The sequence below is a fragment of the Acinonyx jubatus genome, chromosome B1, assembly GCF_027475565.1.
Source record: "Acinonyx jubatus isolate Ajub_Pintada_27869175 chromosome B1, VMU_Ajub_asm_v1.0, whole genome shotgun sequence".
Classification (NCBI taxonomy): Eukaryota; Metazoa; Chordata; class Mammalia; order Carnivora; family Felidae; genus Acinonyx; species Acinonyx jubatus.
In genome coordinates this window covers 36,868,684-36,940,772 of record NC_069382.1, presented here as the reverse complement: position 1 = coordinate 36,940,772, position 72,089 = coordinate 36,868,684, and the positions used below count along the sequence as shown (strand labels likewise).

Below are 72,089 nucleotides of genomic sequence, written 5' to 3'. Positions count from 1 at the left end.
CAACAGTAGTTGGAGATAGTTGTACTTTTCTCAAAGGCAGGATGGCACCCTAGATTCCCCATCTTCCATACATAGGAAGCTGTAGTGAGGACAAAACATAAACAATGCTTACTGTTTATAATATCTATTTGTGAAATCTGAAGCTGGCTAATTCGTAAGATAATTTACCATAGGAAGGTCTAAAATCTAAAATCCAGGATTTAGTTGCTTTTGTGACTTAGCAGCACTGTATATTATTCTGATTGCAGACTATTAAAATTTTTTTTTAATGTGAAAGACACTATTAAGTGATAAATAGTTAAAAGTGTGGTTGGGAAAACAATGGTTTTATCAAAATTTCTCAAAGTTTAGCTACTTGCATTTCTGCTTGAAATATATATCAAGTTTTATTCATTCAGTTATTAATGCAGTCATTAATTTAACGGGTATTTAATTACCTGGTATGAGCCAAAGTCTATGCTAGGTGCTGGGGATTTAATGTGAATAAAATAGATCCCTGTCTCTCAAGAAACTAAAGGTCTAATGGAGAGATAGGCATTTAATTAATTATAATCATAGATAATGTGCCAAGAGTGAAGAGGACAGTGTGTCCTCAGAGCGTTTACCAAGGATGCCAACCTCTTCTGGGGGCCAAGAACGACTTCCCTGAAGAAGGTTGATTTAAATTGAGATTTGAAAGATAAATAAAAGTTACTCAAGCAAAAACTGGGATAGGAAAGGGAGAGTATTCTAGGTGGTGGGAACAGTATATTCAAAGTTCTCAGACAGGTAGAATTAGGAGAATGTTAGGAGAATAAAGAACAAAGAGAAAGTCAGTGTTTATGGAGCCTAAGGGGCACAAGAGGAGGTTGGTGCCCAGGGCAGGGGCAAAGCCACACATGAACTGTGTACCAATAGACTTTACCCAAATCAATGGAAGACATTGAATAGTTTTACAAATGTACAAAAATAAGGAATCGTCCCCAAGCCTACAGTTTTGAAAATTCATGAGGAACAGAGGAAGGTAGAGGGGATCAGTGGAGAGAGTTGAAAAATACCAGTTTAGCTTTGTTTTTTCTTCCCAGAAATCTACACCTATGCACAACTCAGTACATAACATTTATTAGTCTCAAGATCCCTAAAAATAAGTATATTATTTGTTCACTTTATGTCTGACTTTTCATGTCCACACAGTGGCCTTTGCATGCTTAATTCTGAGCTTGATTTTCTTCTGAGGTTGACAATGGTGAAACTCTGTTAACTGTCTTTTGGGAATACAGTACAGCCAAATTTGGCAAAAGCTGTACTAGTTGCTGGTGGTAGAAAGTGAAGCAAAAGATGTTAAAAAAAATACACATTTTTTTCCCTCTTAAAATTAGAATTTGTCATGTAGTGTACAAATGACGGACATAATTAGTAAATATGATATCTGCTCTTTTTGAAGGTGAAGCAGCATTGAATTGAGGCAAAATTGACCTATGAGTTTGTTTTCATGTTATCGATCTTCAGAAGGTATCAGGAGGAGCTTGTAAATGAGTAAATGAATGTAATGACTTCCTTTTACTTCTTCTGGACAAAAGAGAATATGTTCAATGAGAATATGACTAATACACTAAACACCTTGAAAAGATGACATTTACTTCCCTGTTCTCTGTCTCTGTCTGTGTTTGTGTGTGTGTGTGTGTGTGTGTGTGTGTGTGTGAACAATACTGTAAAAAAAGATAACTCATCCAATAACTTGGACTGCCTAAATGTTATTCCCAAATATGAACTATTTTGGCCAGCTATCCTATTCCAGATTCCAAATCTCCCTTTAGCAGGATGATCTGACTTCTTGGCTTCTGTAGCCAAACAAATTCCACCCAGCATGTAAGGCCTTAAGGCATATTTCCTCCCTCAGGCTTCAGACCAAGACCAGATTCTTACTTTTTCCTAAACTCAAATAGTTATTGTTCCATCACTCATTTGGCCCTGAAAGTCTCAGTTTTGTATAGCTTCAAAACACTCCCTTGTGTACCTTATTTGCTCAGACACTAGAGCTAAGGAAGAGAGAAGTCTGACATTTCTTTGGAATCACTCTCATAATAGATTATAGGTGTTCAAAAAATACCAGTTCCTTAATTGATAAAAATGTAAATGCAATTGCTTCAAGTTCATTCAGCTCATAGAATAAAACTGGACCATAAGCTTAACTATTTCCTTGCAGGTTTAAAAAACAAACAAAAATAAAATAAAATTTTTTTCAAGTAAAACATGACAATAAAAGCAAAAGGCCTCAGACGATTTTTGTGACTGATAAATAGGCTACAGACTAAAGTATTTGACAGCTCTTTTTCCACACCACCCAGCTATAATTGACAAACAATAAGATACACATGTTTAAAGTATACAATTTTTAAAGTATAGATACATATATAGATAGACACACACTTACTTTGAGTTTAGTTTGTTTTTCCTTTTCTAATTCCTTAAGCTAAAGTCATTGATATGTAACATCTGTTCTAATATAGTGCTTAATCTTATAAATATTCTTCTAATTACTATTTATATCTCCAGGAAACATCTCCATAATTAATATAAAGTTCATATCCACTACCTATAGATGACTAATAATATTGAACACCTTTTTATGGGCTTATTTGTCATCCGTATATCTTTGAGGCATTATTTGATCAAATTATTTGCCCATTAAAAATGATTATTTATTTGCTCATCATTGAGTCTTCAGAGTTCCAGATACAGGGCCTTTATGAGATATAGGATTTTTAAAAGTTTGTATTTAAGTCCAGTTAGTTAACAAACAGTGTAATATTAGCTTCAGGTGTACAATTTAGTGATTCAACACTTCCATACACACCCAATGTGCATCACAACAAGTGCACTCCTTAATCCCCATGACTCATTTAACCCATCCCCACACCAACCTCCCCTTTGGTAACCATCAGTTTGCTATCCACAGTTTAAGAGTCTCTTTCTTGATTTGCCATATTTTTGTGTCTCTTTTTGTGATGTTATCAACCTTTGATGATGATCGTCAAAATTCATTAGTTTGTTGAGGATTATAAAATAAATGGTGATACTCTAATACCATTATTTCATTCTCATGAAATATTTCCCTAATATACTATTTGATGACTGAGTAGAATCATCAATTCAGTAGAATGAAAGACAGGAATTATGTTGGATTCTTTTCCTTTATTTATCAGTTTTCAAAATAATAAATCAATTCCTTATCATTCTAGAATGACACTGATTATATTTTTAAATATATCATTTGTATTAAAATATAGGGGTTTTTTTTGTGTGTTCCAAGACACATACTTCCTAATATCAAATTGTTTCATCTTTGGTCAGTGGAAACCTCCTCAAGATTTCTCCTATTTTTTGACATGACCCTATTAGTCTTTGAAGATTCTTTGCTCTCTGGTATATCAAGACATTCAACATGCATCATATACACTTCATATTCTGGACCTAGAACCAGCCATTTCTCTAAGAAGCTTTGATTTATTTTAGTTGCAAATAGTATTTTAAGACAGAAATATAGGTTCCAGAAATGCTCATTGTTACTGTTTTCAATGTGTTCAACTTGTATCATTAATTGCTGCATAATAGGCTGTCTCTAAAATATAATCGTTTAAAGCAAAAATAATTTTTTGTTTTCTTGCAATCCTGAAATTTGGTCCAAGCTTGGTGTGGACTGTGAGTGCAAGCTGTGACATGATGTCAGCTGGAACATCTTTGTGAGGGCCAGAAGATCACTCACTTGGAGAGCAAATTTGTACTGTCATATGGCAGCTCATCTTGGGCTATCAGTCAGTTCTCAGTTTTCCTCTGCATGGCTTCTCCACATGACTAAGTAGAGCTGCTTACAGAATGGCTGCTGCATTCTAACAAGGAATATCACAAGACCTAGCATTACAAGAAGACAGACCTCAATGTACAAGTATTTATAAATCCTCTGCTTGCATATTACTTGTTCATGTCTCATAACTAGCATAGTCCTAGCTTAGAGTCAGTATGGATGGAAACAACACAAAGGCAGGAAGTTGTGGCTTATTGGGGGCCACTGGAGTACCAAAATAACCCTAAACCTTTTTGGTTAACAAACTTTGTGTTCCTTCTGGTAATTTTTCTTCTTCCTTGAATTATGTAACATGATTTCTGAGTTTTTCTATTTTATTTATGCAGTTTCTTCATGTCTTTCATCACCTTTCTGTGTCATTTATTTATTTATTATTTATTTGTTTGTTTTTGTTTCTAGTTAGTTAACATACAGTGAAATATTGATTTCATGAATAGAATTTAGTGACTCATCATTTATATACAACAGCCAGCACACATCACAATAAAATATATACCTTCTTTATCCGTTTATACACTTCTTTATCCATTCATCAGTCTATGGACACTTGGGCTCTTTCCATAATTTGACTATTGTTGATAATGTTGCTATAAACATTGGGGTGCATGTATAACTTCAAATCAGTATTTTTCTATCCTTTGTGTAAATATCTAGTAGTGCAATTGCTGCATTGTAGGGTAGTTGTGTTTATAATTTTTTGAGGAACCTCCATACAGTTTTCCGGAATGGCTACAGCAGTTTACATTCCCACAAACAGTGGGAACAGGGTTCACCTTCCTCTGTATCCTTGCTAACATCTGTTGGTTCCTGAGATGTTAATTTCAGCCATTCTGACAGGTGTGAGGTGGAATCACAATGTGCTTTGATTTGTATTTTCCTGATGATGAGTGATGTTGAGCATTTTTTCATGTGTCCTTTGGCCATCTGGATGTCTTCTTTGGAAAAATATCTATTCATCTCTTCTGCCCATTTCTTAACTAGATTATCTGTCTGGGGTGTTGAGTTTGACAAGTTCTTTATAGACTTTGGAAACTAATGCTTTGTCAGATGTCATTTGAAAAAATCTTCTATTCCATAGGCTGCCTTTTAGTTTTGTTGATTGTTTTCTTTGCTGTGCAGAGGATTTTTATCTCAATGAAGTCCCAATAGTACGTGTTTGTTTTGTTTCCCATGCCATCAAAGATGTGTCTAGTAAGAAGTTTTTCTGGTCAAGGTCAAAGAGGGTGCTGCCTATGTTCTTATCTAGGATTTGATGGTTTCTGTCTCACATTGAGGCTTTTAATTCATTTTGAATTTATTGTTACCTATGGTGTAAGAAAGTCGTCCAGATTCATTTTTTTTTTGCGTGTTGCTGTTCAGCTTTCCCAACATCATTTGTTGAAGAGACTGTGTCTTTCCAATGGATATCCTTTCTTACTGTGTCAAAGATTAGTTGACCATATAGTGGTGGGTCAATTTATAGGTTTTCCATTCTGTTCCATGGATTCATGTGTCTGTGTTTGTGCCAGCATCATACTTTCTTGATAACTACAATTTTGTAATATAGCTTGAAGTCTAGAATCATGATGCCTCAAGCTTTGCTTTTCTTTTTCAAGATTGCTTTGGTTATTCAAGGTCTTTTGTGGTTCCATCCAAATTTTAGTATTGTTTGCTCCAGCTCTGTGAAAAAAGCTGATGGTATTATGATAGGGATTGCATTGAATGTAGGTTGCTTTAGGTAGTATAGGCATTATACAATGTTTTTTCTTCCAGGCAATGAGCATGGTATGTTTTTCCTTTTCTTTCTGTCCTCTTCTATTTATTTCATAAGTGTGCTATAGTTTTCAGAGTACAGATCTTTTACCTCTTTGGTTAGGTTTATTCCTAGGGATCTTATTGTTATAAGTTCAGTTGTAAAAGGGATTGATTCTTTGATTTTTTTTTTCTGCTACTACTTTGTTATTGGCATATAGAAATGCAACAGATTTCTGTGCATTGATTTTATATCCTGCAACTTTCCTGAACTAATGTATTAGTTCTAGCAAATTTTTTTTGTGGAGTCTATTGGGTTTTCTACATAGAACATCATGTCATCTGTGAATAGTGAAAGTCTGACTTCTTCCTTACCAATTTGGAGGCTTTTATTTCTTTTTGTGGTCTGATTGCTGAGGTTAAGACTTCCAGTACTATGTTAAATAGTAATGGTGAGTGGATATCATTGTCTTTTTCCTGACTGTAGAGGAAAAGCTGTCTGGTTTTCCCAATGAGGATGATATTAGCTGTGGGTCTTTTGTATACGGCCTTTATGATGTTGAGGTATGTTCCGTCTAAACCTACTTTGTTGAGGATTTTTATGAAGAATGGATGCTGTTTTGTCAAATGCTTTTTTCTGTATCTATTGACAGAATCATATGGTTCTTATCCTTTTATTTAAAAAAAAATTTTTTTTCAACGTTTATTTATTTTTGGGACAGAGAGAGACAGAGCATGAACGGGGGAGGGGCAGAAAGAGAGGGAGACACAGAATCGGAAACAGGCTCCAGGCTCTGAGCCATCAGCCCAGAGCCTGACGCAGGGCTTGAACTCACGGACCGCGAGATCGTGACCTGGCTGAAGTCGGACACTTAACCGACTGCACCACCCAGGCGCCCCTCTTATCCTTTTATTAAGGTGCTTATCATGTTGATGGATTTGTAAATATTGAACCACCCCTGTAGGTGAGGAATAAATGCCATGTGATTGTAATGAATAATTATTTCAATGTACTGTGGGATTCTATTTGCTAGTATCTTGAGAATATTTGCATCCATTCTCATCAGGGGTATTGCTATAATTCTCTTTTTAGTGGGATCTTTGTCTGGTTTTGGAATCAAAGTAATTTTGGACTTGAAAAGGAGTTTGGAAGTTTTTCCTCCATTTCCATTTTTTGGAATTCTTTGAAAAGAATAAGTATTAACTCTTAAGTGTCGGTAAAATTACCCTGGGAAGTCATCCAGCCCTGGACTTTTGTTTGTTGGGAGATTTCTGATTATTGATTCAATTTCTTTTCTGGTTATAGGTTTTCTATTTCCTCCAGTTTCAGTTTTGGTAGTTTGTGAGTTCCTAGGTATTGGTCCATTTCTTCCAGATTGCCCAGTTTATTGGCATAGTATTTTTAAAAAATATTCTCATAACTTTTTGTATTTCTGATTTTTGCATTTCTGTGGTATTGGTTGTGATATCTCCTCTTTTATTAATGATTTTATTTATTTGGGTCCTTTCTCTTCTTTTTGATAGGTCTGGCTAGAAAGTTATCAGTTTTTATTAATTCTTTCAGAGAACTAATCCTTAGTTTTGTTGATCTGTTCTATTATGTTTTTTTGTTGTTGTTTCTATACTTTTATTTCTGCTCTAATCTTTTTATTTCCCTTCTTCTGCTGGTTTTAGGCTTAATTTGCTATTTCTTTTCTAGCTCCTTTCGGTGTAAGATTAGGTTGTGCATTTGGGATCTTTCTTGCTTCTTGAGATAGACTTGAATTGCAATATACTTCCCCCTAGGACTGCCTTTGCTGTATCTCAAAGGTTTTGGGCTGTCATGTTTTCATTTTCATTTGCTTCCATGTATTTTTTAAATTTCTTCTTTAATTTCCCAGTTAACCCATTTATTCTTTAGTAGGATATTCTTCAACCTCCATGTATTTGAGGTCTTTCCAAGTTTTTTTTTTTTTTTTTTTTGTGGTTGACTTCCAGTTTCACAGCGTTGTGATGTGAAAATATGCATAATGTGATCTCGATCATTTTGTACTTGTTGAGGGCTGATTGGTGACCCAGTATGTGATTTATTCTGGAGAATGTTTCATGTGCACTTGAGAAGAATGTGTATTCTGCTGCTTTAGGAGGGAATGTTTTGCATATATCTGTTATGTCCATCTGGTCCAGTGTGTTATTCAAATCCATTGGTTTTTTTTGTTCAATTTCTGCTTAGATGATATGTCCATTGCTGTAGTGGGGTGTTGAAATCCCCTACCACTATGGTATTGTTATTAATAAGTTTCTTTATGTTTGTTATTAATTGACATATATTTGAGTTCAAGTTGGGGGCATAAATATTTACAATCGTTAGAACTTCTTGGTAGATAGTACCCTTAATTATGATCTGATGCCCTTCTTCATCTCTTGTTACAGTCATTGGTTTAAAATCTAGTTTGTGTGATATAATTATGGCTACCCTAGCTTTCTTTTGAAGTCCATTAGCATGATGGATGGCTCTCCATCCCCTCGCTTTCAAAATGCATGTGTTCTTAGGTTGAAAATGAGTCTCTTGTAGGCAGTATATAGATGTATCTTGTTTTTTATACATTCTGATACCCCATGTCTTTTGATTGGAGCATTTAGTCAATTTATATTCAGGTTGGTTATTGAAAGATATGAGTTTAGTGCCATTGTGTTACCTATAAAGTTGGTGCTTCTGGTGATATTCTCTCTTCATTTCTAGTCTTTATTGCTTTGGTCTTTTTTTCTTCCACTCAAAGAGTCCTTTTTAGCAATTATTGCAGGGTTGGGTTAGTGGTAATGAAGTCCTTTATTTATCTATCTATCTATCTATCTATTTATTTTAATCTGGGAAACTCTTTATCTCTCCTATTCTGAATGACAGCCTTGCTGGATAAAGTATTCTTGGCTATATATTTTTCCCCTCAGCACATTGAATATATCATGACACTCCCTTTTGGCCTGCCAAGTTTCTGTGGACAGGTCTGCTGCAAACCTGATCTGTCTTCCCTTACAGGTTAAGGATTTTTGTTCCCTTTTTTCTTTCAGAATTCTTTTGTTATCTGTGTATTTTGTGAATTTGACTATGATAAGTCTTGGTGATGACTGGCTTTCATTGAATTTAATGGGAGTTCTCTGTCCTTGGATTTCAATGTCTGTATTTTCCCCTAGAATAGGGAAGTTTTCAGATATAATTTGCTCAAATAAACCTTCTGCCCCTTTTTCTCCCTCTTCTTCTGGGACTCCTATTATACAAATGTTATGCTTTAAGGAGTCACTGAGTTCCCAAGTCGACATTCATGATATGATACTTTAATTTTCCACTTCAGCTTCATTATTTTCTATAATTTTATGTTCTATCTCAATGATTTACTCCTCTGCATCTTCCATCCTCATTGTCATTGCCACCAGATACTTTTTCATCTTTGTTATAGCATTTTTAATTTCATCCTGACTAGTTCCTTTTATAAAAAATTAATGTTTATTTATTATTTTGAGAAAAGAGACAGACCAGATAGAGCATGAGCAAGTGAGGGGCAGAGAGAGAGGGAGACACAGAATAAAGAGTGGGCTCCAGGCTCTGAGATGTTAGCATAGAGCCCAGTGTGGTGCTCAAACTCAGGGACTGTGAGATCATGACCTGAGTCAAAGTCAGGTGCTTAACTGACTGAGCTACCCAGGAGATCCCATCCTGACTAGTTTTTAATTCTTTTATCTCTGCAATAAGGGTTTCTCTACTGTCTTCTATGCTTTTCTCAAGCCCAGGTAATTTACTTATAATTGTTTTAAATTCTGGTTCAGACATCTTCCTTATATCTATATTGATCAAATCCCTGGCCATTAGTTCTTAGCAAAGCTGGAGGCATTACACTTCCAGACTTTGTTATATTACAAAGCTGAAGTGATCAAAACAGTACAGTACTAGCACGCGTGTGCACACACACACACACACAACCAGACACATAGATCAATGGAACAGAATAGAAAGCCCCAAACTATAGAAAAAGAAAACCCACAACTATATGGTCAGCTAACCTTTGACAAAGCAGGAAAGAAAACCCAATGGTAAAAAAGTCTCTTGAACAAATTATACACAAAAACTGGACAACAACATTCAAATGAATGAAAGTGGACCACTTTCTTACACCGTGCACAAAAATATATTCATAATGGATGAAAGACCTAAATATAAGACAGTAAACCATCAAAGTCCTGAAGGAGAACACAGGCAGTAATCTCTTTGACATTGAACATAGCAGTTCTTACCAGATATACCTCCTGAGGTACTTGCCTGAGGCAAGGGAAACAAAAGCAAACATGAACTACTGGGACTTCATCAACATAAAAAGCTTCTCCCCAATGAAGGAAACAATAAACAAAACTAAAATTCAACCTATGGAATGGAGGAAGATATTTTCAAATGATTTATTGGATAAAGGGTTAGTATCCAAAATGTATAAAGAACTCATAAACTCAACACCTCCAAACCAGGTAATTTAATTAAAAATGGGCAGAAGACATGAATAGACATTTTTCCAAAGAAGACATGTCGATGGCCAAGAGACACATGAAAAGATGCCCAACATCAGTCATCATCAGGGAAATACAAATCCAAACTACAATGAGATATGATCTCACACCTGTTGGAATGACTAAAATCAATAATACAAGAAACTCAGGTACTGGCGAGAATGTAGGATGTAGAGAAAGGGGAACCCTCTTGCACTGTTGGTGGGAATACAAACTGGTACAGCCACTCTGGAAAAACAGTATGGAGATTCCTCAAAAAGTTAAAAATAGAACTATTGTACGATACAGCAATTACATTACTGGGTATTTACACAAAGGATAAATACTAATTAATACTAATATTAACAAATACTAATTTGAAGGGATACATGCACCCAAATGTTTATAGTAGCATAATCTACAATAGCCAAACTATGGATACAGCTGATGAATCGCTTGATGAATGGATAAAGAAGTGGAAATATATATATACAATGCATTACTACTCAGGCATACAAAAGAATGAAATCTTGCCATTTGCAATGACATGAGTGGAGCTAGAGAGTATCATGCTAAGCGAAATAAGTCAGTAAGAGTAAGACAAGTACCATATGATTGCACTCATGTGGCATTTAAGAAACAAAACAAAGGAGTCAAGGGGGGGGGGGGACGGGAATGAGAGAGAACCACAAACCAAGATAGAGACTCTTAACTATAGAGAAGAAACTGATGGTTACCAGAGGGGAGGTGAATGGGGGGATGGATTAAAAAGGTGATGGGGATTAAGGAATGCACTTTTTTAAAAAAATGAGCACAGGGTGATGTATGGAATTGTTGACACTATACTGTATACCTGAACTGGTGAATTTTGCTTATAATAAAGTTCACATGGTGGAAAAGAAGCAGTATAGGATTAATCACTTCAGTTCTAAAAGGGGAAGTAAAATCCCTTGCAATGAGAAAGAAATGATTCCCAGCCCTTTTGGCCTGGGCCTTTGTCTGGGGTGTGGAGAGAGTAACAAGAATTTCAGAATGATGTTCAGATAGGTTGAGACAGAAGTAAAAAAACAAAGGAGATTGTACCTTAATTCATGTTGGGAAAATTGGGAGATGATCTTGTAGGTTGCTCTTATGTCAATATAGGATGGCTTAATAAAGTAGTGTTGGGAAGAAAAACTTCTTCTCTACTCTCTTAGGTTTAATAAGCAGGGGCCCTATGAATTAATTTAGCAAAAGACGGATTAACAGGATAAATGTAACAAAATTTTTATTTTTATGTGAATGGGACAAAAATGTAAAAGAAGCAGTTAGACTGGGGTTAGGGGAGGATAGTGTATATATACCCTTTTAACAAAAGAAATAGGTTTGTTAAATCATCAAAGGATGATAAACTCTAAGGAAGTAACTATGGAATATATACAGGAACTAGTGGAGGGTAAGAACTATTTTAGTAAAGCCTAATGCAAACCATCTTGGTATCAGCTCCTCATCTTTGATAATGTTGCTTTTCTCTCTTTGGTATGGCAGAGGGGGGGATCTTCCTCAAAGGGAAATTTGTGCTTTATTAAGGTGGGTAAGGGGGAGGCAAGGAACTATTCCTGCACTTTTGCTTTCAGTTAAAAATAATCTATATGCCAATATGACGTATTTTGGGCTGGCATATTCTGATCTTCTATAGACATAGATATCTTGAACAGAGGAAAAGCCACAGTTACAGCTTCCATATCTCCTATAGTTACCCTCTTTTATGGAGGTATTGTAGGAGCCAAGGGCAGGCCATTCCAAGATGGTTACTCTGGCATGAAGATTATTTTGAGCTGAAGGCGGTCAAAACTCTTTGACCTCAAGAAAAACATTTGCCCCTCCTTTACTACATAAAAGAATCTAAAATGAGGGTCCTCCCCAGAGTAAGAGTTATTACCAGAGATAAACTTTATCTGAGTGACCCATCTGTGTAACAAGGCAAGCATCAAGTTACCAATCATCTTCTTTTATTCTTATTGTCCTGTGAAGTGCATTCCTTTTCTCTGAAGTCTCAGACTCCTGCCACCTTCTCTTTAGTTCAAGATGACACATATACCTCATTTTACCTGTATGTCTTTGGAATTATCTGTATGTCTGTGTGAATTCCCCATACATACACTATTAAATTTGATTTTCTCTTGTTAATCTGTCTCATGTCAATTCAATTCTTAGTATAGCTAGGAGGACCTAGAAAAAGATAGGAATTCTTGCTTACCGATTTCAAAATTCTGTAGGCCTCAGATGGGAACATGAAAGGTAACTAAGAATTAAGATACTCTGTACCTAACTTGGGGTCTACAAGGTGAAATGGCCCTTAGCAGAAATTTAGAGAGAATAGGCTTGGCCAGGAGCTGACTGGATAACACAACTGAGACCCAGAGGATAAGCAGTACCTGGGAGACCTGAAGTGTGCCTAAGCCCCCAAAGGAGACCACCCATGACTGACAGGAAGGATCATGAGTTATACAATCTTTGACAAATCTTCAGCAGTAAATGCAGTGAGAACAGAGGGTAATGTCCAGAAATCATATTACTTGAGTAAGGTGTGGGGAAGAAAATTCTTTCTCTTCCAAGTTGAGTCCAGTGTGTGTGTGTGTGTGTGTGTGTGTGTTTTTCGGGGGGGGGGGGCGGTTTTGTTCATTAAATGACAATGGATCATTACCAAAAGAAAAGTGAGGTTTATTTCTGCATATAGGTAGCAGCCAGAGTACTCAGGGATGAGTAACTCTCTCTATACCAAAGATAAAAAGGATTATAGACCAAACTTACAAAGGCGAGGGGTATTTAGGGGTACAAGAGGAAGATGTGGAAGATTCTGTTGAGCTTATTTTAATGGTAATGAAAAAGGACTGTTTGTCACTGAGACAGATGAATTCACAGGAAAATCCTTTATTTTTTAAATTTTTTTCAATATATGAAATTTATTGTCAAAATGGTTTCCATACAACACCCAGTGCTCATCCCAAAAGGTGCCTTCCTCAATACCCATCACCCACCCTCCCCTCCCTCCCACCCCCCATCAACCCTCTGTTTGTTCTCAGTTTTTAAGAGTCTCTTATGTTTTGTCTCTCTCCCACTCTAACCTCTTTTTTTTTTTCCTTCCCTCCCCCATGGGTTTCTGTTAAGTTTCTCAGGATCCACATAAGAGTGAAAACATATGGTATCTGTCTTCCTCTGTATGGCTTATTTCACTTAGCATCACACTCTCCAGTTCCATCCACGTTGCTACAAAGGGCCATATTTCCTTCTTTCTCATTGCCCTGTAGTACTCTATTGTGTATATAAACCACAATTTCTTTATCCATTCATCAGTTGATGCACATTTAGGCTCTTTCCATAGTTTGGCTATTGTTGAGAGTGCTACTATAAACATTGGGGTACAATTGCCCCTATGCATCAGTACTCCTGTATCCCTTGGGTAAATTCCTAGCAGTGCTATTGCTGGGTCATAGGGTAGGTCTATTTTTAATTTTCTGAGGAACCTCCACACTGCTTTCCAGAGTGGCTGCACCAATTTGCATTCCCACCAACAGTGCAAGAGGGTTCCCGTTTCTCCACATCCTCTCCAGCATCTATAGTCTCCTGATTTGTTCATTTTGGCCACTCTGACTGGCGTGAGGTGATATCTGAGTGTGGTTTTGATTTGTATTTCCCTGATAAGGAGCGATGTTGAGCATCTTTTCCTGTGCCTGTTGGCCATCCGGATGTCTTCTTTATCGAAGTGTGTATTCATGTTTTCTGCCCATTTCTTCACTGGGTTGTTTTTTGGGTGTGGAGTTTGGTGAGCTCTTTATAGATTTTGGATACTAGCCCTTTGTCCGATATGTCGTTTGCAAATATCTTTTCCCATTCCGTTGGTTGCCTTTTAGTTTTGTTGGTTGTTTCGTTTGCTGTGCAGAAGCCTTTTATCTTCATAAGGTCCCAGTAGTTCATTTTTGCTTTTAATTCCCTTGCCTTTGGGGATGTGTCGAGTAAGAGATTGCTACGGCTGAGGTCAGAGAGGTCTTTTCCTGCTTTCTCCTCTAGGGTTTTGATGGTTTCCTGTCTCACATTCCGGTCCTTTATCCATTTTGAGTTTATTTTTGTGAATGGTGTGAGAAAGTGGTCTAGTTTCCACCTTCTGCATGTTGCTGTCCAGTTCTCCCAGCACCATTTGTTAAAGAGACTGTCTTTTTTCCATTGGATGTTCTTTCCTGCTTTGTCAAAGATGAGTTGGCCATACGTTTGTGGGTCTAGTTCTGGGGTTTCTATTCTATTCCATTGGTCTATGTGTCTGTTTTTGGGCCAATACCATGCTGTCTTGATGATGACAGCTTTGTAGTAGAGGCTAAAGTCTGGGATTGTGATGCCTCCTGCTTTGGTCTTCTTCTTCAAAATTCCTTTGGCTATTCGGGGCCTTTTGTGGTTCCATATGAATTTTAGGATTGCTTGTTCTAGTTTCGAGAAGAATGCTGGTGCAATTTTGATTGGGATTGCATTGAATGTGTAGATAGCTTTGGGTACATTTTGACAACATTTATTCTTCCAATCCATGAGCAGGGAATGTCTTTCCATTTCTTTATATCTTCTTCAATTACCTTCATAAGCTTTCTATAGTTTTCAGCATACAGATCTTTTACATCTTTGGTTAGATTTATTCCTAGGTATTTTATGCTTCTTGGTGCAATTGTGAATGGGATCAGTTTCTTTATTTGTCTTTCTGTTGCTTCATTGTTAGTGTATAAGAATGCAACTGATTTCTGTACATTGATTTTGTATCCTGCAACTTTGCTGAATTCATGTATCAGTTCTAGCAGACTTTTGGTGGAGTCTATCGGATTTTCCATGTATAGTATCATGTCATCTGCAAAAAGCGAAAGCTTGACTTCATCTTTGCCAATTTCGATGCCTTTGATTTCCTTTTGTTGTCTGATTGCTGATGCTAGAACTCCCAACACTATGTTAAGCAACAGCGGTGAGAGTGGGCATCCCTGTCGTGTTCCTGATCTCAGGGAAAAAGCTCTCAGTTTTTCCCCATTGAGGATGATGTTAGCTGTGGGCTTTTCATAAATGGCTTTTATGATCTTTAAGCATGTTCCTTCTATCCCGACTTTCTCAAGGGTTTTTATTAAGAAAGGGTGCTGAATTTTGTCAAAGGCCTTTTCTGCATCGATTGACAGGATCATATGGTTCTTATCTTTTCTTTTATTAATGTGATGTATCACGTTGATTGATTTGCGAATGTTGAACCAGCCCTGCCCTGCATCCCAGGAATGAATCCCACTTGATCATGGTGAATAATTCTTTTTATATGCTGTTGAGTTCGATTCTCTAGTATCTTATTGAGAATTTTTGCATCCATATTCATCAGGGATATTGGCCTGTATTTCTCTTTTGTTACTGGGTCTCTGTCTGGTTTGGGAATCAAAGTAATACTGGCTTCATAGAATGAGTTTGGAAGTTTTCCTTCCCTTTCTATTTCTTGGAGTAGCTTGAGAAGGATAGGTATTATCTCTGCTTTAAACGTCTGGTAGAACTCCCCTGGGAAGCCATCTGGCCCTGGACTCTTATTTGTTGGGAGATTTTTGATAACCGATTCAATTTCTTTGCTGGTTATGGGTCTGTTCAAGCTTTCTATTTCCTCCTGATTGAGTTTTGGAAGAGTGTGGGTGTTTAGGAATTTGTCCATTTCTTCCAGGTTGTCCAATTTGTTGGCATATAATTTTTCATAGTATTCCCTGATAATTGTTTGTATCTCTGAGGGATTGGTTGTAATCATTCCATTTTCACTCATGATTTTATCTATTTGGGTCATCTCCCTTTTCTTTTTGAGAAGCCTGGCTAGAGGTTTGTCAATTTTGTTTATTTTTTCAAAAAACCAACTCTTGGTTTCCTTGATCTGCTCTACAGTTTTTTTAGATTCTATATTGTTTATTTCTGCTCTGATCTTTATTATTTCTCTTCTTCTGCTGGGTTTAGGCTGTCTTTTCTGTTCTGCTTCTATTTCCTTTAGGTGTGCTGTTAGATTTTGTATTTGGGATTTTTCTTGTTTCTTGAGATAGGCCTGGATTGCAATGTATTTTCCTCTCAGGACTGCCTTCGCTGCGTCCCAAAGCGTTTGGATTGTTGTATTTTCATTTTCGTTTGTTTCCATATATTTTTTAATTTCTTCTCTAATTGCCTGGTTGACCCACTCATTCTTTAGTAGGGTGTTCTTAAACTTCCATGCTTTTGGAGGTTTTCCAGACTTTTTCCTGTGGTTGATTTCAAGCTTCATAGCGTTGTGGTCTGAAAGTATGCATGGTATAATTTCAATTCTTGTATACTTATGAAGGGCTGTTTTGTGACCCAGTATATGATCTATCTTCGAGAATGTTCCAAGTGCACTCGAGAAGAAAGTATATTCTGTTGCTTTGGGATGCAGAGTTCTAAATATATCTGTCAAGTCCATCTGATCCAATGCATCATTCAGGGCCCTTGTTTCTTTACTGACCGTGTGTCTAGATGATCTGTCCATTTCTGTAAGTGGAGTGTTAAAGTCCCATGCAATTACCACATTCTTATCAATAAGGTTGCTTATGTTTATGAGTAATTGTTTTATATATTTGGGGGCTCCCATATTTGGCGCATAGACATTTATAACTGTTAGCTCTTCCTGATGGATAGACCCTGTAATTATTATATAATGCCCTTCTTCATCTCTTGTTACAGCCTTTAATTTAAAGTCTAGTTTGTCTGATATAAGTATGGCTACTCCAGCTTTCTTTTGGCTTCCAGTAGCATGATAAATAGTTCTCCATCCCCTCACTCTCAATCTAAAGGTGTCCTCAGGTCTAAAATGAGTCTCTTGTAGACAGAAAATAGATGGGTCTTGTTTCTTTTTTTATCTATTCTGATACCCTATGTCTTTTGGTTGGCACATTTAGTCCATTTACATTCAGTGTTATTATAGAAAGATATGAGTTTAGAGTCATTGTGATGTCTGTAGGTTCATGCTTATAGTGATGTCTCTGGTACTTTGTCTCACAGGATCCCCCTTAGGATCTCTTGTAGGGCTGGTTTAGTGGTGATGAATTCCTTCAGTTTTTGTTTGTTTGGGAAGACCTTTATCTCTCCTTCTATTGTAAATGACAGACTTGCTGGATAAAGGATTCTCGGCTGCATATTTTTTCTGTTCATCACATTGAAGATCTCGTGCCAATCCTTTCTGGCCTGCCAAGTTTCAAAAGAGAGATCAGTCACGAGTCTTATAGGTCTCCCTTTATATGTTAGGGCACGTTTATCCCTTGCTGCTTTCAGAATTTTCTCTTTATCCTTGTATTTTGCCGGTTTCACTATGATATGTCGTGCAGAAGATCGATTCAAGTTCCATCTGAAGGGAGTTCTCTGTGCCTCTTGGATTTCAATGCCTTTTTCCTTCCCCAGTTCAGGGAAGTTCTCAGCTATTATTTCTTCAAGTACCCCTTCAGCACCTTTCCCTCTCTCTTCCTCCTCTGGGATACCAATTATGTGTATATTATTTCTTTTTAGTGTATCACTTAGTTCTCTAATTTTCCCCTCATACTCCTGGATTTTTTTTTTATCTCTCTTTTTCTCAGCTTCCTCTTTTTCCATAACTTTATCTTCTAGTTCACCTATTCTCTCCTCTGCCTCTTCAATCTGAACCGTGGACGTTTCCATTTTATTTTGCATCTCATTTAAAGCGGTTTTCAGCTCCTCCTGACTGTTCATTAGCCCCTTGATCTCTGTAGCAAGAGATTCTCTGCTGTCCTCTATGCTGTTTTCAAGCCCAGCAATTAATTTTATGACTATTATTCTAAATTCACTTTCTGTTATATCATTTAAATCCTTTTTGATCAGTTCATTGGCTGTTGTTACTTCTGGAGATTCTTTTGAGGGGAATTCTTCCGTTTGGTCATTTTAGGTAGTCTCTGGAGTGTTGCAGACCTGTAGGGCACTTCCCCTGTGCTGTGGTGTATAACTGGAGTTGGTGGGCGGAGCCACAGTCAGACCTGATGTCTGCCCCCAGCCCACTGCTGGGGCCACAGTCAGACTGGTGTGTGCCTTCTCTTCCCCTCTCCTAGGGGCGGGATTCACTGTGGGGTGGCGTGGCCCATCTGAGCTACTTGCACAGTGCCAGGCTTGTGGTGCTGGGGATCTGGCATATTAGCTGGGGTGGGTAGGCAAGGTGCACGGGGGCAAGAGGGGCAGGCTTAGCTCACTTCTCCTTAGGTGATCCACTTCAGGAGGGGCCCTGTGGCAGCGGGAGGGAGTCAGACCCGCTGCCGGAGGGGTGGCTCCGCAGAAGCACAGGGTTGGGTGTTTGTGCGGAGCGAGCAAGGCCCTGGCAGGAACTGGTTCCCTGTGGGATTTTGGCTGGGGGATGGGCGAGGGAGATGGCGCTGGCGAGCGCCTTTGTTCCCTGCTAAACTGAGTTCTGTTGTTCGGGGGGGCTCAGCAACTCTCCCTCCCTTTGTCCTCCAGCCTTCCCGCTTTCGGAGCAGAGCTGTTAACTTATAACCTCCCAGATGATAAGTCGCGCTTGCTGTTGGAACACACTCTGTCCGGCCCCTCCGCTTTTGCCAGCCAGACTTGGGGGCTCTGCTTGGCCGGCAGGCTGCCCCTCCGCCCTGGCTCCCTCCCGCCAGTCCGTGGAGCACACACCACCTAGCCGCCCTTCCTACCCTCTTCTGTGGGCCTCTCGTCTGCGCTTGGCTCTGGAGACTCCCTTCTGCTAGTCTTCTGCTGGTTTTCTGGGTTATTTAGGCAGGTGTAGGTGGAATCTAAGTGATCAGCAGGGCGCGCAGTGAGCCCAGTGTCCTCCTACGCCACCATTTTTCCTTGGTCTCCAATCCTTTATTTTTTTTAAAAAATGTTTATTTTTTGAGAAAGAGAGCACAGGGGAGGGGCAAAGAGAGGGAAAGAGAATCCCAAGCAGGATTCATGCAGTCAGTGCATGGCCAGATCCAGGACTCAATCTCACAAACCATGAGACCATGACCTGAGCCAAAATCCAGAGTCAGATCCTTAACAAATTGAGCCACCCAGGTACCCCACAGGAAACTCCTTTTGAGAGGCATTAATGGCAGCTATATTTTCTGGAGACTCTGCTTTAGTCTGATGAAGGGTATTCAAAGAAGATTTCTTTCTGATCTGAATTTAGTTCAGATCTTTTTACTTTAAAATAGTTGTGAGGTAGAGTGGCTGGGTGGCTGAGTCAGTCAAGTGTCTGACATTTGATTTCAGCTCAGGTCATGATTAATGGGTTCAAGCCCCATGTCGAGTTCTGTGCTGACAGCCTACTTGGGATTCTATCTCTCTCTCTCCCCCTCTTTCTCTGCCCTTCCCACACTTGCACTCTCTCTCTCTCTCTCAACATAAGTAAAAACCTAAAAAGTCTTGGGGCACCTGGGTGGCTCAGTCTGTTAGGTGCCTGACTATTGATTTTGGCTCAGGTCATAATCCCATGGTTCATGAGTTTGAGCCCTGCAGGCTCCACATTGATAGTTCAGAACCTGTTCAGGATTCTATCTCTCCCTGTCTTTTCCTCCCCATCAAAATAAATAAATACACTTAAAAAAAAACAAACAAAAAAACCACAGAAATAATCTTGATACCAACTCTAGAATTCTGAGTGAATCTCCACAAAGCTCAGCAGGATCCATCAGAGAAATCCAGCACACAACCCAGGCCCCCACCCCAATTGCATGAGGATGAGTACTTAATACTGGGAAGGGGTGGGAAGCTTTGCAGAAGAGAATTAATGACAGAGAGAGAGAGAGAGAGACAACTTTAAATTGGCTAGATTGATGAAATTTGGAGGGCAATGATGGGGGTTCAGAGCTGATAGCCAAGAAATAGTTCTTGAAGACGTCTTTGGTGCAAAAAGGTGATTTTATTAAAGCACAGGGACAGGAAGACCTGCACTGGGGTTGTGAAGAATGGCTAGTTGTTACTATAAGGAAGTTTCCAAAGAAATTTTCATATGCTAAAGACTTACAGATTACTGGAGGCCTAGTTATTGTCAAGCTAAAGTTGTTTAACCTAAAGGAAAGAGAGGGGTTGTTTAAAGCACCAATTCAAATATTCATGTCAGTTAGAAATCCGGAAATATTTTTTGTGGTAATCTGGAATGTATACACAACATTTTCTTTTTATGAGAGCAAAAGTTCCACCTGTGCAACAGCTAAAACATCTAATGCTGTTCTATTTTGTAGAACATTTTTATGCATTTGAATTATTTTAGTATTTAATAATATAACGTTATTTTGAGAGTCATTTAAGGTTTTTAACTGTGTTACAGGTGGTATATAGCCATTACATAGACTCTGTTTTGTTTAGTAAACAATCAAGTAATTAAGAAGAGGTACTTTCATAGAAACAAGAAAAATATAGGTTAATGGTTACAGAAAATTACAAACTCAGGGTCTACCAGTGCTGCCAGTAAGATTTTTTAGATATCAGGCTTGAAGCAGCCTCACATGGTATGGTAACTGGCAGCAGAGATCATATGGTCTTTCTGGTTTGTAACTCAAATGTCTGTGGTGATCTTTTTGAATGCCCCATTGTAAGAAAGAATTGTTGGTATAAATTGGGGAAAGGGGAATGAAAAAGAAAGGTACAGCCATCAAAAGAGAAGTTTGAAGTCTTCCACAAGTTTGTAGGAATAAGTACTTTAGTTTGCTCACTGCTTTCCTGTGAAGGGGGTACAGGTTTATTTTAGATATAAGAGCTTATGAAGAGTGCCCCTATAACTTTATTGCAGTGGGAGTATATAATATGACCTAGTAGGGGCCCTTCTATTTTGGAATTAAATCCCCTGCTGTATTAGACTTTCAATCCTTTAAATAAACTAGGCCTCCTGGGTTTATATGGATGGAGTGGGTTTCTAGTAACTGTCAGTTCAGGTTTAGGGAGGATATGGTTTGCATATTTATTTATAGATTTATGGATTAACCTGGCTTCAAGTGAATAATTTAATAAAACACTATAGTCTTCATCAATTGATAGGTCTACAGTGAGAAAAGTCTTTTCATATACAATTGTTGGGGGAGTCCATCCCCATTTTTTAGTTGTTTAAATAATCATATGCCCATGGGGTTCTGTTATCACCACAGAATAATAAGCAAGAAGATTGTTCATACCTGTGCTGTTGTGACAATTTTTCTGAAATTTACCTCAAGTTGTCTAGCTTAGGCAAACATTTAAAGACAATCAGAATTAGAATTTAACATCCATAAAGATGCCTTATTAAAACATAATTTTACTCTCTAATAACCTTCATTTCCAGAGATAGTCAAACCAAGACTAATTTATTTGTAAAGCAAGTTCAGTTTTAACAAGCTCGGCCTAATTATTTACATAAGTTTAGCAAGAGTAGTGATTGATCGTATAGATCTTTTAAAATTTGCTTTGCTGGAACTTTTTATAAGGAACCTCTAAATTGAACTTTTAGTAGCCCCTCTAGGCCAGAAGCCAAGCCAAGTACTTGCCATCAGACATGCCTGCAATACCTATGGATTTGGGCAAATTCCTCTTCATGAGATTTCTGAAGTATCCTGAGGTACTTGCACCTTTCAGAAATTGGCATTCTTTACTCATCTGGTAAGGCTGCTGGGAGCTTTATAAGCAAGGTATCAGGCTAGCTTTTCCAAGGAGCTTAATGGCTCCATGTTTCATAAAGTCAACCTTAGTTCCTTAAAATTGTATGGTCATATCTGAGCCTATGCATGTCTCCCAAATACGATATTCCAGTCAAAGCCTTGGTAAAATAAACAGTATTTCCAATGATGCCTTGTTACAAGGTGAACAGAGTCTTATTGAACTTATGCAAATAACTGTAATTGCCATGAAAGAAAGAACACTCACTGAGTTTGTGAATTTCAGAAGGTTCAGGTAAAAAGAAAAGGTAAACAGTTCAGTTTGTTTACAAATGAATACTTTATCACACTTCTGTATGTCATAGATGTCTTAAGAGAAAGTTTCCTTAATCTGGAAAAGCAAATATTTGGAGAATCAGCAATATTTTAAAACAAGGGTCACAAAAACTATAATCTTCCTCAGTTCACTTGGTCCGATGTTCCTAATTCTTGTTCAGTTTGAATGTAGCTTTTTAGTTCTGGAAATTCATACCCATTTTAGTATTATTCTTAAAGATGTCAAATACCTGTATTTGTTCTAAAAGTTTTTTATGAATCTCCTTGAAGATGAAATATGTTTTGTGAGAGAATAAGAACAATTATAAATGACAAAAACTCAGAAATGGACACTGTTACAGATCTGATGAGAGTTCATTATGATGCAATTGACAAGGTAATCCAGTTATTTCTGTAACACATCTAACACTTTGATAATCAGAAAATCAAGTGATGACTTTATTACCAAAACATTAAAAGTTTAGGAGTTGCATGTATATTTGAGCAGTTATAGCATTTACCCAAGCAATACAGCCCCAAGGTTTACCATTTGTTTGACAATGCTTTTCAGAGTAACTTTACATAAATAAAGCTTAATTGGTCAAAAATACTTCATTTACAATTTAAATCTTGGGAAAGTTTGTTAAAACCTTAGAAAGCTATAAAGCACATCCTAAATAGGATTATAGATCATTACAAATCTTATTTAACCAAGGTGGCAATAAGAGGTTCCAGAGGCAAATATGTTAGGGTTATATAGTTAGCAAAACTTAGCTCCTTTAGTGGATCCTGAGAAACTTAACAGGAACCCATGGGGGAGGGGAAGGGAAAAAAAAAGAGAGAAGTTAGAGTGGGAGAGAGCCAAAGCATAAGAGACTCTTAAAAACTGAGAACAAACTGAGGGCTGATGGGGGGTGGGAGGGAGGGGAGGGTGGGTGATGGGTATTGAAGAGGGCACCTTTTGGGATGAGCACTGGGTGTTGTATGGAAACCAATTTGACAATAAATTTCTAAAACAAAACAAAACAAAAAAAAATATTTAGCTCCTTTAACATTGAGAAGTTGTAACTAAGTAATCAAAGACCTGAAAAAGACAAACATAAGCTTTGGTTTTCTTGGCAGACAAAAAGGAAAAAACAAAGCAAACAAACAAAAAACCTTTTTTTTACATTTTCTTATCAAAGCAGGTCAACAGTCCAAGAAAACTTAGTCTTTTGAGCAGAGAGAAAAGCAGAATCCATTTCAACCTTAGTCTGTCCTAACCACACATAAAATTCCTTTCCAAAATTTCCCTTCATGAACCTTCTACACCTCTCCTTTGCCTTCAAATCATGTCCCAAGCCATATCTCTCCAAACAACCAATCTCATTTAGAACAAAATTACTTTCTTTTACCTTTAACAAAAATACTTTGCATTCCTTTTATCTTTCTTACAAATCTCATATTTTTTTTACATACAGAGTTGTTTCCCTTATTTACATCAGTCTTAACTTTTTTCAGCAGAATTAACTCTTAGAAACCATAGTCTTCAGTGAAAACTAAGTAGTAACCAATTGTAAACTGTTACACCAGAATTCTTTAGATGGCAAATTTATGAACCACTTAAGCACCAAGCATGTTTACCAACAGACCCAAAATATCCTTATTTGCTCTCCAGTAAATCAAAAACACAAACCTATGTTCAGTAATCAATGCTTTAGTATTTTATCCTCTTTGGAAAAGACCTAGATGTCCAACGAATTCAATCCCATTTATCATGCAAGTGAAACTTCAAAGTTTCATTTTACCAAAGATTTTGAAAACTATCTTAATAATTACCCATGAAAACTTTAAGATAGACAAAATTAACCTTTAAGTCATCTTTTTACTAATAGTTGGAACAGAGATAATATGAGCTTATTTGACCTTTAGCAAACATAGCTAGAATAAGTTTCATATTTAATGCTGATAACTCTAAAGACATGTCTACCTTAATTAAACCAACAAACTTAAATTACTTTGATTGTTATGCCCAGAATTCATGATCGCCAAAGACCGCCAGGGAGCCGAGTCCAATGCAAAAGCAAAAGAGCCTTTATTCGAGCTAGCTCAAGCTCAATCCCCTACCTGCACCAACGCAGTGGTGAGATACCAGGGAGAGAGAGAGAGTTTCAAAAGGACAAAGGTTTTATTGGGGCCTAGGGGCAGTTGGTGAGGTAATGGCTATGGCCTTCCCTGGGGAAGGGTCCCAGTCCGGTTAAGCAGGTGAGGGGGGGGGGTTACTCAGGGGAGGAGGTGTGGTCAAGGTGAAGGTCACAGAACAAGATGGAGTAGGCTGGCGTAGGCCCGCCCTTTCATTCCCCCCTTGTCATGTAGCTTAGGGACCCAATCATGGGACCGGCTGCATTTATGGTGACAAGGGGAACAGAGTTTGGAGGTTTACGCAAAGTTCTGGGAACCAAGTGTCCCTGGGGTGGCTCTGGGAGGTCTGATTAAGTATTGTCCCTGAGCTGGTGTCTATGATCTGCCAGGTGATGTTTTGGGGGGCGTGGGGACTCCCAGCAGCATGAGCAATGACAAGCAGAGTTAACAGAGTTACCAATATTAGGTGGGCCGAATGCTCTGTAGCTTGAGCTTGAGCGGGTTGTGTTGGTCCCGACTGATAGCCCATCCCGTGACGAAGTCCTTCCGGATCGAGGAGGGGTCCGCTGGCCGAACGTGGGTGTGATGGACCCAGGTCGCGATGCCGTCTACTTTGAGAGCGGTGGGGGTTGTCAACACCACGATGTAGGGTCCCTTCCAGCACGGCTCGAGAGTCTCTCAGTGGTGCCTCTTGACGTAGACCCAGTCTCCTGGCCTGTACTGATGAGATGTCGGGGTCGGGCCAGCCTCATAGATGGCATGGAGGCACGGCCAAATGTCCTCGTGCGCCCTCTGGAGCCCTCTCAAGGAAAGAAAAAGTTCTTGATCTTTCAACTCAGCAAGAAGGTCAGCTCGAAGGCTGGGAATAACAGGGGTGGCCTGCCAAACATGATCTCGTAGGGAGTAATACCCAGAGTGTAAGGAGTGTTTCTAACCCGGTAAAGGGCGTACGGTAGGAGAGTCACCCAGTCCCTGCCAGTCTCCATGGTTAATTTGGTAAGGGTCTCTTTTAGGGTTCTATTCATTCTTTCTACCTGTGCTGAGCTCTGGGGCCTATAAGCACAATGTAATTTCCAGTTTGCCCCCACCACCTTGGCTACTGCCTGTGTTACCTGTGAGATAAAAGCTGGTCCATTGTCTGATCCTACCATGGCAGGAAAACCATACCTGGGTAAGATGTCTTCTAGTAGCTTCTTAGCCACTGTCTGAGCCGTTTCATGCTTGGTTGGGTATGCCTCCACCTAGCCAGAGAAGGTGTCTGTAAATGCTAAAAGATATTTATAACCATACTTTCCTGGTTTGACTTCAGTGAAGTCGACTTCCCATTGGGCTCCTGGTCTGGTGCCTCTGAGCCTGGTTCCTTTTTTATTTGATGTGGCTCTCGCCTTGGTGAGTTGGCAGGTCTTGCAGGCAGACACAACTTGCTCTATTTTGGTGTCCTGTTGGTGAATCTTGATTCCGGCATGTCGGATTAAGTCTTTTAATGTTCGGGCCCCCATGTGAGTAGACCGATGCATGTGCTCTAATATTGAGACTCCGAGACGGTCTGGCAGCACAAGCTCCTTGTTAGGTGTATACCACCATCCCTTTATCTCCTGAGCCATGGGGAGTTTCTTGATCTGCTGTAACTCCTCCTGGGAGTACTTGGGCTGGTCTGGTAAAACTGGGTCTCCTGGGTTCGGTAGTTGTATGGTCATGGTGGGGACTGGAGTAAGGACTACTGCCTTGACTGCCTGGTCAGCCTTTCAATTACCTCTAGCTACTGGGTTATCAGCTTTTTGGTGCCCTTGGCAGTGGATAATGGCTAGCTGGGCAGGAAGCCATAAGGCCATAAGCAGGTTAAGTATCTCCTGCTTATTTTTTATAGTCTGTCCTTCTGTTGTCAGTAACCCCCTCTCTTGATAAATTGCCCCATGAATATGAGCTGTGGCAAATGCATAACGGCTGTCTGTGTAGATGTGAAGTCGTTTTCCAGCTCCCAGCATCAGCGCCTTGGTGAGGGCTATGAGCTCTGCTCGCTGGGCTGACATTCCGTGGGGTAGAGCCTCTGCCCATATGGTGTCCGTTTCGGTGACTACCGCTGCACCCGCATACCTGTGTCTGTCTCGCACAAAGCTGCTGCCATCAGTGAAGCAAGTAGCCTCGGCATCGGGGAGGGGCCGGTCGGTCAGGTCCGTCCGCAATGCATGTACTTGTTCCAGGATTCCCGCACAGTCATGTAGTGGAGCACCTAGGTCAGGGTCGGGCAGCAGGGTTGCAGGATTGAGGGCTGCACTGGGGTGGAACCGCACTCATGGAGGGTTGAGTAGGAGGATCTGGTAATGAGTCATACGTGTATTGCTCATCCATCTATCCAGAGGCTGTTTCAGGACCCCTTCAATGGTGTGTGGGGTCGTGATCCAGATCTCCTGTCCTAGGGTCAGTTTGTCTGCATCCTTGACTAGGAGTGCTGTTGCCGCAATAATTCTTAGGCATGGCAGCCAGCCGGCAGCCACGGGTCTAGTTTCTTAGACAGGTAAGCCACTGGGTGGTTCCAGGGGCCTAAGGCTTGAGTTAGAACCTCTTTTGCTATTCCCTTATGTTCATCTACAAAGAGGTGGAAGGGCTTCATAATGTCTGGTAGGCCCAGGGCTGGGGCACTTAGGAGGGCCTTTTTTAACTGATTAAAGGCAGTTTCTTCTTTTTCAGCCCATTTAAATGTTTTCCCCTCTTTGGTAGCTTCATATAGGGGCCTGGCGATCTCAGCAAAACCTGGAACCCAGAGGCGGCAGTAGCCGGATGATCCTAGGAATTCCCTCACTTCTCTTCGGGAGGTGGGAGTAGGGATCTTTAAGACAGTTTCTTTTCTGGCATCTGATAACTGCCGCTGTCCACCCTCCAGGATATATCCCAGGTAACTTACCCTCTCCCTGGATATCTGAGCCTTCTTCGCGGATGCCCGGTACCCAAAGGCCCCCAGGGTAGCCAGCAGGTCCTGGGTCCCTCGCTCACAGTCTTTGGCCATGTTGGCAGCAATCAGAATGTCATCTACATACTGTAGAAGGGTGAGGCCAGGGTGCTCCCTTCTGTACTCACCCAGGTCCTCGTGTAGTGCCTCATCGAAGATGGTGGGTGAATTTTTGAATCTCTGAGGTAGCTGTGTCCAGGTGAGTTGCCCACTGTAGCCCTCCTCCAGATCATGCCACTCGAAGGCGAACAAGGGTTGGCCCTGGGGTGCCAGCGGCAGACTGAAGAAGGCATCCTTTAAATCTAGTACAGTATACCAGACCCTGGAGGGCGCCAAGGAGCTCAAGAGAGTATATGGGTTGGGAACAGTTGGGTGTATGTCCGCGACCCTCTTATTTACTTCCCGGAGGTCTTGTACCTGCCGGTAGTCATTTTTGTGAGGCTTTTTGACTGGCAGTAGGGGGGTGTTCGAGGCAGACTGGCAAGGAACTAGTACCCCTAGGCTTCGTAGTCTCCGGATGTGTGGCTGGATCCCCTTCCGGGCCTCCTGAGACATGGGGTATTGTTTGATCCTTACCGGACTCTCTCCTGGCTTGAGCTCTACCAGGACTGGGGTCCTGTGAGCGGCTAGTCCCATCCCCCCGTCTCTGCCCAAACCGAGGGGAATTCTTGTAGCCATCTGTCTATATTATCCTCTCTCAGGAGCGCCTCCTGGTGGAGGAGGTATTCATCCTCCAGTCATGGTCAGGACCTGGACAGGGTGGCCCTTGCCATCGGTGATCTGAGGCCCCCCTTGTCTGAAAATTATCTGAGCTCCAATCTTGGTCAGTAAGTCCCGTCCTAACAGCGGGTAAGGGCATTCTGGTATTACCATAAAGGAGTGGGATACCCGGCCCATTCCCAAATCTACTGTTCTTTGGGTAGTCCATGAATACTGGCTCATACCAGTTGCCCCTTGTACCCAGGACTTCTTGCTGGCTAGTTTTCCTTGTGGGGTGCGGAGGACCGTATGTTGTGCTCCGGTGTCGACAAGGAAGTCAACAGGGGTCCCCTCCACTTTAAGAGTTACCCTGGGTTCGGGGAGAGGGTCCAAACCCTGACTTCCCTAATCACTTAGTTCATCTAGCTCTAGGACTTTTACTTGATCAGTCTTGCTTCCCTTCCCACTGGCCCTTTTTGGACAATCTCGGGCCCAATGCCCTATCTCCTTGCAGTATGCACACTGATCCTTCTGCAGCCTCTGCTTGCCCCCCTTGGTGGTTCCTTTACCTTTTCTTGCATCATCTGCCAGCTGCCGGAGACGGCAGTCTCGTTCCTCAGGGGAGTCAGCAGTGGTAGCTAGTAGTATTCTGGCCAGGTCTCAAGTCTACTTACTGCTGGCAGCCGCCATGGCACGAGTTTGCTTGTCCTCAGGAGGCTCCCGGTTATTATATACCTTTTCGGCTGCCACCAGTAAGTCCTGCAGACTTTTTTCTCCTAGTCTATCTATTTTCTGTAATTTGCTCCTAATGTCTATGCCCGATTGGTTTACAAAGGCCATGATAACAGCTGCCTTGCTTTCTGGAGCCTCTGGATCCATGGGGGTATAGGTACGGAATGCCTCCATGATCCGTTCTAAAAAGGCAGCCGGAGATTCATCTTTTCCCTGTTGTACAGTTCCTACCTTGGCCAAATTGGTTGGCTTTCTAGCAGCCATTCGGAGACCCCTCATTAGAGTCTGGCGGTAGACCCAGAGCCTCTCCTTACCTTCTGCCATGTTGAAATCCCACTGGGGCCGAGTTAAAGGGAAGGAGGCATCTATCTGAGCCTGGTTGGTGGTGGGATTTCCGTCTGCGCCCGGAACTGGTTTTCGGGCCCCATTGAGGATTCTTTCTCTTTCTTCAGTCGTGAACAGGACCTGCAAAAGCTGCTGGCAATCGTCCCACGTGGGCTGATGGGTAAAAAGAACAGAGTCTAATAAATCAATAAGCCCTGCCGGTTTCTCGGAAAACTTAGGATGCTGAGCTTTCCAATTGTAGAGGTCACTAGTGGTGAAAGGCCAATAGTGATGGGGCTGATTCCCCTCCGCGTCTGGGGGTCCAGTGGCTCGCAGGGGCAGAATAGTGGAGTCGGCGGTGGAGGTGGATTGCTCCCTCTGAGCCCTTTGTCTGGTAAAGGGCGGGCTTCCCACTGGAGTGTTTCAGCCTCCTGCTCTCGGAACAGCGTCTGCCTCCCCTGGAGGGGGAGGATGGTGTTCTTCCGGCATCCTAGAGGGGTTATACGGGGGAGGAAAAATTAATTCTTCTTCAGTACCCCCTGGTAACACAGGGTAGAAGGGTGCTGAAGGCTGGATAAGACTTCTTCTTCTTTGTCCCCTGCAAAGCAAGCATGGGTTTTGGCTCTGGAGGGAGCGGGGCTAGGAAGGGCTTAAGCCAAGAGGGTGGGTCTTCTACAAGGTCCTGCCAAGTGATAATGTAAGGGAGCTGATCAAGATGGCCTGTCTTAGGCCGAGAGATGATACTCCTGACGCGGTGGATGGTAGGGAGGTCGAAGGTCCCCTCTGGTGGCCATCCGACATTGAAAGTTGGCCACTCACTAGAACAAAAAAACTGCCACCGACCCTTTCAGACTTCCACACTGAGGTTGTTAGCTCTTCCCCTCACATCCTTAAAGTGATGAATCATAATACTTAGAGGAGTAGTCTGAGTCTGTCCCATAACGTCCATCCAGTAAGTCCACAGAACAAAACAGAGAAACACAAAAACAGACAGAGGGCCCCTAGAAAGCCTTCCAACTCCATGGAAGCAAAACTGAAAGCTAGCTTAGACCTTTGAGGGGATTCCATGTCCCTCCAAAACTGATGAGGGGATTCCACATCCCTCCAAAGACGACGGCCTCACGCCAACCAGCAGGAGCGACCCGCCTCGTCTCAGAACTTTGAGGGGATTCCACGTCCCTCCAAAACAGATGAGGGTATTCCACGTCCCTCCAGAAGGGAGGATCGGAACGTCTTCCAAAACTCCCGGCCCTTGGTCCTCCAGTGTGTCCACTTAGACTGCTTCGGGCACTACCAGAATTCCAGAAATGAGCTCACACAGAAAAGACAGAACAAACAGACAGACACTAAACATGGCCAGTCAGGCTCTCCAGGTCGGGGGGGGTCCCTCGGGGGTCTTGGGGATCCCGGGTCGAGCCCCCAAATGTAATGCCTAGAATTCGTGATCCCCAAAGACCGCCAGGGAGCCGAGTCCAATGCAAAAGCAAAAGAGCCTTTATTCGAGCTAGCTCGAGCTCAATCCCCTACCTGCACCAACGCAGCGGTGAGATACCAGGGAGAGAGAGCGAGTTTCAAAAGGACAAAGGTTTTATTGGGGCCTAGGGGCAGTTGGTGAGGTAATGGCTATGGCCTCAGCTGATTGGCTGGGGAAGGGTGGGAGTCCTGTTAGGCAGGTGAGGGGGGGATTACTCAAGGGGAGGAGGTGTGGTCAAGGTGAAGGACACAGAACAAGATGGAGAGTCAGCCGGCGTAGGCCCGCCCTTTCATGATCACCGAATATATTTCACCTGTGTCTACTGAAAAGACAATCTGTTTCCCATTGTCAGGTTTTACCTAAGACATCAATGGGGGGATCTGAAGTGGGCGGTCCAAGTGGGTGCTCTTCACTCCTAGGCATTGAGGGTGGGAGGAGCAAATGGTGCCTGAGGCACTGAGGATGGTATAGGAACCAGTTATGTAGGCCATACCCAAGGTGGTGCAGAAACAGAAAGAAGGGGAGAGAAAGGCAAAAGAGGTGAGATGCCAGCAGAAGGAATACAAAGAGAATCCCCAGTTCTAAACCTTGTCTTAGACAGGTTCTAAATCTTATCTAAGGAACAGGAACAGACATCATGTCTCTCCCCCCCCCACCAACTAGTGGAATTAGGCAGTCCATGTCAGGCAAGAAAAGATAGGGAACTGCCCCCGAAAAAGTGGAGTTTCAGCAGCTGCTTGGGAATATTCCTTACAGTACCCATCCTGAGGTAGACTAACCACAGTTGGTTCCAAATATCAGGGCCATTATCATGGGAGATGAATGAAGGAGAAGACCTCACATCTATTAGGGGAATGAACAAAGAGAAAATATCATCATCCCCTTTGTTAGGGATGGCCTATGTTTCTTCCAGTGCCTGAGTTCTGTCAGTGATGTGGGAACAAAGACAGAAGGAAATGGCAGATAAAATTAAATTTCCTTATAACCTGCTTGAGGAAGGCAGAGTAAAACTTTTCTCTAGGAACTCCCTACTGTCTTAATGTCAATGCTTTGCTAGAGGGAAAAACAACCTAAGCTTGACAATTGCTATTCCTCCAATTAGTCTTCTTTAGCATATGAAAATCTCTTTGGAACCTTCCCCTTGACTTTACCTCCCCCCAACTCCCAAGTATATAATCAGTCTCTCCTCAGGGTCCCAGGGTAGTTCTTCCTTCCCATGGGTCCTGTCCCCACACTTCAATAAAATCACCTTTTTTTTTTGCATCAAAAATGTCTCAAGAATTCTTTCTTGGCCATCAGCTCCACACCCACCATCACCCCAAAACCTCATCATCAGGAGGTTATTTAAATAATTATCATTCAATATATTAGGAGGGAGTTTACAGACTTGATTACTGACAAAACATGTTCTGCAAGAGGTCCTTGGGTCCAGGGAGAGCCATGAAGGCCTGGACCTAGGGTACCTCTGTCCATTTGCCCTGTTTACTAAGACCATGCAGTATTACAAGGAGATCAGTCCTTTTCTACATTTTGTAATCTAAATTATTTCCAGTGGGTTAAAAAAGCATCCCAAGGGAGAGTCCTTGGAGACTGAAGAGAAGCTCCCATGTTCCTCCTAGAGAGAAAGAGAAGGTCCATTACCATGAGAATCCACCCTCCCTCTCTCTGCCACCCCCCCAACTCCTGGGTGGCATCCCACGCACAGGATATGTCAGAGGTTCCTGGTATCAAAACAACCTGAGGCATCCCTCTAATGAAGTCACTATGATCACTGACCAGCCTTTAAGGGCCCCTGAGGAGGAATGATAGCATCCCCCCTGCTTTCCCATTGCGTTCTAAACTACAGATTGGTGCCTGAGTATGGTCCAAGTTTGCCTTGCTGAGAAGGCCAGGAGGAAACCACCATTTTTAAACCATGGAAAGTACTGGAAAAGTTTTATAAGGGGGAATTACCAAATTTTGTAATTTTAGTTAGTAGAGGACATTGACAGAAATCATCACAGATAGAAATCCATCATGATCTAAAGTGACATTCCAGCACATATAGTCTTTACAACCAGCTTCCTAGAAAACTGTTCCTTGTTGGGTTTTAATTCAATCAGGTACTTGTTTCAGCCAGCTCCCAGGAGAGTGGCCAGATCAGGGATATGCCGGGAATCACATTAGACCAATGAGGAGGAAATCTCACATGGGAGTCTTAAGATTGGTAGCTGTCCTGATAACTTAGGTTGCTGTCCCGTGCCCAAGACAGACAACTTTGCATAATGACAGGAATAAAGAGAGGGCATCAAGTTTCTGGGCCTCATTAAACATTCTGGCCAGGGTACTAACTTCCAGCCTAAAGGCAGGCTTTCTTTTCCCCCATAGAGTAGCCACAGGCCAAAGGATTGCCTGAGCAATTGACTTGAACGTGTTCCAATAAGACCATACTTCTTGAAAAGCCCCTGAAATGAGAGTAAAAGAGGAAAAGAGAAAGTACTCACCAAGTTTGATTTGGTTCAAAGTCCAGATGAAAAGACTCAAAGCCTCACAAAAGGACACCAAATGATAAAGCTTTGGGTGATTGTGGGGGTTCAAACCTGATGGCCAAGAAAGAAATCTTGAAGATGTCTTTGGTGCAAAAAGGTGATTTTATGAAAGCACGGGGACAGGACTTGTGGGCAGAAAGAGCTGCACTGGGGTTGTGAAGAATGGCTGGTTACATACTATGGACTTGGGGGAGGTTAAGTCCAAAGGGAAGTTTCCAAAGAGACTTTTATATGCTAAAGATTCATAGATTACTGGAGGCCTAGATATTGTCAAATTGAGGTTGTTTTTTCCTCTAGCAAAGTATTAACATTAAGACAGTAGGGAGGGAGTTCCTGGACTTTAGGCTATTGATGGGATTGTCTTTTTCTTGCAAACTGGCAGAGACTTTTACTGGTTTAACCATTTTTTTGTCCTTTCCTGTTTTGGGGCAGCTAGGAGTGTCCGAGGAATATCATATATATCCCACCTGGGGGGCGGGTGTATGTTCTAGCTTGTACTTCGCACTCAGCCTGTCTTATGTGGGTAATCATCAATATTACCACTAACTGGAAAATTAACATTTGTGTTTCTTCAGTCATTGTAAAATGATAGCTTATAATGTAAAATGGTAGCTTCAGAACAAACTAAGCAACTATGGAAAATAAATGTGTAGCCAGAAAGAGTTAGGAGTCCCCAGAAAAAGAGAGACATAGATTTTGTGACACAGGAGAAGTCATTTTAGACTCCCAGCTATTTTCCACAATTTATGTTGTACTGGCACTTTTTGCCTGAGCACACTTCTTGTAGAACTTCCTAGGAGGTGTTAGAACAAAGAAATGCAAAATCCTCAGTAGTTAAGGATTTTAAGTGAACAAAGGGAATGTAAAAACTAGTTTCTACCTGGCTAGGAAAATAAATCAGTGGCAAAACTCCCAATGCTGTTTTAAGAGTAAAGATTGACCTAATACATGTTCTTGAGTTGTTTTTATAGGATTTAAACCATACATTATAGGAGTGATGGGGTTAAAACTGTCATGAGCAAGATTACCATTGACCAACACCCCCACCCTTCTTCACAAAAATATTAACTTCAACCTTTATAGGCAAGCAACAGGAAGAGCTGCAGTGTCCTACACCAGTTTGAGCTGGACCACTGACTTACACCTGCGCAAATGGACAATGGAGTGTCTTGACAATTACCTCTACCTCATTATAATGTTTAAAATCTTCACCTCTCCACTGAAGGAGGAGCATAAACCTCATTAACATAACATACAATATGTGTATAAACGTGTCCTTAAGAGGCATGCATGACTTTATGCTGAAATCTACATATCATGACAAAGCTCCAGTTTTTGAATATTCATCTTAGTTATAAGATGGATAGTTCCTTAGTTATAAAAGGAACCCACTCACCCCTGCTGTAAGAGTTATGGCTTTGGAAATTATTTCCTATGATCTCCTTATTTGCTGCAAATAAGGTTTCCTCTGTGCGACAACTCCACCTGGTATAGTCTCTATCTGTAACTCACCAAGAAGCAAACTCATGTTAGTTCAGTTACAAAGGGATTTACACTTTTCCTGAAGCATAAGTGAATTCTTGTGAGTAGTTTCTATTTTTTCCTGTATCCTTCAGAGTTGGTGAGGAACATGGGCATCTCCTAAGGTAATTGTTTCAAAGACTTTCAAAGGCATACTATCTCCTAATCTGAGATTTATAAAGCTTATGTGCCTAGCTAGCAGAGCTGCTGAGAGTCATTGGGTGTGGGAGAGAGAGAGAGAGAGAGAGAGAGAGACTGGGAACTGGGAATCAGTCTAGGTGGTTTGTTGAATAATTAAACATATCCAGTACAATTTAAAAATTGCTAAAGTATATTTTTGTTAGTTAATTTGTGTGTAGTTGTATCTAATTAGAATTATTACTAGAGAGCAGCAGAACATAGTTATTTTGTAGTCCCTGGGAAACTTGAAACCATGAAACCATGAAACTTGAATCCATGAAAACCAATGTTTGCCTCTCAGTATACCCCATGTGGGCCCAGTCCAGACCCTTCTCTCCCTCCTTTTCTCCTTCTGACAAAGTCTAAAGTGCAAAAACACCAAAGTTCCTAGTGTAGCCCTAGAAGCCACTAAATTTAAGTGTGTAAGGAAAAATAGAAACAATCATGGTCAGAGCAGCCAGCTCTTCCTTGGCCTAAGAAACAATTAAAGATCACTATCTTAGCTTCTCTAATGTTTATGAAGGGAAAATTATTGTCATGCTACTTTAACTCTTGCATTGGCTGTCTCTCCTGAAAACTGCTCAGTTACTTACTGTAGACCAAGCATGAAGAATAGTATTTACATAGTAAAATTCCCAAGTGGGTGTGGGGGGTGGATGGGCAGAGGAAGGTTACGTGCAGTCAAATTCTTTCTCATAATTCCTGAGTGTGATTTGCATGTGACTACAGCTGGCTCTAAAGCAACATGTGGGTTTGGCATTAGGGAGTTCCCTGTAGAATTATCTAGCTTGCTGGTTTTTTCATACAAAAAGTGCAGAGACCGGCAAAAGGCCCACTAAAATAAATAATTGGTATCAGCTGAAGCTTGTCCTACACACTCCATAAAGACAATGGTTCTCAAACTTTACTGTATATTATAATTAACTGGGGAGATTTGACAAATTCATGTGCCCAGCCATACCCCCTATGAACTAAATCAAAATCTCTAAGGATGGGACACAAACATTTTTATTGTTAAATAAAAATGTGTTATTTCCATGTGTTAGCTGAGTCTAATAGCCATTGCCCTAACAGGGACCTCCAGGAAATGATGATACTGAATTAAAAACATGGGAATTAAGGAATAGAGCCAGCTTCTCCCTTAATTCAGAGAGAAATCATAAATGAAAAAGACAAAACCTTCCGCACAGATTACAATTATAATGATATTATTAGACACAGGTATCTTTGAGTTGTAGACATAAACCCCCTCCTCCTCTAGCTACAGGAGTAATCACAAAGGTCAAAGATCTCTAGCTTCTTAGGCTGTTCTGGATTGTCCAGAGGATCAATCAATAGTCAGTCAATCCAATTGTGAGGGATTACAGCCATACAATGCTAGTTTTTGTTTTGCTGAATGCAAAGGTAGGAAATGCTCCTTGAGAACTCTGCAAACAAGTAATAAATTGGTAAAAATACAAGAGATAAAAGACTCCTACAGAGAACCTAACATCACAAGTGCTCACTTAAGAAGTGACAGTCAAGGTTAAAGGAGGTTAAAGAAGGGACAGGAAGAGCCTTTGAGGACCTCCTGGGGAAGGGCCTGAGTTAAACTGGCATACCTCAGTAAAGCAAGGGAGTTTCCTGGCCCTGGTCTATTGTTGATGTCCTGGCCTTCTGATAAGTGGAGGATATAATACAGATTATTCCAACAAACATTTGTGGAGCACCTCATATGTGCCAGGCATTGTTCTGTTGCCTGAGCACACAAAGCAAACAAAACAGATATACCCCCTCTTTGCTTTCAAGAACCTTAGAATCTGAATTTTCCCCCCATCACTCTAATGCCTTTGGTCTGAATTACTCAAACACTCCCGGCAGTTGGTTAGTCACGCCACAATACATGTCTATCCAGAAGCTCAGCATGTGACGTTATTTGGAGGAAGGGTCTTTGCCAATGTAATTCAGTTAAAGATCTTGAGATTTTCTTGGCTTAGAGTGGGTCTTAAATCCAATGACAAATAATCTTATCAGAGACAAAAAAAAAATAGAAATAGATATAGACACAGAAAGAAAGCCCCTGTGAAAAGGGAGCTAGAGATTTGAGTGATATGTCTGTAATCCAAGAAACACTAAGGATTGCTGACTACCACTAAAAGTTAAAAGAAAGGCATGGAATCAGTTGTTCTCAGACTCTCCAGGAGTAAACTCTAAGGTCATCTTCTAGCCTCCAAAACAGTGAGAGAATACATTTCTTGTTTTAAGCCACCTAGTTTTTTTGTCTGGCAATTTGTTACACAGTCCTAGTTAACTAATACATCCTCCTAATGGTCTTCCTTCCTCTGCACTTGTCCCCCATAGCAATCAGAGTAATCCTTTAGAATTCAAGTTATTATGTCATTGCTTTAGTCAAAGCTCTCCAGTGGTTCCCATCTTATTCAGAGCAAAAGCCAGTGTCCTTTAAAGAGACAACAAAGCCCTTGCCATTGGGGGTGATGATCTAGCCTCAGTTACCTTTCCAGTCACATTCTTAACCAACCTTCTCATGACTACCTCCCCCAACACTAAGCTCTAGACACACTGAAATGTTTCTGGAATTTTCTCCTCATGTGCCCAGCATGCTCTTGTTCGCCCGTTATTCCTCCTGATTCATTTTCTTTCTTCTCTCAAGTCTCAAATAGCACAGTATCAGAAGAGGCCTTCTCAGAACACCCTATCTAAAATAGTGTCACTCTCTTCACTTTAGTCTGCACCTGACATTATATACACATATAGATAAGTGTGGATACAGATATGGATATACATTACTTATACACAATGTATCATCCCAATAGAATGAAATCTCCTTAAAAATAGGGATTTTGTTTTGCTTGCTGCTGCATCCCTGATGCCTGTTTCTGAAATATTATATCCTTGTGTTTTTGTCTGTCTTTTGACACATCATAATTATTTTGCATTAAGGATATTTCTTCATATGTCTTATCTCCTCTAGCAGAATGTAAGCTTCTTAAAGTTAGGAAGTCTGTTTCAGTCACACCTACCTCAACTTCTCTCTCTGCCCAACCTAAGACAATAAATAGTCAATGCTCAAAAGATATGAGTTGGTTAAACCATTATTTTTATAAAGAGATTCTTTTTCTTGGAGTAGTGTTTTTGAGTATAAAAAGTATATAAACTAAAATTTTAATTTCTTATTTTCTTAAGAGTTTCAAAAATTAACTCTCCTAAAGAATCTTGGTCTTTTATGAATTCATTTTGGAAAGAAAGTGATCCTACAAAATCCAAATTATTCTTTTAGTGGGAAGTGGTCTTATTTTCTTTGATATTTATTAAATGTTAACAACACATCTAATACTTGGCATATTCGATTTTGCTTCTTTAAAAATGCCAGGTATAATGTAGATCACATTTGAAAAGACTATAAAAGCTCATTAATTTGAACTGTCCTAATTTTGAGGCTAAATTATTTTACCTAAGTATATAAAGAAAATATTTTTAGTATTCTAACTAACATCTCTGGGAAGTCTTTTAAACCATTTATGTACTTCTCTAAGAGAGCTATTTCTAAGTACCATACTTATAACTTATTTTGACCAATTTTTCAAAAAAGAACAGATATGCTAATTAAAAGAATTTTCATTTATTCAATTTTCATTTATTTCATTTATTCACCCTAAAAGTTTTTCAAAACCAGGACTCTTGCCTGCCAAAAATAAACGTGTCGGCAGGGCAAAGACTTGATCAGGGTTATGGGCTCTCAGAATGATTTTTCTAAGGAAATATTTGTTATAGGCTTAAAGGGTCTATAAATTAGTAATAAAACTTAAAAGTTTAAATAAACTTTATTTCAACAACCTTCCCTAAGTCTGTATGAGTTTAAAAGATAAGAAGAGTCTTATAGGATTCACTCACCTTTCTTTTTCTTAGCTTGAAATGACTATAATTTGATGTAATTTTTACTTGAGAAGAAACACCTATAAAACAATGTTCTTGGCTTTTGTTTCTGTGTTTAAATGCATGGAAAAATAATATACCCAAAATAACACTGGACTAGAAATCAGGAGGCTTGACTCCATATTCCTCTCTGTCCTATAGGCCCTTGGACAAGCCTCAGTCAGTTAAATGTCAGTTAAGTGTTTGGCTCAGGTCATGATCTCACAATTCGTGGGTTCAAGCCCCACGTCTGGCTCCGTGCTAACAACTCGGAGCCAGAGCCTGATTTTGGATTCTGTGTCTCCCTCTCTTTGCCCTCCCCTGCTTGCACTCTGTCTCTCTTTCTTTCTCAAAAATTAATAAACATTAAAACTTTTTAAATTAAGACCCTACCCTTATAACCCCATGTAACCTTAAAAATAAAAGAAGTAGTTAGTATGGTTTGTTTGTGTAGACTTTCAGTGCCATCTCATCTCTGGTGGTAAATTTGTTATTCCTTCCCTGGTACAGGTAAGGGCTAGGGGGACATCTTCACAAGGGGAGTTTATTATCTTGTTTACAGGTAGGTAGGAAGAAGGCAGAGAGCTTATCCTGTGCCCTTTCTCTCAATTGCCTTGAGCTCAAAATAATCCTTATGCCAGAGTGGCATATTTTGGAATGGCATGTTCTGATCTCCTACAAGGTGATGTAATCATTAACCTACAATTGAAATATAACAACAGTAGCGTAAGTAGCTTCCTAGGCTCTAATGTCTCAACCCATTCTCTATACCATAACCAATGTAATATATCTAACACATAATTATGATCATGCTACTGTCTTGATTAAAACCCTTTAATGGAATTCCATTGCCCACAAGATAAAGTCAAAACTCTGTAACCTGTCATATAAGGTCTTCTATGATTTGGATACTGCTTCATTCTCCCTCCTCATTCTATACCACCATAACTCTACAATTATGCCATCTCAAACTCTTTCAAGTTTCTCTAAAGGCATCATGCTACTTTGGTTCTCCTGCCTGGAAATTCCTGACCCTTTACCCACCATTGACTTGGTAAGTACCTGCTCATCTTTCAAGATACAGCCTAAGTATTACCTTCTTAACAAAATCCTTTCTGTTCACTTCCCATTGAATATTCTACCCATTCTTTTATTTTTTTAATTAAATTATTTTAATTTTTATTTTCTTTTGAGAGAGAGAGAGAGTGTGTGTGTTCATGTGAGCATGAGTGGGGGAGGGACAGAGGAAGGAGAGAGAGAATCTCAAGCAGGTTCCACATTCAGTGCAGAGCCCAATGCAGGGTTGATCTCATGATTGTAATATTCAGTAACAATAGATAATTGATACAGACTTTATTACAAGAAGTGAGGTGATGCCATAACACATACCTCTTTAGTTGGGCATAGTTTCAGAACTGGGAAGTGGGTCAAGGCTGCAATGACTTTAAAAAGAATGTTAGTGAAAACCTAAAGAGCCTTGAAGTGACTTTTAGTAGACCCTGGATAGCCTTTGAGGAGGCTGCTGGTGAGAGTTTAAAGGAACTAAGGAAAATGTTATGAAAACTGAGAAATCGGAATCCTTGTTATATAGTGACAGAAAATAACAATATTGCTGCTTGAATTAATATGGAAAACAAAAAATGTCCCTAATGAACTGAGCGATCTAATGAAGATTTCCAGACAAGGAGTTGATAGAGTCACTTTGTTTCTTCTTACAGCTTATATTGAAATATAAGAGGAAAAAGATAAGCTAGAAAAGAAAGAAGCCAAAAGTTGATGAAGCCAGGTTTTGAAATTTTCTAACCTCTTGAGGTGGAAAACAATGTTAAATTAAGATATGGCTTCTAAGAAAACATTACAATCTTGGGCACTGTCAGAAAAAGTTTCTAAAGGTAAAGCCAAGTGTTTGGCTATAAAACCCTTTTAACATCCCACCAAAATCTATGATGATACTTTAAGTAATAGGGCTTTCTAGGTGTTAAGGGTGTTAAGGATATTAAGGTTTCTAGAAGCTTAATGGTGTTATCTCTCAACAGTGTTATCGGAAAATCAAGATGAAGAACTTATCATAAAGAAACTCCTATGTTGCCTATCTTCTGCCCAATGGAGTGAATCCCCAAAAAGCAAATTATTCCAGAAGAAATATTGCTGGCTTAGATTGAAAGGGAAAGAAACCATATGGGGTAAAAAAGGACTGGAACCACAAATTTATAGGCAGAAAGTAAGCAAAGAGATTATTCAGCTAGAAACACAGGCAACCTTTTATGGAAAATATAGGATCAACCAGAGGATGGCTATAGTAAATCAGAAAGCACAGCCACAAGTATGGAGATTTATTCCAGAAAAAGAGTAGGACTAAGTCAAGAAACTTTCAAGGCAAGAAAATTCCAACTGGATTTCTAAATGGTTTGGACCAATGATCACTTTTACCCCTTTTCGAATGAGTTTATTATGGTTATTCTATGTCTGTCCCATCATTGTACATTGGCTATGTGGAGCAGATAATTAGTCTCTTTAGTTCACAGGTCTTCAGATTAACAGGAATTATACTCTAGGACCTGTACTCAAGTACCCACACCTACACCTACACCTAATTTAAATGGGAAGATCCTAAGCTTCCAGTAGGTACTATAAAGGGATAAGGAGTATTTATTTTCTTTACCATATAAGAGAGATGTGAATCATGGGAGACCAGAAGGAAGACTGTGGAGGCAGCTTCTTAGGTGATCCCATTTCTGTTATCCTTGACCTTGTGTCATCCTCTTCCAAATTAAACAGGGTTGACCTATATAATCAAGAGAATTTGCAGAAATGATGCTGTATGACTTCCAAGGGAAGTCCATAAAACATGAAGACAATTCCACTTGGTCTTTTCTTGGATCACTTACTCTGGGGGAACCTAATGTCTTGTAGTGAAGACAATTACATAGCTCTATGAAGAAGTCCACATGGCAAGGATAAAAGGTCTCCTGCAAACAGCACCAACTCACCATCCATGTGAGTGAGCTATTTTGGAAGCAGATTCTCAAACCCCTGGTCAATTTTCAGATGACTGTAGTTCCAGCTGACATCTTGACTACAATCTCATGAGCCAGAACCACCAAGAAAATTTGCTCCCAAAGTCCTGACCACCAGAAACTGTATGAGACAATAAATCCTTATTGCTGTTGTAAGTCACTAAATTTTAGTGCAATTTGTTGCACAGCAATAAACAACTAATACAAACATAACAAATAATAATATCAACAAAGGCAATCAGTAAAAAGACTAAATACAATGGAGTAATGATATTGGGCGTATAGAGTGGGGCTAAGGAAGTGTGTGTAAATGAACAAAACCTTCATCTGCCAGAGTAAAAAGTCAATTGATAATGTCTATAATTAATAAATAAATAAATAGCTGAGTAAAGGTATTGTTTAGGAATTTGAAGATATAATTAGTTTAAAAAAAAGCAACTAAAAATAAAAATGATTCAAAGTAGTCACCTCTGGGGCAGAGTGTTGCCACTTTCCATTATAAGTTCCCTGTTCCATTTCATTTTTAAGCCAAATATTATGCTTTGATTTTGTAAAGATACTGGGGGATTTAGAATGGGTCAAAAGTAAAATCTAATATATATATATATATATATATATATATACACACACACATATATATTGACAAATATATCTATGTCAGATATTTTTACATCTCATTTAATTTATGAGATACAGTTAGCTTTGTTTTAAACATGAGAAAACTCAACAGGAATATGCCTCAGAATTCTTGTATTCAAATATGTCAAAATTGTTCTTCAGTATTCTTGGGTAAAAATTTTAAAACTGGTCTGTCGTGCCTACTATACAGTAAAAGTCTGAATATTTTTATAGAAACATATTTTTTTAAATCAACTAGAAGTGTATCTTCCATGTTGTAACTTCGGTAAAGGCAAGTGTTTGTTACAAAATCACCTGTTAAAAGCAAGTGACTCAGCTTTGATCACAGAGAAAATAATCCAACTTTGTACAGCGTGCCTGAGAAATATTTAAAACGAAAGAATTCAAGAATTTTGAAGATAAAAGAGTTGGCAAAAGTATACTATGCAATTAAAAACAAAAAGCAGGAGTTGTAATAGCTGACCAAATTGGCTGGAGATCTTGGAAGATGGCAGCATAGGAGGACGCTGGGCCACTGCGCATCCTGCTGATCACTTAGATTCCACCTACACCTGCCTAAATAACCCAGAAGACCACCAGAGGATTAGCAGAAGGGAGTCTCCAGAGCCAAGCGCAGACGAGAGGCCCACGGAAGAGGGTAGGAAGGGCGGTGCGGCGGTGCGCGCTCCACGGACTGGCGGGAGGGAGCCGGGGCAGAGGGGCGGCCCGCCCGCCAAGCAGAGCACCCGAGTCTGGCAAAAGCAGAGTATACTTTTTATACTCAAAAACACTACTCCAAGAAAAAGAATCTCTTTATAAAAATAATGGTTTAACCAACTCATATCTTTTGAGCATTGACTATTTATTGTCTTAGGTTGGGCAGAGAGAGAAGTTGAGGTAGGTGTGACTGAAACAGACTTCCTAACTTTAAGAAGCTTACATTCTGCTAGAGGAGATAAGACATATGAAGAAATATCCTTAATGCAAAATAATTATGATGTGTCAAAAGACAGACAAAAACACAAGGATATAATATTTCAGAAACAGGCATCAGGGATGCAGCAGCAAGCAAAACAAAATCCCTATTTTTAAGGAGATTTCATTCTATTGGGATGATACATTGTGTATAAGTAATGTATATCCATATCTGTATCCACACTTATCTATATGTGTATATAATGTCAGGTGCAGACTAAAGTGAAGAGAGTGACACTATTTTAGATAGGGTGTTCTGAGAAGGCCTCTTCTGATACTGTGCTATTTGAGACTTGAGAGAAGAAAGAAAATGAATCAGGAGGAATAACGGGCGAACAAGAGCATGCTGGGCACATGAGGAGAAAATTCCAGAAACATTTCAGTGTGTCTAGAGCTTAGTGTTGGGGGAGGTAGTCATGAGAAGGTTGGTTAAGAATGTGACTGGAAAGGTAACTGAGGCTAGATCATCACCCCCAATGGCAAGGGCTTTGTTGTCTCTTTAAAGGACACTGGCTTTTGCTCTGAATAAGATGGGAACCACTGGAGAGCTTTGACTAAAGCAATGACATAATAACTTGAATTCTAAAGGATTACTCTGATTGCTATGGGGGACAAGTGCAGAGGAAGGAAGACCATTAGGAGGATGTATTAGTTAACTAGGACTGTGTAACAAATTGCCAGACAAAAAAACTAGGTGGCTTAAAACAAGAAATGTATTCTCTCACTGTTTTGGAGGCTAGAAGATGACCTTAGAGTTTACTCCTGGAGAGTCTGAGAACAACTGATTCCATGCCTTTCTTTTAACTTTTAGTGGTAGTCAGCAATCCTTAGTGTTTCTTGGATTACAGACATATCACTCAAATCTCTAGCTCCCTTTTCACAGGGGCTTTCTTTCTGTGTCTATATCTATTTCTATTTTTTTTTTGTCTCTGATAAGATTATTTGTCATTGGATTTAAGACCCACTCTAAGCCAAGAAAATCTCAAGATCTTTAACTGAATTACATTGGCAAAGACCCTTCCTCCAAATAACGTCACATGCTGAGCTTCTGGATAGACATGTATTGTGGCGTGACTAACCAACTGCCGGGAGTGTTTGAGTAATTCAGACCAAAGGCATTAGAGTGATGGGGGGAAAATTCAGATTCTAAGGTTCTTGAAAGCAAAGAGGGGGTATATCTGTTTTGTTTGCTTTGTGTGCTCAGGCAACAGAACAATGCCTGGCACATATGAGGTGCTCCACAAATGTTTGTTGGAATAATCTGTATTATATCCTCCACTTATCAGAAGGCCAGGACATCAACAATAGACCAGGGCCAGGAAACTCCCTTGCTTTACTGAGGTATGCCAGTTTAACTCAGGCCCTTCCCCAGGAGGTCCTCAAAGGCTCTTCCTGTCCCTTCTTTAACCTCCTTTAACCTTGACTGTCACTTCTTAAGTGAGCACTTGTGATGTTAGGTTCTCTGTAGGAGTCTTTTATCTCTTGTATTTTTACCAATTTATTACTTGTTTGCAGAGTTCTCAAGGAGCATTTCCTACCTTTGCATTCAGCAAAACAAAAACTAGCATTGTATGGCTGTAATCCCTCACAATTGGATTGACTGACTATTGATTGATCCTCTGGACAATCCAGAACAGCCTAAGAAGCTAGAGATCTTTGACCTTTGTGATTACTCCTGTAGCTAGAGGAGGAGGGGGTTTATGTCTACAACTCAAAGATACCTGTGTCTAATAATATCATTATAATTGTAATCTGTGCGGAAGGTTTTGTCTTTTTCATTTATGATTTCTCTCTGAATTAAGGGAGAAGCTGGCTCTATTCCTTAATTCCCATGTTTTTAATTCAGTATCATCATTTCCTGGAGGTCCCTGTTAGGGCAATGGCTATTAGACTCAGCTAACACATGGAAATAACACATTTTTATTTAACAATAAAAATGTTTGTGTCCCATCCTTAGAGATTTTGATTTAGTTCATAGGGGGTATGGCTGGGCACATGAATTTGTCAAATCTCCCCAGTTAATTATAATATACAGTAAAGTTTGAGAACCATTGTCTTTATGGAGTGTGTAGGACAAGCTTCAGCTGATACCAATTATTTATTTTAGTGGGCCTTTTGCCGGTCTCTGCACTTTTTGTATGAAAAAACCAGCAAGCTAGATAATTCTACAGGGAACTCCCTAATGCCAAACCCACATGTTGCTTTAGAGCCAGCTGTAGTCACATGCAAATCACACTCAGGAATTATGAGAAAGAATTTGACTGCACGTAACCTTCCTCTGCCCATCCACCCCCCACACCCACTTGGGAATTTTACTATGTAAATACTATTCTTCATGCTTGGTCTACAGTAAGTAACTGAGCAGTTTTCAGGAGAGACAGCCAATGCAAGAGTTAAAGTAGCATGACAATAATTTTCCCTTCATAAACATTAGAGAAGCTAAGATAGTGATCTTTAATTGTTTCTTAGGCCAAGGAAGAGCTGGCTGCTCTGACCATGATTGTTTCTATTTTTCCTTACACACTTAAATTTAGTGGCTTCTAGGGCTACACTAGGAACTTTGGTGTTTTTGCACTTTAGACTTTGTCAGAAGGAGAAAAGGAGGGAGAGAAGGGTCTGGACTGGGCCCACATGGGGTATACTGAGAGGCAAACATTGGTTTTCATGGATTCAAGTTTCATGGTTTCATGGTTTCAAGTTTCCCAGGGACTACAAAATAACTATGTTCTGCTGCTCTCTAGTAATAATTCTAATTAGATACAACTACACACAAATTAACTAACAAAAATATACTTTAGCAATTTTTAAATTGTACTGGATATGTTTAATTATTCAACAAACCACCTAGACTGATTCCCAGTTCCCAGTCTCTCTCTCTCTCTCTCTCTCTCTCTCCCACACCCAATGACTCTCAGCAGCTCTGCTAGCTAGGCACATAAGCTTTATAAATCTCAGATTAGGAGATAGTATGCCTTTGAAAGTCTTTGAAACAATTACCTTAGGAGATGCCCATGTTCCTCACCAACTCTGAAGGATACAGGAAAAAATAGAAACTACTCACAAGAATTCACTTATGCTTCAGGAAAAGTGTAAATCCCTTTGTAACTGAACTAACATGAGTTTGCTTCTTGGTGAGTTACAGATAGAGACTATACCAGGTGGAGTTGTCGCACAGAGGAAACCTTATTTGCAGCAAATAAGGAGATCATAGGAAATAATTTCCAAAGCCATAACTCTTACAGCAGGGGTGAGTGGGTTCCTTTTATAACTAAGGAACTATCCATCTTATAACTAAGATGAATATTCAAAAACTGGAGCTTTGTCATGATATGTAGATTTCAGCATAAAGTCATGCATGCCTCTTAAGGACACGTTTATACACATATTGTATGTTATGTTAATGAGGTTTATGCTCCTCCTTCAGTGGAGAGGTGAAGATTTTAAACATTATAATGAGGTAGAGGTAATTGTCAAGACACTCCATTGTCCATTTGCGCAGGTGTAAGTCAGTGGTCCAGCTCAAACTGGTGTAGGACACTGCAGCTCTTCCTGTTGCTTGCCTATAAAGGTTGAAGTTAATATTTTTGTGAAGAAGGGTGGGGGTGTTGGTCAATGGTAATCTTGCTCATGACAGTTTTAACCCCATCACTCCTATAATGTATGGTTTAAATCCTATAAAAACAACTCAAGAACATGTATTAGGTCAATCTTTACTCTTAAAACAGCATTGGGAGTTTTGCCACTGATTTATTTTCCTAGCCAGGTAGAAACTAGTTTTTACATTCCCTTTGTTCACTTAAAATCCTTAACTACTGAGGATTTTGCATTTCTTTGTTCTAACACCTCCTAGGAAGTTCTACAAGAAGTGTGCTCAGGCAAAAAGTGCCAGTACAACATAAATTGTGGAAAATAGCTGGGAGTCTAAAATGACTTCTCCTGTGTCACAAAATCTATGTCTCTCTTTTTCTGGGGACTCCTAACTCTTTCTGGCTACACATTTATTTTCCATAGTTGCTTAGTTTGTTCTGAAGCTACCATTTTACATTATAAGCTATCATTTTACAATGACTGAAGAAACACAAATGTTAATTTTCCAGTTAGTGGTAATATTGATGATTACCCACATAAGACAGGCTGAGTGCGAAGTACAAGCTAGAACATACACCCGCCCCCCAGGTGGGATATATATGATATTCCTCGGACACTCCTAGCTGCCCCAAAACAGGAAAGGACAAAAAAATGGTTAAACCAGTAAAAGTCTCTGCCAGTTTGCAAGAAAAAGACAATCCCATCAATAGCCTAAAGTCCAGGAACTCCCTCCCTACTGTCTTAATGTTAATACTTTGCTAGAGGAAAAAACAACCTCAATTTGACAATATCTAGGCCTCCAGTAATCTATGAATCTTTAGCATATAAAAGTCTCTTTGGAAACTTCCCTTTGGACTTAACCTCCCCCAAGTCCATAGTATGTAACCAGCCATTCTTCACAACCCCAGTGCAGCTCTTTCTGCCCACAAGTCCTGTCCCCGTGCTTTCATAAAATCACCTTTTTGCACCAAAGACATCTTCAAGATTTCTTTCTTGGCCATCAGGTTTGAACCCCCACAATCACCCAAAGCTTTATCATTTGGTGTCCTTTTGTGAGGCTTTGAGTCTTTTCATCTGGACTTTGAACCAAATCAAACTTGGTGAGTACTTTCTCTTTTCCTCTTTTACTCTCATTTCAGGGGCTTTTCAAGAAGTATGGTCTTATTGGAACACGTTCAAGTCAATTGCTCAGGCAATCCTTTGGCCTGTGGCTACTCTATGGGGGAAAAGAAAGCCTGCCTTTAGGCTGGAAGTTAGTACCCTGGCCAGAATGTTTAATGAGGCCCAGAAACTTGATGCCCTCTCTTTATTCCTGTCATTATGCAAAGTTGTCTGTCTTGGGCACGGGACAGCAACCTAAGTTATCAGGACAGCTACCAATCTTAAGACTCCCATGTGAGATTTCCTCCTCATTGGTCTAATGTGATTCCCGGCATATCCCTGATCTGGCCACTCTCCTGGGAGCTGGCTGAAACAAGTACCTGATTGAATTAAAACCCAACAAGGAACAGTTTTCTAGGAAGCTGGTTGTAAAGACTATATGTGCTGGAATGTCACTTTAGATCATGATGGATTTCTATCTGTGATGATTTCTGTCAATGTCCTCTACTAACTAAAATTACAAAATTTGGTAATTCCCCCTTATAAAACTTTTCCAGTACTTTCCATGGTTTAAAAATGGTGGTTTCCTCCTGGCCTTCTCAGCAAGGCAAACTTGGACCATACTCAGGCACCAATCTGTAGTTTAGAACGCAATGGGAAAGCAGGGGGGATGCTATCATTCCTCCTCAGGGGCCCTTAAAGGCTGGTCAGTGATCATAGTGACTTCATTAGAGGGATGCCTCAGGTTGTTTTGATACCAGGAACCTCTGACATATCCTGTGCGTGGGATGCCACCCAGGAGTTGGGGGGGTGGCAGAGAGAGGGAGGGTGGATTCTCATGGTAATGGACCTTCTCTTTCTCTCTAGGAGGAACATGGGAGCTTCTCTTCAGTCTCCAAGGACTCTCCCTTGGGATGCTTTTTTAACCCACTGGAAATAATTTAGATTACAAAATGTAGAAAAGGACTGATCTCCTTGTAATACTGCATGGTCTTAGTAAACAGGGCAAATGGACAGAGGTACCCTAGGTCCAGGCCTTCATGGCTCTCCCTGGACCCAAGGACCTCTTGCAGAACATGTTTTGTCAGTAATCAAGTCTGTAAACTCCCTCCTAATATATTGAATGATAATTATTTAAATAACCTCCTGATGATGAGGTTTTGGGGTGATGGTGGGTGTGGAGCTGATGGCCAAGAAAGAATTCTTGAGACATTTTTGATGCAAAAAAAAAAGGTGATTTTATTGAAGTGTGGGGACAGGACCCATGGGAAGGAAGAACTACCCTGGGACCCTGAGGAGAGACTGATTATATACTTGGGAGTTGGGGGGAGGTAAAGTCAAGGGGAAGGTTCCAAAGAGATTTTCATATGCTAAAGAAGACTAATTGGAGGAATAGCAATTGTCAAGCTTAGGTTGTTTTTCCCTCTAGCAAAGCATTGACATTAAGACAGTAGGGAGTTCCTAGAGAAAAGTTTTACTCTGCCTTCCTCAAGCAGGTTATAAGGAAATTTAATTTTATCTGCCATTTCCTTCTGTCTTTGTTCCCACATCACTGACAGAACTCAGGCACTGGAAGAAACATAGGCCATCCCTAACAAAGGGGATGATGATATTTTCTCTTTGTTCATTCCCCTAATAGATGTGAGGTCTTCTCCTTCATTCATCTCCCATGATAATGGCCCTGATATTTGGAACCAACTGTGGTTAGTCTACCTCAGGATGGGTACTGTAAGGAATATTCCCAAGCAGCTGCTGAAACTCCACTTTTTCGGGGGCAGTTCCCTATCTTTTCTTGCCTGACATGGACTGCCTAATTCCACTAGTTGGTGGGGGGGGGAGAGACATGATGTCTGTTCCTGTTCCTTAGATAAGATTTAGAACCTGTCTAAGACAAGGTTTAGAACTGGGGATTCTCTTTGTATTCCTTCTGCTGGCATCTCACCTCTTTTGCCTTTCTCTCCCCTTCTTTCTGTTTCTGCACCACCTTGGGTATGGCCTACATAACTGGTTCCTATACCATCCTCAGTGCCTCAGGCACCATTTGCTCCTCCCACCCTCAATGCCTAGGAGTGAAGAGCACCCACTTGGACCGCCCACTTCAGATCCCCCCATTGATGTCTTAGGTAAAACCTGACAATGGGAAACAGATTGTCTTTTCAGTAGACACAGGTGAAATATATTCGGTGATCATGAAAGGGCGGGCCTACGCCGGCTGACTCTCCATCTTGTTCTGTGTCCTTCACCTTGACCACACCTCCTCCCCTTGAGTAATCCCCCCCTCACCTGCCTAACAGGACTCCCACCCTTCCCCAGCCAATCAGCTGAGGCCATAGCCATTACCTCACCAACTGCCCCTAGGCCCCAATAAAACCTTTGTCCTTTTGAAACTCGCTCTCTCTCCCTGGTATCTCACCGCTGCGTTGGTGCAGGTAGGGGATTGAGCTCGAGCTAGCTCGAATAAAGGCTCTTTTGCTTTTGCATTGGACTCGGCTCCCTGGCGGTCTTTGGGGATCACGAATTCTAGGCATTACATTTGGGGGCTCGACCCGGGATCCCCAAGACCCCCGAGGGACCCCCCCCGACCTGGAGAGCCTGACTGGCCATGTTTAGTGTCTGTCTGTTTGTTCTGTCTTTTCTGTGTGAGCTCATTTCTGGAATTCTGGTAGTGCCCGAAGCAGTCTAAGTGGACACACTGGAGGACCAAGGGCCGGGAGTTTTGGAAGACGTTCCGATCCTCCCTTCTGGAGGGACGTGGAATACCCTCATCTGTTTTGGAGGGACGTGGAATCCCCTCAAAGTTCTGAGACGAGGCGGGTCGCTCCTGCTGGTTGGCGTGAGGCCGTCGTCTTTGGAGGGATGTGGAATCCCCTCATCAGTTTTGGAGGGACATGGAATCCCCTCAAAGGTCTAAGCTAGCTTTCAGTTTTGCTTCCATGGAGTTGGAAGGCTTTCTAGGGGCCCTCTGTCTGTTTTTGTGTTTCTCTGTTTTGTTCTGTGGACTTACTGGATGGACGTTATGGGACAGACTCAGACTACTCCTCTAAGTATTATGATTCATCACTTTAAGGATGTGAGGGGAAGAGCTAACAACCTCAGTGTGGAAGTCTGAAAGGGTCGGTGGCAGTTTTTTTGTTCTAGTGAGTGGCCAACTTTCAATGTCGGATGGCCACCAGAGGGGACCTTCGACCTCCCTACCATCCACCGCGTCAGGAGTATCATCTCTCGGCCTAAGACAGGCCATCTTGATCAGCTCCCTTACATTATCACTTGGCAGGACCTTGTAGAAGACCCACCCTCTTGGCTTAAGCCCTTCCTAGCCCCGCTCCCTCCAGAGCCAAAACCCATGCTTGCTTTGCAGGGGACAAAGAAGAAGAAGTCTTATCCAGCCTTCAGCACCCTTCTACCCTGTGTTACCAGGGGGTACTGAAGAAGAATTAATTTTTCCTCCCCCGTATAACCCCTCTAGGATGCCGGAAGAACACCATCCTCCCCCTCCAGGGGAGGCAGACGCTGTTCCGAGAGCAGGAGGCTGAAACACTCCAGTGGGAAGCCCGCCCTTTACCAGACAAAGGGCTCAGAGGGAGCAATCCACCTCCACCGCCGACTCCACTATTCTGCCCCTGCGAGCCACTGGACCCCCAGACGCGGAGGGGAATCAGCCCCATCACTATTGGCCTTTCACCACTAGTGACCTCTACAATTGGAAAGCTCAGCATCCTAAGTTTTCCGAGAAACCGGCAGGGCTTATTGATTTATTAGACTCTGTTCTTTTTACCCATCAGCCCACGTGGGACGATTGCCAGCAGCTTTTGCAGGTCCTGTTCACGACTGAAGAAAGAGAAAGAATCCTCAATGGGGCCCGAAAACCAGTTCCGGGCGCAGACGGAAATCCCACCACCAACCAGGCTCAGATAGATGCCTCCTTCCCTTTAACTCGGCCCCAGTGGGATTTCAACATGGCAGAAGGTAAGGAGAGGCTCTGGGTCTACCGCCAGACTCTAATGAGGGGTCTCCGAATGGCTGCTAGAAAGCCAACCAATTTGGCCAAGGTAGGAACTGTACAACAGGGAAAAGATGAATCTCCGGCTGCCTTTTTAGAACGGATCATGGAGGCATTCCGTACCTATACCCCCATGGATCCAGAGGCTCCAGAAAGCAAGGCAGCTGTTATCATGGCCTTTGTAAACCAATCGGGCATAGACATTAGGAGCAAATTACAGAAAATAGATAGACTAGGAGAAAAAAGTCTGCAGGACTTACTGGTGGCAGCCGAAAAGGTATATAATAACCGGGAGCCTCCTGAGGACAAGCAAACTCGTGCCATGGCGGCTGCCAGCAGTAAGTAGACTTGAGACCTGGCCAGAATACTACTAGCTACCACTGCTGACTCCCCTGAGGAACGAGACTGCCGTCTCCGGCAGCTGGCAGATGATGCAAGAAAAGGTAAAGGAACCACCAAGGGGGGCAAGCAGAGGCTGCAGAAGGATCAGTGTGCATACTGCAAGGAGATAGGGCATTGGGCCCGAGATTGTCCAAAAAGGGCCAGTGGGAAGGGAAGCAAGACTGATCAAGTAAAAGTCCTAGAGCTAGATGAACTAAGTGATTAGGGAAGTCAGGGTTTGGACCCTCTCCCCGAACCCAGGGTAACTCTTAAAGTGGAGGGGACCCCTGTTGACTTCCTTGTCGACACCGGAGCACAACATACGGTCCTCCGCACCCCACAAGGAAAACTAGCCAGCAAGAAGTCCTGGGTACAAGGGGCAACTGGTATGAGCCAGTATTCATGGACTACCCAAAGAACAGTAGATTTGGGAATGGGCCGGGTATCCCACTCCTTTATGGTAATACCAGAATGCCCTTACCCGCTGTTAGGACGGGACTTACTGACCAAGATTGGAGCTCAGATAATTTTCAGACAAGGGGGGCCTCAGATCACCGATGGCAAGGGCCACCCTGTCCAGGTCCTGACCATGACTGGAGGATGAATACCTCCTCCACCAGGAGGCGCTCCTGAGAGAGGATAATATAGACAGATGGCTACAAGAATTCCCCTCGGTTTGGGCAGAGACGGGGGGATGGGACTAGCCGCTCACAGGACCCCAGTCCTGGTAGAGCTCAAGCCAGGAGAGAGTCCGGTAAGGATCAAACAATACCCCATGTCTCAGGAGGCCCGGAAGGGGATCCAGCCACACATCCGGAGACTACGAAGCCTAGGGGTACTAGTTCCTTGCCAGTCTGCCTCGAACACCCCCCTACTGCCAGTCAAAAAGCCTCACAAAAATGACTACCGGCAGGTACAAGACCTCCGGGAAGTAAATAAGAGGGTCGCGGACATACACCCAACTGTTCCCAACCCATATACTCTCTTGAGCTCCTTGGCGCCCTCCAGGGTCTGGTATACTGTACTAGATTTAAAGGATGCCTTCTTCAGTCTGCCGCTGGCACCCCAGGGCCAACCCTTGTTCGCCTTCGAGTGGCATGATCTGGAGGAGGGCTACAGTGGGCAACTCACCTGGACACAGCTACCTCAGAGATTCAAAAATTCACCCACCATCTTCGATGAGGCACTACACGAGGACCTGGGTGAGTACAGAAGGGAGCACCCTGGCCTCACCCTTCTACAGTATGTAGATGACATTCTGATTGCTGCCAACATGGCCAAAGACTGTGAGCGAGGGACCCAGGACCTGCTGGCTACCCTGGGGGCCTTTGGGTACCGGGCATCCGCGAAGAAGGCTCAGATATCCAGGGAGAGGGTAAGTTACCTGGGATATATCCTGGAGGGTGGACAGCGGCAGTTATCAGATGCCAGAAAAGAAACTGTCTTAAAGATCCCTACTCCCACCTCCCGAAGAGAAGTGAGGGAATTCCTAGGATCATCCGGCTACTGCCGCCTCTGGGTTCCAGGTTTTGCTGAGATCGCCAGGCCCCTATATGAAGCTACCAAAGAGGGGAAAACATTTAAATGGGCTGAAAAAGAAGAAACTGCCTTTAATCAGTTAAAAAAGGCCCTCCTAAGTGCCCCAGCCCTGGGCCTACCAGACATTATGAAGCCCTTCCACCTCTTTGTAGATGAACATAAGGGAATAGCAAAAGAGGTTCTAACTCAAGCCTTAGGCCCCTGGAACCACCCAGTGGCTTACCTGTCTAAGAAACTAGACCCGTGGCTGCCGGCTGGCTGCCATGCCTAAGAATTATTGCGGCAACAGCACTCCTAGTCAAGGATGCAGACAAACTGACCCTAGGACAGGAGATCTGGATCACGACCCCACACACCATTGAAGGGGTCCTGAAACAGCCTCTGGATAGATGGATGAGCAATACACGTATGACTCATTACCAGATCCTCCTACTCAACCCTCCATGAGTGCGGTTCCACCCCAGTGCAGCCCTCAATCCTGCAACCCTGCTGCCCGACCCTGACCTAGGTGCTCCACTACATGACTGTGCGGGAATCCTGGAACAAGTACATGCATTGCGGACGGACCTGACCGACCGGCCCCTCCCCGATGCCGAGGCTACTTGCTTCACTGATGGCAGCAGCTTTGTGCGAGACAGACACAGGTATGCGGGTGCAGCGGTAGTCACCGAAACGGACACCATATGGGCAGAGGCTCTACCCCACGGAATGTCAGCCCAGCGAGCAGAGCTCATAGCCCTCACCAAGGCGCTGATGCTGGGAGCTGGAAAACGACTTCACATCTACACAGACAGCCGTTATGCATTTGCCACAGCTCATATTCATGGGGCAATTTATCAAGAGAGGGGGTTACTGACAACAGAAGGACAGACTATAAAAAATAAGCAGGAGATACTTAACCTGCTTATGGCCTTATGGCTTCCTGCCCAGCTAGCCATTATCCACTGCCAAGGGCACCAAAAAGCTGATAACCCAGTAGCTAGAGGTAATTGAAAGGCTGACCAGGCAGTCAAGGCAGTAGTCCTTACTCCAGTCCCCACCATGACCATACAACTACCGAACCCAGGAGACCCAGTTTTACCAGACCAGCCCAAGTACTCCCAGGAGGAGTTACAGCAGATCAAGAAACTCCCCATGGCTCAGGAGATAAAGGGATGGTGGTATACACCTAACAAGGAGCTTGTGCTGCCAGACCGTCTCGGAGTCTCAATATTAGAGCACATGCATCGGTCTACTCACATGGGGGCCCGAACATTAAAAGACTTAATCCGACATGCCGGAATCAAGATTCACCAACAGGACACCAAAATAGAGCAAGTTGTGTCTGCCTGCAAGACCTGCCAACTCACCAAGGCGAGAGCCACATCAAATAAAAAAGGAACCAGGCTCAGAGGCACCAGACCAGGAGCCCAATGGGAAGTCGACTTCACTGAAGTCAAACCAGGAAAGTATGGTTATAAATATCTTTTAGCATTTACAGACACCTTCTCTGGCTAGGTGGAGGCATACCCAACCAAGCATGAAACGGCTCAGACAGTGGCTAAGAAGCTACTAGAAGACATCTTACCCAGGTATGGTTTTCCTGCCATGGTAGGATCAGACAATGGACCAGCTTTTATCTCACAGGTAACACAGGCAGTAGCCAAGGTGGTGGGGGCAAACTGGAAATTACATTGTGCTTATAGGCCCCAGAGCTCAGCACAGGTAGAAAGAATGAATAGAACCCTAAAAGAGACCCTTACCAAATTAACCATGGAGACTGGCAGGGACTGGGTGACTCTCCTACCGTACGCCCTTTACCGGGTTAGAAACACTCCTTACACTCTGGGTATTACTCCCTACGAGATCATGTTTGGCAGGCCACCCCTGTTATTCCCAGCCTTCGAGCTGACCTTCTTGCTGAGTTGAAAGATCAAGAACTTTTTCTTTCCTTGAGAGGGCTCCAGAGGGCGCACGAGGACATTTGGCCGTGCCTCCATGCCATCTATGAGGCTGGCCCGACCCCGACATCTCATCAGTACAGGCCAGGAGACTGGGTCTACGTCAAGAGGCACCACTGAGAGACTCTCGAGCCGTGCTGGAAGGGACCCTACATCGTGGTGTTGACAACCCCCACCGCTCTCAAAGTAGACGGCATCGCGACCTGGGTCCATCACACCCACGTTCGGCCAGCGGACCCCTCCTCGATCCGGAAGGACTTCGTCACGGGATGGGCTATCAGTCGGGACCAACACAACCCGCTCAAGCTCAAGCTACAGAGCATTCGGCCCACCTAATATTGGTAACTCTGTTAACTCTGCTTGTCATTGCTCATGCTGCTGGGAGTCCCCACGCCCCCCAAAACATCACCTGGCAGATCATAGACACCAGCTCAGGGACAATACTTAATCAGACCTCCCAGAGCCACCCCAGGGACACTTGGTTCCCAGAACTTTGCGTAAACCTCCAAACTCTGTTCCCCTTGTCACCATAAATGCAGCCGGTCCCATGATTGGGTCCCTAAGCTACATGACAAGGGGGGAATGAAAGGGCGGGCCTACGCCAGCCTACTCCATCTTGTTCTGTGACCTTCACCTTGACCACACCTCCTCCCCTGAGTAACCCCCCCCCCTCACCTGCTTAACCGGACTGGGACCCTTCCCCAGGGAAGGCCATAGCCATTACCTCACCAACTGCCCCTAGGCCCCAATAAAACCTTTGTCCTTTTGAAACTCTCTCTCTCTCCCTGGTATCTCACCACTGCGTTGGTGCAGGTAGGGGATTGAGCTTGAGCTAGCTCGAATAAAGGCTCTTTTGCTTTTGCATTGGACTCGGCTCCCTGGCGGTCTTTGGCGATCATGAATTCTGGGCATAACAATCAAAGTAATTTAAGTTTGTTGGTTTAATTAAGGTAGACATGTCTTTAGAGTTATCAGCATTAAATATGAAACTTATTCTAGCTATGTTTGCTAAAGGTCAAATAAGCTCATATTATCTCTGTTCCAACTATTAGTAAAAAGATGACTTAAAGGTTAATTTTGTCTATCTTAAAGTTTTCATGGGTAATTATTAAGATAGTTTTCAAAATCTTTGGTAAAATGAAACTTTGAAGTTTCACTTGCATGATAAATGGGATTGAATTCGTTGGACATCTAGGTCTTTTCCAAAGAGGATAAAATACTAAAGCATTGATTACTGAACATAGGTTTGTGTTTTTGATTTACTGGAGAGCAAATAAGGATATTTTGGGTCTGTTGGTAAACATGCTTGGTGCTTAAGTGGTTCATAAATTTGCCATCTAAAGAATTCTGGTGTAACAGTTTACAATTGGTTACTACTTAGTTTTCACTGAAGACTATGGTTTCTAAGAGTTAATTCTGCTGAAAAAAGTTAAGACTGATGTAAATAAGGGAAACAACTCTGTATGTAAAAAAAATATGAGATTTGTAAGAAAGATAAAAGGAATGCAAAGTATTTTTGTTAAAGGTAAAAGAAAGTAATTTTGTTCTAAATGAGATTGGTTGTTTGGAGAGATATGGCTTGGGACATGATTTGAAGGCAAAGGAGAGGTGTAGAAGGTTCATGAAGGGAAATTTTGGAAAGGAATTTTATGTGTGGTTAGGACAGACTAAGGTTGAAATGGATTCTGCTTTTCTCTCTGCTCAAAAGACTAAGTTTTCTTGGACTGTTGACCTGCTTTGATAAGAAAATGTAAAAAAAAGGTTTTTTGTTTGTTTGCTTTGTTTTTTCCTTTTTGTCTGCCAAGAAAACCAAAGCTTATGTTTGTCTTTTTCAGGTCTTTGATTACTTAGTTACAACTTCTCAATGTTAAAGGAGCTAAATATTTTTTTTTGTTTTGTTTTGTTTTAGAAATTTATTGTCAAATTGGTTTCCATACAACACCCAGTGCTCATCCCAAAAGGTGCCCTCTTCAATACCCATCACCCACCCTCCCCTCCCTCCCACCCCCCATCAGCCCTCAGTTTGTTCTCAGTTTTTAAGAGTCTCTTATGCTTTGGCTCTCTCCCACTCTAACTTCTCTCTTTTTTTTTCCCTTCCCCTCCCCCATGGGTTCCTGTTAAGTTTCTCAGGATCCACTAAAGGAGCTAAGTTTTGCTAACTATATAACCCTAACATATTTGCCTCTGGAACCTCTTATTGCCACCTTGGTTAAATAAGATTTGTAATGATCTATAATCCTATTTAGGATGTGCTTTATAGCTTTCTAAGGTTTTAACAAACTTTCCCAAGATTTAAATTGTAAATGAAGTATTTTTGACCAATTAAGCTTTATTTATGTAAAGTTACTCTGAAAAGCATTGTCAAACAAATGGTAAACCTTGGGGCTGTATTGCTTGGGTAAATGCTATAACTGCTCAAATATACATGCAACTCCTAAACTTTTAATGTTTTGGTAATAAAGTCATCACTTGATTTTCTGATTATCAAAGTGTTAGATGTGTTACAGAAATAACTGGATTACCTTGTCAATTGCATCATAATGAACTCTCATCAGATCTGTAACAGTGTCCATTTCTGAGTTTTTGTCATTTATAATTGTTCTTATTCTCTCACAAAACATATTTCATCTTCAAGGAGATTCATAAAAAACTTTTAGAACAAATACAGGTATTTGACATCTTTAAGAATAATACTAAAATGGGTATGAATTTCCAGAACTAAAAAGCTACATTCAAACTGAACAAGAATTAGGAACATCGGACCAAGTGAACTGAGGAAGATTATAGTTTTTGTGACCCTTGTTTTAAAATATTGCTGATTCTCCAAATATTTGCTTTTCCAGATTAAGGAAACTTTCTCTTAAGACATCTATGACATACAGAAGTGTGATAAAGTATTCATTTGTAAACAAACTGAACTGTTTACCTTTTCTTTTTACCTGAACCTTCTGAAATTCACAAACTCAGTGAGTGTTCTTTCTTTCATGGCAATTACAGTTATTTGCATAAGTTCAATAAGACTCTGTTCACCTTGTAACAAGGCATCATTGGAAATACTGTTTATTTTACCAAGGCTTTGACTGGAATATCGTATTTGGGAGACATGCATAGGCTCAGATATGACCATACAATTTTAAGGAACTAAGGTTGACTTTATGAAACATGGAGCCATTAAGCTCCTTGGAAAAGCTAGCCTGATACCTTGCTTATAAAGCTCCCAGCAGCCTTACCAGATGAGTAAAGAATGCCAATTTCTGAAAGGTGCAAGTACCTCAGGATACTTCAGAAATCTCATGAAGAGGAATTTGCCCAAATCCATAGGTATTGCAGGCATGTCTGATGGCAAGTACTTGGCTTGGCTTCTGGCCTAGAGGGGCTACTAAAAGTTCAATTTAGAGGTTCCTTATAAAAAGTTCCAGCAAAGCAAATTTTAAAAGATCTATACGATCAATCACTACTCTTGCTAAACTTATGTAAATAATTAGGCCGAGCTTGTTAAAACTGAACTTGCTTTACAAATAAATTAGTCTTGGTTTGACTATCTCTGGAAATGAAGGTTATTAGAGAGTAAAATTATGTTTTAATAAGGCATCTTTATGGATGTTAAATTCTAATTCTGATTGTCTTTAAATGTTTGCCTAAGCTAGACAACTTGAGGTAAATTTCAGAAAAATTGTCACAACAGCACAGGTATGAACAATCTTCTTGCTTATTATTCTGTGGTGATAACAGAACCCCATGGGCATATGATTATTTAAACAACTAAAAAATGGGGATGGACTCCCCCAACAATTGTATATGAAAAGACTTTTCTCACTGTAGACCTATCAATTGATGAAGACTATAGTGTTTTATTAAATTATTCACTTGAAGCCAGGTTAATCCATAAATCTATAAATAAATATGCAAACCATATCCTCCCTAAACCTGAACTGACAGTTACTAGAAACCCACTCCATCCATATAAACCCAGGAGGCCTAGTTTATTTAAAGGATTGAAAGTCTAATACAGCAGGGGATTTAATTCCAAAATAGAAGGGCCCCTACTAGGTCATATTATATACTCCCACTGCAATAAAGTTATAGGGGCACTCTTCATAAGCTCTTATATCTAAAATAAACCTGTACCCCCTTCACAGGAAAGCAGTGAGCAAACTAAAGTACTTATTCCTACAAACTTGTGGAAGACTTCAAACTTCTCTTTTGATGGCTGTACCTTTCTTTTTCATTCCCCTTTCCCCAATTTATACCAACAATTCTTTCTTACAATGGGGCATTCAAAAAGATCACCACAGACATTTGAGTTACAAACCAGAAAGACCATATGATCTCTGCTGCCAGTTACCATACCATGTGAGGCTGCTTCAAGCCTGATATCTAAAAAATCTTACTGGCAGCACTGGTAGACCCTGAGTTTGTAATTTTCTGTAACCATTAACCTATATTTTTCTTGTTTCTATGAAAGTACCTCTTCTTAATTACTTGATTGTTTACTAAACAAAACAGAGTCTATGTAATGGCTATATACCACCTGTAACACAGTTAAAAACCTTAAATGACTCTCAAAATAACGTTATATTATTAAATACTAAAATAATTCAAATGCATAAAAATGTTCTACAAAATAGAACAGCATTAGATGTTTTAGCTGTTGCACAGGTGGAACTTTTGCTCTCATAAAAAGAAAATGTTGTGTATACATTCCAGATTACCACAAAAAATATTTCCGGATTTCTAACTGACATGAATATTTGAATTGGTGCTTTAAACAACCCCTCTCTTTCCTTTAGGTTAAACAACTTTAGCTTGACAATAACTAGGCCTCCAGTAATCTGTAAGTCTTTAGCATATGAAAATTTCTTTGGAAACTTCCTTATAGTAACAACTAGCCATTCTTCACAACCCCAGTGCAGGTCTTCCTGTCCCTGTGCTTTAATAAAATCACCTTTTTGCACCAAAGACGTCTTCAAGAACTATTTCTTGGCTATCAGCTCTGAACCCCCATCATTGCCCTCCAAATTTCATCAATCTAGCCAATTTAAAGTTGTCTCTCTCTCTCTCTCTCTGTCATTAATTCTCTTCTGCAAAGCTTCCCACCCCTTCCCAGTATTAAGTACTCATCCTCATGCAATTGGGGTGGGGGCCTGGGTTGTGTGCTGGATTTCTCTGATGGATCCTGCTGAGCTTTGTGGAGATTCACTCAGAATTCTAGAGTTGGTATCAAGATTATTTCTGTGGTTTTTTTGTTTGTTTTTTTTTAAGTGTATTTATTTATTTTGATGGGGAGGAAAAGACAGGGAGAGATAGAATCCTGAACAGGTTCTGAACTATCAATGTGGAGCCTGCAGGGCTCAAACTCATGAACCATGGGATTATGACCTGAGCCAAAATCAATAGTCAGGCACCTAACAGACTGAGCCACCCAGGTGCCCCAAGACTTTTTAGGTTTTTACTTATGTTGAGAGAGAGAGAGAGAGTGCAAGTGTGGGAAGGGCAGAGAAAGAGGGGGAGAGAGAGAGATAGAATCCCAAGTAGGCTGTCAGCACAGAACTCGACATGGGGCTTGAACCCATTAATCATGACCTGAGCTGAAATCAAATGTCAGACACTTGACTGACTCAGCCACCCAGCCACTCTACCTCACAACTATTTTAAAGTAAAAAGATCTGAACTAAATTCAGATCAGAAAGAAATCTTCTTTGAATACCCTTCATCAGACTAAAGCAGAGTCTCCAGAAAATATAGCTGCCATTAATGCCTCTCAAAAGGAGTTTCCTGTGGGGTACCTGGGTGGCTCAATTTGTTAAGGATCTGACTCTGGATTTTGGCTCAGGTCATGGTCTCATGGTTTGTGAGATTGAGTCCTGGATCTGGCCATGCACTGACTGCATGAATCCTGCTTGGGATTCTCTTTCCCTCTCTTTGCCCCTCCCCTGTGCTCTCTTTCTCAAAAAATAAACATTTTTTAAAAAAAATAAAGGATTGGAGACCAAGGAAAAATGGTGGCGTAGGAGGACACTGGGCTCACTGCGCGCCCTGCTGATCACTTAGATTCCACCTACACCTGCCTAAATAACCCAGAAAACCAGCAGAAGACTAGCAGAAGGGAGTCTCCAGAGCCAAGCGCAGACGAGAGGCCCACAGAAGAGGGTAGGAAGGGCGGCTAGGTGGTGTGTGCTCCACGGACTGGCGGGAGGGAGCCAGGGCGGAGGGGCAGCCTGCCGGCCAAGCAGAGCCCCCAAGTCTGGCTGGCAAAAGCGGAGGGGCCGGACAGAGTGTGTTCCAACAGCAAGCGCGACTTATCATCTGGGAGGTTATAAGTTAACAGCTCTGCTCCGAAAGCGGGAAGGCTGGAGGACAAAGGGAGGGAGAGTTGCTGAGCCCCCCCGAACAACAGAACTCAGTTTAGCAGGGAACAAAGGCGCTCGCCAGCGCCATCTCCCTCGCCCATCCCCCAGCCAAAATCCCACAGGGAACCAGTTCCTGCCAGGGCCTTGCTCGCTCCGCACAAACACCCAACCCTGTGCTTCTGCGGAGCCACCCCTCCGGCAGCGGGTCTGACTCCCTCCCGCTGCCACAGGGCCCCTCCTGAAGTGGATCACCTAAGGAGAAGTGAGCTAAGCCTGCCCCTCTTGCCCCCGTGCACCTTGCCTACCCACCCCAGCTAATATGCCAGATCCCCAGCACCACAAGCCTGGCACTGTGCAAGTAGCTCAGATGGGCCACGCCACCCCACAGTGAATCCCGCCCCTAGGAGAGGGGAAGAGAAGGCACACACCAGTCTGACTGTGGCCCCAGCAGTGGGCTGGGGGCAGACATCAGGTCTGACTGTGGCTCCGCCCACCAACTCCAGTTATACACCACAGCACAGGGGAAGTGCCCTACAGGTCTGCAACACTCCAGAGACTACCTAAAATGACCAAACGGAAGAATTCCCCTCAAAAGAATCTCCAGAAGTAACAACAGCCAATGAACTGATCAAAAAGGATTTAAATGATATAACAGAAAGTGAATTTAGAATAATAGTCATAAAATTAATTGCTGGGCTTGAAAACAGCATAGAGGACAGCAGAGAATCTCTTGCTACAGAGATCAAGGGGCTAATGAACAGTCAGGAGGAGCTGAAAACCGCTTTAAATGAGATGCAAAATAAAATGGAAACGTCCACGGTTCAGATTGAAGAGGCAGAGGAGAGAATAGGTGAACTAGAAGATAAAGTTATGGAAAAAGAGGAAGCTGAGAAAAAGAGAGATAAAAAAAAAATCCAGGAGTATGAGGGGAAAATTAGAGAACTAAGTGATACACTAAAAAGAAATAATATACACATAATTGGTATCCCAGAGGAGGAAGAGAGAGGGAAAGGTGCTGAAGGGGTACTTGAAGAAATAATAGCTGAGAACTTCCCTGAACTGGGGAAGGAAAAAGGCATTGAAATCCAAGAGGCACAGAGAACTCCCTTCAGATGGAACTTGAATCGATCTTCTGCACGACATATCATAGTGAAACCGGCAAAATACAAGGATAAAGAGAAAATTCTGAAAGCAGCAAGGGATAAACGTGCCCTAACATATAAAGGGAGACCTATAAGACTCGTGACTGATCTCTCTTTTGAAACTTGGCAGGCCAGAAAGGATTGGCACGAGATCTTCAATGTGATGAACAGAAAAAATATGCAGCCGAGAATCCTTTATCCAGCAAGTCTGTCATTTACAATAGAAGGAGAGATAAAGGTCTTCCCAAACAAACAAAAACTGAAGGAATTCATCACCACTAAACCAGCCCTACAAGAGATCCTAAGGGGGATCCTGTGAGACAAAGTACCAGAGACATCACTATAAGCATGAACCTACGGACATCACAATGACTCTAAACTCATATCTTTCTATAATAACACTGAATGTAAATGGACTAAATGTGCCAACCAAAAGACATAGGGTATCAGAATAGATAAAAAAAGAAACAAGACCCATCTATTTTCTGTCTACAAGAGACTCATTTTAGACCTGAGGACACCTTTAGATTGAGAGTGAGGGGATGGAGAACTATTTATCATGCTACTGGAAGCCAAAAGAAAGCTGGAGTAGCCATACTTATATCAGACAAACTAGACTTTAAATTAAAGGCTGTAACAAGAGATGAAGAAGGGCATTATATAATAATTACAGGGTCTATCCATCAGGAAGAGCTAACAGTTATAAATGTCTATGCGCCAAATATGGGAGCCCCCAAATATATAAAACAATTACTCATAAACATAAGCAACCTTATTGATAAGAATGTGGTAATTGCATGGGACTTTAACACTCCACTTACAGAAATGGACAGATCATCTAGACACACGGTCAGTAAAGAAACAAGGGCCCTGAATGATGCATTGGATCAGATGGACTTGACAGATATATTTAGAACTCTGCATCCCAAAGCAACAGAATATACTTTCTTCTCGAGTGCACTTGGAACATTCTCGAAGATAGATCATATACTGGGTCACAAAACAGCCCTTCATAAGTATACAAGAATTGAAATTATACCATGCATACTTTCAGACCACAACGCTATGAAGCTTGAAATCAACCACAGGAAAAAGTCTGGAAAACCTCCAAAAGCATGGAAGTTTAAGAACACCCTACTAAAGAATGAGTGGGTCAACCAGGCAATTAGAGAAGAAATTAAAAAATATATGGAAACAAACGAAAATGAAAATACAACAATCCAAACGCTTTGGGACGCAGCGAAGGCAGTCCTGAGAGGAAAATACATTGCAATCCAGGCCTATCTCAAGAAACAAGAAAAATCCCAAATACAAAATCTAACAGCACACCTAAAGGAAATAGAAGCAGAACAGAAAAGACAGCCTAAACCCAGCAGAAGAAGAGAAATAATAAAGATCAGAGCAGAAATAAACAATATAGAATCTAAAAAAACTGTAGAGCAGATCAAGGAAACCAAGAGTTGGTTTTTTGAAAAAATAAACAAAATTGACAAACCTCTAGCCAGGCTTCTCAAAAAGAAAAGGGAGATGACCCAAATAGATAAAATCATGAGTGAAAATGGAATGATTACAACCAATCCCTCAGAGATACAAACAATTATCAGGGAATACTATGAAAAATTATATGCCAACAAATTGGACAACCTGGAAGAAATGGACAAATTCCTAAACACCCACACTCTTCCAAAACTCAATCAGGAGGAAATAGAAAGCTTGAACAGACCCATAACCAGCAAAGAAATTGAATCGGTTATCAAAAATCTCCCAACAAATAAGAGTCCAGGGCCAGATGGCTTCCCAGGGGAGTTCTACCAGACGTTTAAAGCAGAGATAATACCTATCCTTCTCAAGCTACTCCAAGAAATAGAAAGGGAAGGAAAACTTCCAAACTCATTCTATGAAGCCAGTATTACTTTGATTCCCAAACCAGACAGAGACCCAGTAACAAAAGAGAAATACAGGCCAATATCCCTGATGAATATGGATGCAAAAATTCTCAATAAGATACTAGAGAATCGAACTCAACAGCATATAAAAAGAATTATTCACCATGATCAAGTGGGATTCATTCCTGGGATGCAGGGCAGGGCTGGTTCAACATTCGCAAATCAATCAACGTGATACATCACATTAATAAAAGAAAAGATAAGAACCATATGATCCTGTCAATCGATGCAGAAAAGGCCTTTGACAAAATTCAGCACCCTTTCTTAATAAAAACCCTTGAGAAAGTCGGGATAGAAGGAACATGCTTAAAGATCATAAAAGCCATTTATGAAAAGCCCACAGCTAACATCATCCTCAATGGGGAAAAACTGAGAGCTTTTTCCCTGAGATCAGGAACACGACAGGGATGCCCACTCTCACCGCTGTTGCTTAACATAGTGTTGGGAGTTCTAGCATCAGCAATCAGACAACAAAAGGAAATCAAAGGCATCGAAATTGGCAAAGATGAAGTCAAGCTTTCGCTTTTTGCAGATGACATGATACTATACATGGAAAATCCGATAGACTCCACCAAAAGTCTGCTAGAACTGATACATGAATTCAGCAAAGTTGCAGGATACAAAATCAATGTACAGAAATCAGTTGCATTCTTATACACTAACAATGAAGCAACAGAAAGACAAATAAAGAAACTGATCCCATTCACAATTGCACCAAGAAGCATAAAATACCTAGGAATAAATCTAACCAAAGATGTAAAAGATCTGTATGCTGAAAACTATAGAAAGCTTATGAAGGTAATTGAAGAAGATATAAAGAAATGGAAAGACATTCCCTGCTCATGGATTGGAAGAATAAATGTTGTCAAAATGTACCCAAAGCTATCTACACATTCAATGCAATCCCAATCAAAATTGCACCAGCATTCTTCTCGAAACTAGAACAAGCAATCCTAAAATTCATATGGAACCACAAAAGGCCCCGAATAGCCAAAGGAATTTTGAAGAAGAAGACCAAAGCAGGAGGCATCACAATCCCAGACTTTAGCCTCTACTACAAAGCTGTCATCATCAAGACAGCATGGTATTGGCCCAAAAACAGACACATAGACCAATGGAATAGAATAGAAACCCCAGAACTAGACCCACAAACGTATGGCCAACTCATCTTTGACAAAGCAGGAAAGAACATCCAATGGAAAAAAGACAGTCTCTTTAACAAATGGTGCTGGGAGAACTGGACAGCAACATGCAGAAGGTGGAAACTAGACCACTTTCTCACACCATTCACAAAAATAAACTCAAAATGGATAAAGGACCGGAATGTGAGACAGGAAACCATCAAAACCCTAGAGGAGAAAGCAGGAAAAGACCTCTCTGACCTCAGCCGTAGCAATCTCTTACTCGACACATCCCCAAAGGCAAGGGAATTAAAAGCAAAAATGAACTACTGGGACCTTATGAAGATAAAAGGCTTCTGCACAGCAAACGAAACAACCAACAAAACTAAAAGGCAACCAACGGAATGGGAAAAGATATTTGCAAACGACATATCGGACAAAGGGCTAGTATCCAAAATCTATAAAGAGCTCACCAAACTCCACACCCAAAAAACAACCCAGTGAAGAAATGGGCAGAAAACATGAATACACACTTCGATAAAGAAGACATCCGGATGGCCAACAGGCACAGGAAAAGATGCTCAACATCGCTCCTTATCAGGGAAATACAAATCAAAACCACACTCAGATATCACCTCACGCCAGTCAGAGTGGCCAAAATGAACAAATCAGGAGACTATAGATGCTGGAGAGGATGTGGAGAAACGGGAACCCTCTTGCACTGTTGGTGGGAATGCAAATTGGTGCAGCCACTCTGGAAAGCAGTGTGGAGGTTCCTCAGAAAATTAAAAATAGACCTACCCTATGACCCAGCAATAGCACTGCTAGGAATTTACCCAAGGGATACAGGAGTACTGATGCATAGGGGCAATTGTACCCCAATGTTTATAGTAGCACTCTCAACAATAGCCAAACTATGGAAAGAGCCTAAATGTGCATCAACTGATGAATGGATAAAGAAATTGTGGTTTATATACACAATAGAGTACTACAGGGCAATGAGAAAGAAGGAAATATGGCCCTTTGTAGCAACGTGGATGGAACTGGAGAGTGTGATGCTAAGTGAAATAAGCCATACAGAGGAAGACAGATACCATATGTTTTCACTCTTATGTGGATCCTGAGAAACTTAACAGAAACCCATGGGGGAGGGAAGGAAAAAAAAAAGAGGTTAGAGTGGGAGAGAGACAAAACATAAGAGACTCTTAAAAACTGAGAACAAACAGAGGGTTGATGGGGGGTGGGAGGGAGGGGAGGGTGGGTGATGGGTATTGAGGAAGGCACCTTTTGGGATGAGCACTGGGTGTTGTATGGAAACCATTTTGACAATAAATTTCATATATTGAAAAAAAATAAATAAAAAAATAATAGCAGAGCAAATTATTTTCAGAGCCAAAAACACTGAGACAAAGATGTATTTTCATAATAGGATGAATAATCTAAAATAAGAATCTAATAGTTGCTAATATATCAAATAATATAGAATTTTTATTCTATATTCTATCTATAGATTATAGTATTCACACAATAAACTCCATAGGAAATTAAGAAATAGAGTAGCAACTACTTTAAATCATTTTCTCAACCTATAAATATTCAAGCCATCAAAAATTAGAAAATGACATAAAATACCTAAATAACAATGAGATGAGGCCATTCGTATTGTTATCTCTGTAGTTTTCTCATTAAAATAGGGAAAGCATCTTCTTGTCAAGTGAAACATTCTAAAAATAACTGACCATAAATACTAGGCCACTAATAAAATCTTAATAAAAATTCCAAAAAGTAGACATGGTACAGACAGCCATGATCACAGTATAATAAAACCAATAATGAATAACATAACTAAAAAGAAAGAAACCAACAAAACTGACCATAAGGAGGTGAAAAACAAAAACTTTCTCACAGAACTCTTTGGTTTAGGAGAAAAATAAAATCCAAATGATTCCAGAATCTTAGAATATAACAATCATGAAAACATTACATATCAGTACTTACAGAATTCAGCTAAAACAATGCTTGTGGTTCTAAGCACTTAATAAATAAGAAATAATGAAAATAAATGAAATATCTAAGAGATTAGGAAAAAAATAATAAAATAAATTTAAGGGGTATAGAAATAATAAAACCACAGAAATAGAAAAATGAGTGGCAAAAGAGAAAAAATTAAATAACTAATAAATTAACTCAAAATTAGGTCTTTGAAAAAGATTAAATGAGTTAAGATGGCAGAGAAGTGGGAGGACCCTGGGCCTTCCTTGTCCCTCAACACAGGTGTATTGAGGTCAGATTACTTGAAACACCCAGGACATCAACCTGCAGAGTGGCAGAAGATATCCAAGGTTGGAGGGAGACAGTGTGGCTGGTGGGAGGTTGCATGGAAGTGAATTGGGTGAGAAAAACTGTAGTGCCATGAGGGATGGAACCCTTTCTGTGGAGAAACAAAAGAGAGAGGACTTGAGTGAGTGTGGCACTGAGTTCTCACAAGAGGAAAACCTCTCTAGACCCATGGACTGGGGAGTGAGAAGGACTGTCACCGTTTTTATGCAGTGTTTGGAGCTTAAAGTCTGAGGGTTTGCAAGTGCACAACTTTCTCTGGAGTGGAGCTGTGGCATGCGCTCCTGGAGAGAAGGAGGATCTGGCCCTGGAATGCATAGAACATAGTAGGGATCTCCAGGCCATACTGAGATAGAACATTCCCATTCTTGGAATTCTTTTGGAAAAAGGTATTTGTGGGCATTTAATTAAATATTTTTCCATCAGCATATTTTGAAGCCAGTAATATAATCTATAGGTCTCAAACCTTGATTCAAGTCCCTAAGCACTATAGCTCTAGTATTTTATGAGCAAAGTAGTCCTCTGGCTGCCTGGTCTCAAGGCAGAAACGGGTCAGAGCCGAAGCAAATGCTATCTATCTCAAGGAAGTAGTGCCCCAAAATGCTGGTTTAGGGGATTCTACATACTGTCAGAGGCACAAGTCTCCTTTTTATTAGCAGACTTTCATTCTGTTGTCTTGGAACCTGACAAAGAAAGGCATGCACAATCCAATCAAATGTAATTTAATTTCTGTGAAATTTTTAGTCCAGACAAAAAGAAAATAAATTAACTAACCAACAAAAGTAACATTCTACGAAAAAATGAAAGAAGTTGCTGTAACCTTCAGGTTGGGTGCTGATTCAAATCAAATTTGAAGATCTAGGGAATAGTATAAGTAGGATAGTGGAAGAAATAAGTAGGAGGATGAAATCCTAATTGAAAGAGATAGGCTTGGAATCCTACCATATAAAACCCATAAAAGGGGTTCAGCAGGTCATTTAATGGCTTAGTCTCCTTGTAGGTGTTCCAGTTACCTATTGTCATATAACAAACTACCCTAAAACTTTGTGGCTAAAAAAAAAAAAAAACCAACCTTATTTTTATATTTCACAAATTTATATATAGGTCAGGAATCAGATGGATTCCCCAGGGATGATTTGATTCAGAAGCACAATATCTAGACCCCAACTGGGATGATGTAAATTGTTGTGGGCTGAGAGAGGACACGCTAGCATCTGCTTGTGGCTAGTTTGGGCTTTTCTGAGGCATGGTGGACTGGTTGTCAGATCTTACATAACAGCTGGCTTCCTTCAGAGTGAACATTCAAAGAGATTGGGGGGAGGGCACAACAAGACTTCATTTCTGTCACATTCTAGTAGTTACAAGAAAGTCACAGATTCTGAAAGGAGGAATTATATAGGGGTGTGGATTGTAGCAGGTATGGTTTATAGAGACAACCATCTTTGAAGAATACCACACCAGGTTTCTTATCCTGGCTGAAAGTCTATGGTTGGAGATAGCAACCCCAATTTGCCTTGGATAGTCAAACTTTTAACCCTGCAAAGGCATAGAATTGTGTATAGAGAGATAATTAATAAAATATTCTGTGATACTTTGGGGTAAATTTAGGAATCATTTGTATATTTGGTGTTATGTTTAAGAGAATTTGCTATATTCATGTATATCTGAAAAATTAGCTTTGTGATTCCAATTTAAAATGTATTATTAAGTAATTTATGTTCTTGAGTTTTTAGATGAAAAGGATAAGCGATCAAGTTTGTAAACAATAGTGAAATGTTTAAGGAAATTTGGGATTTACAATATTTTTAGTTAATTTATTTAGATTTAGGAGTGGCTAGGTGAAAAAGGTTTTGCTTTTTTTTTATTATAAATTTTTTTTTTCAACGTTTATTTATTTTTGGGACAGAGAGAGACAGAGCATGAACGGGGGAGGGGCAGAGAGAGAGGGAGACACAGAATCGGAAACAGGCTCCAGGCTCTGAGCCATCAGCCCAGAGCCTGACGCGGGGCTCGAACTCACGGACCGCGAGATCGTGACCTGGCGGAAGTCCGCGAGATCTTGACCTGGCGGAAGTCGGACGCTCAACCGACTGCGCCACCCAGGCGCCCCTAAAAAAAAAAGGTTTTGCTTTTTAGGTTTAATGTTCCAAGTCCTTCAAAAAAAAAAAAAAAAAAAAAAGCAAGGATATTTAGACTTATAAAAGCAGTTTAAAATGCTTTTAAAAATATAATTAAGTTGTATATAGGTTGATTATTTAGGATGTAATGTTCAGTATAAACATTTGATAAATGACAATAAAAATCTTTCTTAAAGTTATTAAAATTCGCTGTGTTTTAAGTTTTATTTATTTATTTTGAGAGAAAGAGAGAGAGAAACCCATGTGAGGGAGGGGCAGAGGGAGAAAATCCCAAGCAGGCAGTGCAGAACCTGAGGCAGCACTCAATTCCATAACTGCGAAATCATGACCTGAACTGAAATCAGGAGTCGGATGTTTAACCGACCGAGCCACACAAGTGCCCTAAAATTTACTGTATTTATAAATAGAACAACAAAAATGAACATAAAACTTATGTACAACTAGGCTTAAAAAGAACTAGGATTTTTAAATATTTACATTAATGAATTAAAAATTAATTCTGTTTAGATATAAACAGTCTTTGATGTGCATGAAACCATTGGTGCATAGAAAGCACCACAAATTGATACTTCTGATTCCATCTTATGCCTCCCACTCCACTAAATTCTGTATATTCTCCCTTAGTGTCTCAGATTTAGTATCTCTAGTGCTGAATACCTACCTATTAATCTATTAAGAGCTAAGGTATCACTGTTCTATGTAACATTCTTTGAATGAGGAAGCAGTCCCAAAGGCAATCAGAAGACATACTTGGGAGACTGTTTCCACACAGATCCAGCTTTGGTGGCCTGAGCTTATAAGATTGAGGGAAGTGAGCTCTTTTAAAAAATAATATTAACTCCCAATATAAAATTAGTGATGAAAGAAAGCATATTTAAAATGAAAAAAGCATAATAAATTACATATTTTTTAAAAATATTACAAAATCCAAAGATAACATGCTTTTATCAGCTAACTAACTGATACATTCTATAATATCTTTTTTCTACCTTTTAAACATTTTTTGGGTTGAATATTCTGATTTACTTTTTATACAACAATGATTTTATAATAGAGAATAGAAATAGAATATAAGAGGTTATGCACACATTATTTCTTCTAGTGTGAATGATCTTGTTCTTCATAACTATTACCAAAGTTTCTTTCAGCTCCACAATTTTTGTTGACAATTTAATGTTAATTTCTAAAACTTTTGTCAAATTTGAGTAATCCTCCAACAATATTCTTTCATATGGGGCTTTACCATGTGCAGCATCTTTCCACATGCTAGATTCTGGCTCCATACGTTTTAAACTTTTTTTTTCCCTGTACCTATGATCTCCTATGTTCATAGGAGATGTTCATAGATATGTTTATGTGTCAATACAATCTCTAACCTTTACTTTTATGTACAATATTGGATGGTTGCCACAGTAGGCAACAGGGGTTTACCTGGAAGCTATGCTTATGCTGTAAT

At 40.9% G+C, this 72,089-nt stretch overlaps 1 pseudogene; it reads right to left on the bottom strand.

Annotated features, from left to right (window-relative positions):
- Positions 1–27,111: 27,111 nt before the first annotated feature.
- Positions 27,112–52,063, bottom strand: LOC128314264 (uncharacterized; annotated as a pseudogene).
- Between the last annotated feature and the right edge of the window lie 20,026 nt (positions 52,064–72,089).